The following is a 72,089-nucleotide window of genomic DNA, read 5'->3' on the forward strand; positions in this document are numbered from 1 at the left end:
TCATTCAATTTGAGCATTTTCATTTGAGCAAGTCTGGTGCCATTTTAAAATTCGTCAATACGAACTGTTCTGTTTTGACAGATTCTGCCTTTTATTTCGCATTGCCTCTTTTGCTATGTTGGATGAATTTCTTTGATCCACTAATGTCCAGTAGCATTATGCAATGTCCAGAAGTGTTAAGAATGATTGTGTCACCTCTGAATATGTCAATTTATATTGTGCACTAACCCTCTAATGAGTTGTTTCGAGTTTGGTGTGGAGGAAGTTTTCAAGGATCAAGAGAGGAGTATGATGCAACATGATCAAGGAGAGTGAAAGCTCTAAGCTTGGGGATGCCCCGGTGGTTCACCCCTGCATATATCAAGAAGACTCAAGCGTCTAAGCTTGGGGATGCCCAAGGCATCCCCTTCTTCATCGACAACATTATCAGGTTCCTCCCCTGAAACTATATTTTTATTCCATCACATCTTATGTGCTTTTTCTTGGAGCGTCGGTTTGTTTTTGTTTTTTGTTTTGTTTGAATAAAATGGATCCTAGCATTCACTTTATGGGAGAGAGACACGCTCCGCTGTAGCATATGGACAAGTATGTCCTTGGTTTCTACTCATAGTATTCATGGCGAAGTTTCTCCTTCGTTAAATTGTTATATGGTTGGAATTGGAAAATGATACATGTAGTAATTGCTATAAATGTCTTGGGTAATGTGATACTTGGCAATTGTTGTGCTCATGTTTAAGCTCTTGCATCATATGCTTTGCACCCATTAATGAAGAAATACATAGAGCATGCTAAAATTTGGTTTGCATATTTGGTTTCTCTAAGGTCTAGATAATTTCTAGTATTGAGTTTGAACAACAAGGAAGACGGTGTAGAGTCTTATAATGTTTTCAATATGTCTTTTATGTGAGTTTTGCTGCACCGGTTCATCCTTGTGTTTGTTTCAAATAAGCCTTGCTAGCCTAAACCTTGTATCGAGAGGAATACTTCTCATGCATCCAAAATACTTGAGCCAACCACTATGCCATTTGTGTCCACCATACCTACCTACTACATGGTATTTTCCGCCATTCCAAAGTAAATTGCTTGAGTGCTACCTTTAAAATTCCATCATTCACCTTTGCAATATATAGCTCATGGGACAAATAGCTTAAAAACTATTGTGGTATTGAATATGTAATTATGCACTTTATCTCTTATTAAGTTGCTTGTTGTGCGATAACCATGTTTTGGGGACGCCATCAACTTTTCATTGTTGAATTTCATGTGAGTTGCTATGCATGTTCGTCTTGTCTGAAGTAAGGGCGATCTACACTGAGTTGAATGGTTTGAGCATGCATATTGTTAGAGAAGAACATTGGGCCGCTAACTAAAGCCATGATCCATGGTGGAAGTTTTAGTTTTGGACAAACATCCTCAAATCTCTAATGAGAAAAGAATTAATTGTTGTTGAATGCTTAAAGCATTAAAAGAGGAGTCCATTATCTGTTGTCTATGTTGTCCCGGTATGGATGTCTAAGTTGAGAATAATCAAAAGCGAGAAATCCAAATGCGAGCTTTCTCCTTAGACCTTTGTACAGGCGGCATAGAGGTACCCCTTTGTGATACTTGGTTAAAGCATATGTATTGCGGTGATAATCCAGGTAGTCCAAGCTAATTAGGACAAGGTGTGGGCACTATTGGTACACTATGCATGAGGCTTGCAACTTATAAGATATAATTTACATGATGCATATGCTTTATTACTACCGTTGACAAAATTGTTTCATGTTTTCAAAATCAAAGCTCTAGCACAAATATAGCAATCGATGCTTTTCCTCTATGGAGGACCACTCTTTTACTTTCAATGTTGAGTCAGTTCACCTATTTCTCTCCACCTCAAGAAGCAAACACTTGTGTGAACTGTGCATTGATTCCTACATACTTGCTTATTGCACTTATTATATTACTCTATGTTGACAATATCCATGAGATATACATGTTACAAGTTGAAAGCAACCGCTGAAACTTAATCTTCTTTTGTGTTGCTTCAGTGTCTTTACTTTGAATTATTGCTTTATGAGTTAACTCTTATGCAAGACTTATTGATGCTTGTCTTGAAGTGCTATTCATGAAAAGTCTTTGCTATATGATTCACTTGTTTACTCATGTCATATACATTGTTTTGATCGCTGCATTCACTACATATGCTTTACAAATAGTATGATCAAGATTATGATGGCATGTCACTCCAGAAATTATCTGTGTTATCGTTTTACCTGCTCGGGACGAGCAGAACTAAGCTTGGGGATGCTGATACGTCTCCGACGTATCGATAATTTCTTATGTTCCATGCCACATTATTGATGTTATCTACATGTTTTATGCACACTTTATGCCATATTCGTGCATTTTCTGGAACTAACCTATTAACAAGATGCCGAAGTGCCGATTCTTTGTTTTCTGCTGTTTTTGGTTTCAGAAATCCTAGTAAGGAAATATTCTCGGAATTGGACGAAATCAAAGCCCAGGGGCCTATTTTTCCACGAAGCTTCCAGAAGTCCGAAGGATAGACGAAGAGGGGCGACGAGGGGGCCACACCCTAGGGCGGCGCGGCCCCCTTGGCCGCGCGGCCCTATGGTGTGGGGCCCCGTGCCGCCTCTTGACCTGCCCTTCCGCCTACAAATAGCCTCCGTGATGAAACCCCCGCACCGAGAGCCACGATACGGAAAACCTTCCGAGAGACACCGCCGCCGCCGATCCCATCTCGGGGGATCCAGAGATCGCCTCCGGCACCCTGCCGAGAGGGGAATCATCTCCCGGAGGACTCTACGCCGCCATGGTCGCCTCCGGTGTGATGTGTGAGTAGTCTACCCCTGGACTATGGGTCCATAGCAGTAGCTAGATGGTTGTCTTCTCCCCATTGTGCTATCATTGTCGGATCTTGTGAGCTGCCTAACATGATCAAGATCATCTATCTGTAATTCTATATGTTGCGTTTGTTGGGATCCGATGAATAGAGAATACTTGTTATGTTGATTATCAAAGTTATATCTATGTGTTGTTTATGATCTTGCATGCTCTCCGTTATTAGTAGATGCTCTGGCCAAGTTGATGCTAGTAACTCCAAGAGGGAGTATTTATGCTCGATAGTGGGTTCATGTCTCCGTGAATGCGGAGGGTGACAAGAACCTCTAAGGTTATGGATGTGCTGGTGCCACTAGGGATAAAACATTAGTGCTATGTTCAAGGATGTAGTCACTAGTTACATTACGCGCAATACTTAATGCAATTGTCTGTTGTTAGCAACTTAATACTGGAGGGGGTTCGGATGATAACCTGAAGGTGGACTTTTTAGGCATAGATGCATGCTGGATGGCGGTCTATGTACTTTGTCGTAATGCCCAATTAAATCTCACTATACTCATCATGATATGTATGTGCATGGTCATGCTCTCTTTATTTTTCAATTGCCCAACTGTAATTTGTTCACCCAACATGCTGTTCGTCTTATGGGAGAGACACCTCTAGTGAACTGTGGACCCCGGTCCAATTCTCTTTACTGAAATACAATCTACTGCAATACTTGTTCTACTGTTTTCTGCAAACAATTATCTTCCACACAATACGGTTAATCCTTTGTTACAGCAAGCCGGTGAGATTGACAACCTTACTGTTTCGTTGGGGCAAAGTACTTTGGTTGTGTTGTGCAGGTTCCACGTTGGCGCCGGAATCCCTGGTGTTGCGCCGCACTACATCCCGCCGCCATCGACCTTCAACGTGCTTCTTGACTCCTACTGGTCCGATTAAACCTTGGTTTCTTACTGAGGGAAACTTGCCGCTGTGCGCATCACACCTTCCTCTTGGGGTTCCCAACGGACGTGCCAACCACACGCATCAAGAAGCTGGTTTTATCAAAGAACTACACACAGAGGCCATGTGGGTAGCTAACCCAGTGCTGGTCCCGAAGAAAAACACGAAAGTCCTTCGCATGTGTGTCGACTTTACGTGTCTCAATAAACATTGTCCAAAGGATCACTTTCCCCTCCCAAGGATTGATCAAATCATCGACTCCACGGCAGGATGTGAACGTCTTTCCTTCCTGGACGCATATTCTGGTTATAACCAGATTAGATTAAAAGAAGAGGATGAGGTCAAGACAGCGTTCATTACACCTTTATGGCGTGTTTTGCTACAAAACAATGCCTTTTGGTCTGAAAAACGCGGGAGCAACATATCAGCGGATTATGCAAAAGTGCTTGGCAACACAGATCGGAAAAAACATACAAGTATACATTGACGACATCGTTATAACATCAAAAAGGGGTCAACATTGATCGAGGATTTAAAAGAAACCTTCGACAATCTTGATAAGTTTTACCTCAAGCTAAACCCGATGAAGTGTTCTTTCGGCGTCCCCGCGGGAGAACTCCTCGGGTTCTTAGTCTCAGCAAGAGGGATTGAGGCCAATCCAGAGAAAATTCAAGCTATCGTAACAATGAGGAAGCCAACAAAGTTAAAAGAAGTACAACAGCTGACTGGGCGAGTCGCAGCTTTAAGCAGATTCGTCGCCAGACTAGGAGAAAAGGCGTTACCGTTCTATGCTCTAATCAAGCAAGGAGAGAAATTCCAGTGGAACGAAGAGGCCGACAGAGCTTTCGAGGATCTCAAACGCATAATTTCGACACCACCAATCTTGGTGGTGCCCAAGGAGAAGGAACCCCTCTTGTTATACATTGCAGCCACGCCTCAGGTGGTCAGCACAGTACTTGTAGTTGAAAGAGAGGAAGAAGGAAAACTCCATGGAGTACAGAGGCCAGTATACTTCATCAGTGAAGTTTTATCTCCCTCAAAACACCGGTATCCGCAGTACCAAAAGCTAGCATATGGAGTGTTTACAACCGCAAGAAAATTGCGGCACTATTTTTCGGTACACCCGATAATAGTGGTCAATGAGGCGCCTTTATCCAATATACTAAACAATCCAGAAGCTACGGGTCGTGTCTCCCTTTGGGGAATAGAGCTTTTCCCTCGGGACATCATGTACGAAAAAAGAAAAGCAATAAAGTCGCAAATTCTACCAGACTTCATCGCAGAGTGGATGGAGTTACAAAATACGGGACCCCGGGATTTATCGAGAACCTGGACTATGAATTTCGACGGGTCTAAGAGATTAGAGGGAGCTAGAGCAGGCGTGATACTAATATCACCTGAAGGCGACAAATTAAAGTATGTCTTACGAATGACGTTTCCAAACGCATCTAATAATGAGGCAGAGTACGAAGCCCTCATACACGAGATGAAGATGGCGAAGGCCTGTGGTGCAACTCGATTAAAAATCTTTGGCGACTCACAGTTGGTGGCTCAGCAAGTCATGAATCAATGTGATGCAGTCAACGATAGCATGATAGCATACAAGGAAGTTTACAATGAGCTGGAGAAGCTATTTAATGGGTGCGAGGTAAATCACATCAGCAGGCTAAGCAATGATGAAGCCGACGTTCTGGCAAATATTGGGTCGCAGTGTCTCGCGATTCCACCAGGCGTATTCTGGGAAGAGATAGCCGAGAGATCTACAAAGTCGAAGAAACCAAAGAAGAAGGAGAAGGAGGAGAAACCCTCGGGGGCTATAAAAGCGGCACTGGAAGAAGAAGAGGAACAGGACCTGGTAATGATGGTACAAATTCCATGGATGCAAGCATACATATCATACATCCTAAGAAAACAAATACCCGATGATCCAGTTGAAGCAAGGCGAGTTATTAGGCGTTCTAAAGCCTTTACTGTGGTCAAAGGGGAGTTATACAAGCGAACTATTTCGGGAGTATTACAAAGGTGCGTCACACCCGAAGAAGGAAGGATAATTTTGAAGGATGTACACGAAGGAATATGCGGTCATCATGCAAGCAGTCGAGCTATAGCAGCCAAGGTTTTCAGAGCAGGATTTTATTGGTTGACAGCAATAGAGGACGCGAAAGAGATAGTTCGTACTTGCGACGCGTGTCAGAGATTTGCCGCAAAACCTCATTCTCCGGCAGCAGAGTTGATGCCAATACCGCTGTCTTGGCCCTTTGCTCAGTGGGGTCTCGATATGGTGGGAAAATTACACAAGGCTTCGCCAGGAGGATACGAGTATATGCTCGTCGCTGTCGACAAATTCACTAAGTGGATAGAAGCAAAGCCGATAAATTCACCAGACGGAGCATCGGCAATCAAGTTCGTGAAAAGTATCGTTTTTCGGTTTGGAGTACCCCATAGCATCGTCACAGACAATGGTAGTAACTTCACATCGAAGGAATTCAAGGCATATTGTGCAGAGGTAGGTATCAAACTACACTTTGCATCAGTTGCGCACCCGCAAACCAATGGTCAAGTCGAAAAAGCCAATGGAATTATCTGCAATGGCATCAAGAAGCGTTTGCTAGCACCATTGGAAAAAGCTCGACATACCTGGCCTGAAGAGTTGCCCAGTGTGTTATGGAGTATTCGAACAACACCAAATACGGTGACACAGGAAACCTCGTTTTTTTTTGTCCATGGAGCTGAAGCAGTATTGCCGATAGAAATAGAGCATGATTCTCCAAGAGTTATAGAGTACGACGAAGAGGCCTCAAGAAAAGCATTGGAGGATGATGTCGACGCACTAGATGAAGCTCGAGACGAAGTATTATCACGAGTCACTAAATACCAGCAAGACCTGAAAAACTACCACAGTCGACGTTTGCGCCCGAGATCTTTTCAGGTCGGTGACTTAGTTCTTCGGCTCACTCAAAAAAGTCATGAAAAACTCGGGTCGCCATGGCTTGGCCTTTATATCATCACAGAAGTAATCGAAGGAGGAGCATACAGGATAAAGGACAAGAAGACATGGGTTGCAGAGCCAAATCCCTGGAACATGGCGCAACTCAGGCGGTTCTACGCTTAGAGTCGAAATATAGTCCTCCTTTGTAAAAATACAATGTACTGAAACGCCCGCGAGCTTTCAGACGCACTCTTTTCCTTTTCAGGGCACCGAGTGGGGCTGGAAAGGTTTTTAATGAGGCGGGCTCGCGGTGCTGCAATATAGAAAAGATATTGGTGATATGCATCTTCTTTATCGACGTGCTCGGGGGCTTGCACCCAGCAGCTACTATATATGAACTACCGACAAAATAGAATTTGCAAAACAATAAATTTCGCTTTGGTGCAACACACCTCGCAAAACAATATAGAGACACAGGAAGAACCAATAAAAAGCTCGGGGGCTCGTTGAAACAAAAATAGTTCGAGATATTTGACAACATATATGTTATTTACAATATACAGGTGTTCTTCGACAGAGAAAAAAAAACAACAAAGAAATTCTTCAATCAGCATTTAATATAGCGTCTATGTTGATTCCCTCATTATCTGCAACACCACTCCTATGTTCAGCATATCTACCCTTCACGAAGAATTCTGCGTCCATCCGAAGCAGTTCGTCCATCATCTTTTCTGCTACAGGGCGCACAATGTCGTCAATCTTGTCAACGTTCCTTTTCCGCTTCGCTTGCTTGGCCAGACACTTGGCGACAATTTGAGTCAGATCTAACTTCGGGTAGCAGATTTGTATCATAATCATGGCGAATCTTGCCCCAGCTGCTAGCTGAGCCCGCACAAATTGATGAATACGAGGAGCATCTCGAAATTTCTCCATCAAAGCAGGAAGGGTGTCTGGGATTTCGTTGCGAGGAAACATGGTACTGTAGACTAAAGACAAAGTTTTCGTGCAGAAGTCGAGAAAATCACGGACCTGACTCGCGCGATCTTGAAATCTGACTATTTGGCGAGTACGCTCAGGAGTGACCCAAAAATTGGCACCGTGCTCACGAGCAAGCCTGACAAGCACATTGGTTCGGGCTTCAACACGCTGATCTTCGGCAGCAGTATCCAAGAAAGAACCTGTTTCAGTGGAAACATCATCAAGGAGTAAAAAATAGTAAGGTTAAACCAACATATGACCAAGTTTTGCGGAGCATACCCGTCATATCCAAGCTAGCATCATTCATCAGCTCAAGCATATGATTCTCTCGGCGCATAGCTTCGGCAGCCTCAACAACCGCAGTTTCCTTCAACGCTATGGCTTCTTGAGCTTGTTGAACAGCTCGTTTTTCATTCTCAGATGATCTTCAAGACTGTTCCATGATCACGAGAATTTGTTTTTTCTTCGACTGCAGTTCTTGACGGAGTTCGTCCAAGTCCTCATTTTGTGTAGCACTCGACAAACCTCCAATATACTCGACAGCGGAGGACCTTTTATAGCAAGACGCAGCAGGCAAGGCAGCCGAGGAATGAGGCCCAGTGGTATAGTTGTCAAAAATTAACTGGAGAGAAAATAATTCGATATCAATACCTCGGCAACATAGCTTTTTCATTAATAAGGTCAGATATTTACATGGTTATTACAAAAGGTTCCTATTGAACTACTGGGGTAGTTGTCGCCAAAGCTACTTTGGCGACAGCATCAAAAGAGAAGCAAAACAAAAGAGACAGTGGTCTACTTGACCTCCGGCTTCGATGAACTAGGAGCTGGAGTTGGCTTGAATCCAAGGAAAGCAAGGATTTTCTTCGAGTTTGGCTTGGCAGCCTTAATCAAAGATTGCCATTTCTTCGTCTCCATATCCTTTACATCGCCAACTTTGGCCCAGTCGACATCCTGTTGGCTGTTAGCAACCAAAGCTATGGTGCCTTCAACACCAATCTTCAGGCCTTCTTGTCGAAGACTGGGTCCAAGATCTTCTTTGGATTTGAAGCACTGGGCAAGAGCAGAAAAAGTCTCGGGTTCTTCTTTCTTCACGAAGTAGAAGGGAAAAAGCCGAGACAGAATTGTTCTAGCATCAGTAAGACCTTGGCGTGCTTCATCTCCATGAATCTCAAGAAGGGAGAGCGCGTCGAGGAGGCGATCACCTTCAGGATTCTCTAGATCATAATCTTGCTGCGTTCTCCCTAATAAGGCAAAAATATAGTTCGTCAGAAAACAAGCAAAGGAATCATATGGTTACCCGAGGAAATCATATTGATCCAAGTACTTACTGAAAAAACGTCGACTCTGCGACTCCAAGCGAGTGACGATTTCCTCTTCACGAGCAGATTGCTGAGTAATGTGTTCGCTTAAGGAATTTTCCACGTCATGAAGTCTTTTTCGAAGATCTTTGACAGCGGCACCATCTGATTCAGCTTTCTCGCGAGCTTTTTTGCTTTGCTCATATTTAAGAGCAAGAGCATCAGCACGTTTGTTAGCTTCCGCAAGATTGGCTGGCAAAACAATTGACAATAAACAAGTGTCATGGCAAAAAATGAAGGAGAATTTATTTAGCAGGAGAAGCAGTAAAAAAAAAAGTAAAGTACCTTCAAGCTCTTTAGCATGGTCACGATACCCGACGAATTGGGTACCGAGACGAATAAACTCCTTCATCAAAGGCTGCAAAAGAAAAGTAGAGAAAGAAAAATCAATATAGGAATTGAAAAGTTCGACAGTAACAAGCAAAAGAAGCAAAAAAAGAGGGGAGTCAACAGTATTGAAATCTTCGGAACACAAAAAAAAGAGGTGAGTCAACAGAAGTGAAGAACTTACATCATTCAGTGAAGGAGTTGTGGAAATACCAATTGGCAAGGTAGGCTCCTTGGCCGGTTCGACCCTAGCCCTCTTGGGTGAAGGGGCACGGGGGCTTGCAATTGGAGTTGGATGCTCAATGTCCTGCTGAGGAGGCGAAGTTTCCTCTCCATCAGGCTGAGCTTCGGAGACAACTAAAGTATGCGACGTACTCGTTCGAGCAGTCGCGTCAATAGGTGGATTTTCATCCTCGTCACCACTACAATAAAAAGGCGACAAAGTAAGAAACAACATAGACAAAATATCGAGAGCAAGCAACAAAGAGCAGCAAGAACTTACGAGCTGACAAGGGCATCCTCGTTAGGATTGAAAGTTGTCCTTCCCTCAGAAGGAACAACTTCCTCGGCAGGAGGTGCGCCGGCTTTGGAGGTGCCAGAATCGGCAACTTCGTCCCTTTTTCTCTTGTTCCTTGGAGAAACAGCGGAGGGGAGGGAGTGTGTCGATGCGGTAGCCTCAGAATCTTCTCTTTCAGAAGAAGCCGTGGATTTCTGAGAACCCGCGACTTCACTCTCAGGGCGAGAAGTACCCTGGTTGTCGTCAGTGACAACAGCCTGTTCTTCGACTTCTCCATCTTCAGGAAGAGGACGAAGAGAAGCTAGAACTGGATGATTCTACAAATACAAGGAATATCGACAAGAAGTTACGCAGGGGATGTCATCAAAATAGTAGTCGACAAATAGTAAAACATTCGAGAAGAAAATACCTTGGGAAGAGGGTTGGCGCCACTATATGGCTCCACGCGGCAAGAAGATGGAATAGGATCTTTCTTGCTGAGCGATGAAATTCTTCGGATAAGCTTCTCCAAGTCCTTTACAGAAAGGTCCGTGGAGAGCCTGTTGGCATCCTTTTCGCCAGCATACATCCAAAGGGGATTTTTGCGAGCCTGCAGAGGCTGCACCCTAATCCTAAGGAAGTAAGCTGTGATTTGGATACCCGACAGTTCCTTGCCGCGGGTATTCTGAAGCTCATGAATACGAGACATTAGCGCCTCTGTCGCTGTTTTCTCTTCTTCGGTAGCTTCAGCGTCCCAGGAACGGCGGCGAAGAATCTTGGCGCTCCCATCAAAAGGAGCTATGTTGTACTCCACCGAGTTAGCGCTTTCTTCGTGCACATAAAGCCATCTTTTGCGCCACCCTTGGACGGAGTCGGGGAATTTGACGTCAAAATACTCGACGTCAGGGCGAACGCAAATAACAACACCGCCTATGTTGTAGGCGATATTGTGGGAGCCATTGCGGCGGAGGTAGAAGATGCGCTTCCACAGAGCCCAGTTTGGCTGGACTCCGAGGAAGCATTCACAAAGGGTAATAAAAATTGCGACGTGGAGGATGGAGTTGGGGGTCAGCTGATGCAGCTGCACCCCATAAACAAAAAGAAGACCGCGGAGGAAATCGTGAATGGGGGTAGAGAGGCCGCGGATAAGATGGTCAACAAAACTGACCCGATACTCGATAGGAGGCGATGGATAGCTTTCCTCACTGGGGAAGCGCAGGGCGTCCTTCTTCTTCATTAACCCGAGCTTCTTCATCAGGTTGAGGTCTTGATTCAAAATCTTGGATCTCTCCCACTCTAGATCTTCCGCCGCCATCTTTGACTCAGGAGTGCTGTGCCTGGTGAGCCGTGCGCGTAGTGGCATCAACAATGGCGTAGGCGTGAGTGCGAGTGCGGCTGAGCTCAGAAAGTGTTGGGTGCAATGGGGGATTTTTGGAGAAAAGAGCAGAGTTGCGGCGCAAGCGAAAAGGTGAACGGAGGAAGAAGACGACCTTATATAGGGAATTGGCGAATCGACGCACCATTGGATGGAATAATTTTGAGATGGATGCTGTACACATGGCTAAGGGGTAAAAGTGTATTTTGACTGTGAAGGAACGGAACAGGCGTTACAGTGCGTGCGCCAGAAAAAGCGGAGGACGTGTGTCCCCCACTTGCACGACGTGTCAAATTGATGAGGGTTTTGGGCCCGCAAGACAGAGAGAGAGCAGTGCTCGCGTCTTCCCGATACAGTGATCGTGGCTATCGTCAGTAATGATGTCACCTTGTCAAGAGAAAACCTCGGCTGTGAAGACTAAAAGAAATTGGCGGCAGGAAAAAATTATCAATTATTTCGAGCCTTTGATCAAATACAAGTTTTTGCCCAAATGCTCGGGGGCTACTTTGGAAAAAAGAAAAGTTCGAGTATGACAAAATAGAAATGGCGAGAGCCAATGATCAAACGCAAGCATTTGTTCATAGCCTCGGGGGCTACTCCCATCGGGAGCGCTGGTCGCGCACCTGATAGACATAAAAAGCTCGAGAGAGATTGACAATATAGCGGCATAAGATGTTGAGCCTACAACCAAGCACTAGTCCTTGGCTGTAGCCTCGGGGGCTACTCCCATCGGGAACGCTGTTCGCGTGCCCGATGAAATTATAAAAATATAGAGAGAAAGAAGAAGTGAGCATATTTCGAGTTATATAAATAACTCGAAACATACTCCCATCGGGAGGACAATATAAGTCATCCGTTGACTCAATAAAATGTGCTATTTCAACAGCCGAAAAAGCACTCGACAATATATTCTCAGAGCGCCAAAGTTGCGAATAATCTCTGAATGCCGCAAAACTCTGCGAAGGTAAGACCCCAGATCCGTTCTGAGCGGCGTGGCACCGTCTCTGACGTCGGTTTGCTACTTTTTTCCGTATCAACAGATACGAAGAAAAATCCTAACGGACGTGTTAGGTACCCGATAAAACATGACTGGGACTCGACAGAATGGTAAGACCTTAAGCGGCACCTGTCGAAGTTTACACCAGTATCCCGAGATCATGTCCAGGGACGTGATCTTGAAGTAGGTTTTTGCGGATTGCCACTAGAGCAGTTAACTAGTACCTGATCCGTCAGATGAACTAGCCCCAACTACCATTATCCCTGTACAACATATAATTGCATATCCAAAGATATGTGATAAATTTGACAGTTATTGAATGACTATAAAGTTGGAGATTTTCCTTGATTCTTCGATTCAAGCAAAATCTCGGGGGCTACTGACATAGGCATCCCCAATGGGCCTGCCGAAGATGGTACCCGGGGTTTACTGAAGGCCCACGACTCGATGAATATGAAGATTCGGAAGCCCAAGTTAGTATTAAGGAAAGCTAGAGTTGTATTACGAAAAATATACTTGTAATCTTACGGGATGAGTTAGAAACCTTCCCGGACTCTGTAAACTGTATATTGTGAATCCCTCGGCTCCACCTCCTATATAAGGGGGAGTCGAGGGACAAAGAGAGGATCGATTCATTGTCTCACGCAACCCTAGTTTTCACATCGTCGAGTACTTTTCGGCTGAAACCTTCGAGATCTACTTGCCCTCTACTTCCGCTAAAACCCTAGTCTACAATCCGTAGGCATTGACAAGTTAATCCCTTGTCACCGGGTGAAAGCTTTAAAAAAAAAAAACTATGTCTGCCTCTTTTCTAATAGCCTATATTCCCTGAGCTTGTTCAAATCGGGAAGGTAAACTTGCGGTATTTCTTCCAACGATGTTAATCCTATTTACATCATTCTCCTCAGATTTTAGGTACTCCAACACGAGAAGAAATTAAGTATAGGAGAGAGAGATTATACCGAGTTTAAATTGCCACAATTCAAACTTCACCCATCGTCACAAGGTAGGAACCTTGCTTTATGATTGTTTTATTTTCCTTAAAAGCTACAGTTTAACAATATTATTTTTGTTCCAGACTATTGCAATATTCACCAAATTTTCGATCAAATACTGTGAGTGTTGCTGCATTGTTTGGGCAGTCCTGTTTCAATTTAATGAATACTACTGTTTTGCACAAGCAACTTACATTGCTACTTGCTTTGTCTGGGCAGGGATTTTGTGCCCCTGTGGGAGAGTAGGATGTGCACCCGCGGGCTTGCTGGGAGATGGCTCACACGGGGCATGAAGCGGCAGCATGATCCAGGAGGGCGGAGCCACCGGCATTCTAACTTCGGCGCGAAGTGAGACCTTGATGTGGTCTGGTAGACTGATGCTCGATCAGTGGACAGCATAGGAAGCCGATCGACGGTTCCGAGGATAACCTTCTTTTGCCGCGTATTACTACTAGTTTGTCTCCACCGTATCCACCGCGACTAGGCTGCCATAGATAAGAGGTCGACGGCTTGCGGCCGGCGGCGCTCAGGCAGCGAGATAGATCCAACGATCTGATGAAGAGGCGAGAGCAGACCGTGGCGGCCAAACGATCAGCGTCCACCATCTATTGTCACTAGAAAACCTCCCTTTTGGTACCGGTTTCAGAGGGGATTTTGTACCGGTTGTTCCAAAGATTCGGGACTAACCCCTCCCCCCTTTGGTACCGGTTCCTTACGAACCGGTACTAAAGGTGCCTCCACGTGGGCACGGAGGAGCCCGCGGGGCTAGAGACCTTTGGTACCGGTTTGTAACACGAACCGGTACCAAAGGGTACCAGTGCCAAAGGGTACAAGTGCCTTTTTTATATCCAATTTTTGTATCTATTTTTTCACTCCCTCTTTTTATCTATTTTTTCGAATTATTTTCCACTCTCTCTTTTTATCTATTTTTTTCAGAATTTCTAATATTTTAGTTATTAACTACACTTATCTCTAGTCAAATTACTTACTTGTGGTCAAACTTCCCGCTCGGTCACCCATCCTCCACTACTCCAGCACTAGCACGCTTAACTTCCGAGTTCCTTCTCATCTCACTTCCAAGTGCTTCGAGCGCATGTTATTGATAGTAGTATCATATCAATCCTATTAACATGTTAGTCACGATATCACACTTCTTTATTGTTTCAATTCCACATGATTATTTTAATAAACAAAAGTAAAGATATAAAAATAATATTGAATAAATAAATAAACAACAAATTTTAATTATTTTTACTTTTTAAATATATTTTAAATTTTAATTTGTTTTTGCAAAATCTAAAACCTGAAAATTTGTAAATCTAAAAATTTACTAACCTTTATGGTTAAGTAATAGTAATCTTTATGCAGGAAGGAATTATTAATTTAAATTTAAAAAAAATAAAAATATATATAAAATCCTGAATTTCTGGCGAAAACTAAAATGTTCCTGCTTTCATATTTCCATTTGGAATTTTAAGAATCTAAAAATTGGCTAACCGGGTAAAATGTTTTCGGGTAAAAATTGTGGGCTAGAACCGGTACCAAAGATTTTTCTGACTGTTTTCTGTTTTCGAGTTAAATTCCAGAAAATGGTTTAAGTTTGTAAAATTCATATCTTTCAAACCGTTCATCGAAATGCAAAGTATTTTATATGTTTTTCAATCAAAAAATGCAAGGAAGAAACGGGCGGGAGGAAAAGGGCGGAAAATAATGGGCGGGAATAAAATTTTATTACGATTGAACTGAAATTAAAGTACATAGCTCAACTGAAAATTAAGATACATGGCCAGATTAAGTCACAATCGGCCGAACTTCTTTTCGAATGTTGGAGTGATTCAGTCATACTCGTGCCTAGCCCTATAAACGTCGCCACTGTAGTCATCGTAGTCGCCGACGTCGTCGTCGCTGGCATCGGGGTCGCGGTAGTCGAACCTCGGCGGATGAGCACGCGTGGGCTGGGACTGAGGGTAGCGCAGGCGGGGACCACGGTAGGCCATGACGCTCTGGAGACCAACATGATGGAACCAACATGTCTGGAGATGTTAAAATATATGAAATACTTCTGTGTACATATACTCCCACAAATAAGATATAAGAAGTTTAACATAGACTCTTGACATGCAACATAAAGGAAAAAAAGCAGAACTAAAAGCCTCAACGTGAAAAAAGCAGGAAAAAAGCAGGGCTAAGACCCTTTAGTACCGAGCGCTGGCCCCACCTCCGCCTCAAATTTGGCGCGAAACCCTTTAGTACCGGTTCGTAAGATCCCAAATGAACCGGTACTAAAGGTTGCCGTTGCCCTGGGCAGCGAAACCGGTAGTAATGCACCTTTAGTATCGGTTCGTAAGGAAACCGGTACTAAAGATCAAATCTTTTAACCGTTTTTCTACTAGTGACCCTTATCTCCACCAAATACTAATTCCAAGAATTGGTTGATTTTTATCTCCCATTCCAGGGTCATACGCGCCTGACTGGGTCGGCCAGTGTAAATGCACTCACAATCCTCCGTCATTTGATATCACTGAAACACACATATAATGCTTTTTATTTGTTCAGATAATTACAACTATACATGTTTTATGGCGTGCACTCAGCTATCTAAAAGGTAATGATAGGTCCTAATCCCACCCGAGGATGTGTAGGTTTGGTTCGATTTCCATGCTCTACACCGATCCGAGACTGGATTTCGGTAGCACCTCCCCATTGTTCTCCAAATACACGTGCTAGCAACAAGATGATATCACTCCTCTTGAAACCACGACCCAGCAACTCCCTTCACTAACCTAACCCTTTCCCTATCAAACCTAGATCCTTCCTCGGAGACTACCTAGTTTCTACGTTGTCTCCAGGAAGGCTTCTGCGAAACGCTCTAAATTTTTACCACGCCCTCCAGGGGCCATTTGATGACACCATGCTAGGTCCCGTGAATTTCTAGACTCATATGATTTCCAGTGGATTTAAACGACACCATCCCACATGTCGGGGGACTGGCCTTCCACCCCAAACCCCCCCCCCCCCAACAACCGATGAAAGGGCCTCCTTCTCGTTTGGCTGCAAATGGCCTAGGCACGGGCCAAAGATCACATATATGAATTTTAACCCATTTTCGGCCATGTCATCGCCCTCGCTGAGTGCAGAAAAAGTTTCAAGGCCAACGGAGGAACGAGCCCCGCACTCCCTTCACAAACCCGACCCTTTCTCGTCATGATTTCATGTGATCGTGTCCGTTTGCTATATTGAATAATAAACACATAAACAAACAAAAATTGAAACAAAAAGATAATGAAAATAAGAAAGAAAAGGAAAATAGAAGGGAGAATATACAATGAGAAGAACAAAGAAATTAATATAGTAAAAAGAAACGGCTATGGAAAGAAGATTTTTTTTGAAAGGGGAAATAAGAAATATAGAAGAAAGAAAATAAAATAAAAAGACAATAAAAATAATAAATAAAAGAGAAATAGAATAAAAAATAAAATATGTCAAGTGCTTTTTTTCGGGTACTCGGCATATATTTAGTGTATAAAAACCATGGAAAAAAATAGCGCGCTATTTCAGCGCTAATAGCACGCTATAGCGTTTCTAGACGGCCCACGCTACATCATTCCGGCGCTATAGCGTGCTATAGCGCGCTAATAGCGTATTTTTCGGCCGACGCTATTTTGTTATAGCGCGCTATTTTTTTCCTTGATAAAAACATAATATTGTATGCCACGTGGCACATATGGTGGCGCGTAGCCGAGCACAGTACTCGGCATACTCCTGCGCTATGTGCCACCAGATCGTGCCACGTGGCCTATATGCCGAGTGAATAAAAGAGGAATAGAAAGAAAAAAAGTATGCCGAGTGCTTTTTCTTGGGTACGCGGCATACAAGCCACGTGACACGACCTGGTAGCTCGTAACCCAGGAATAAGCCGAGTACAGAAGTCGACCTGGTAGCGATTAACAACTAGTACAAGAAAGCACAGTGCCAATAGATATTTCTGAAGAATAGATCATTAAGATAAGACCCTGACACGCACAACTAGCCAAGAGCACATTCCAAGGTTTAGCAGCAGACCCTGAAAGATATGGTAGATATCCAAACCTCGCATCTTTCAGCGACGAACGGATAAACCGCAGAAAAAGGCTGGAAGAGAAGATATCGGCTGCAGGTAATCTGCTGAAACGCAATTGTCAGAATCCCTTGAGCTGTCCAGCATCAGATGCATCCATATCTTGCCAACCAGGATCGGGAGAACTTGGATTAATCCCTTGAGCTTGTGAAGATGTCTTTCTCCAATATGGAGGTGCCACTTATTGAATGCTCTCGAGGGTACGCATATGTGACTCTTTTTTTCGGATGAGATATATGTGACGTATATTTAGTCCTATGGAAATTAGATTTGTGTCTCTTGCTGGTGGACCCATGTTATCAGACTGCTGTTGTTTATCCCTGAAAAGATAATGGACCGCCATTTAGAATGGAATTTGGTTATAAATGTACACCTTTATTGCACTAGCTAGTATACACCTTCAAAGGTGCCCAAGAATCAGACAGGTGTCGACAAAAATGATAGCCGGAATATTTTGTTTCCAAGCCGGAGCGCACAGCCGCCACCTATATACATATATACATTCCTCCCTCCCAGCTTGAAACCACCACCACGCTTCAACGATGGCGTACAGAGTGCTGGAGGTCACCCTCCTGTCAGCCAAGGACCTGAAGAACGTGAACCTCATCACGCGGATGGAGGTGTACGCCGTGGCGACCATCTCCGGCGACCCGATCACGCGCCAGTGCACCCCGCCGGACCCCTATGGCGGCCGCAACCCGACGTGGAACGCGACGCTCCGGTTCGACGTCCCACCCACCGCCGAGGAGGCCAAGGGCGGCTGCCTCCACATCCTCCTCCGCGCCGAGCGCACGTTCGGCGCTGACCGCGACGTGGGCGAGGTCATCGTGCCCCTGCCGGAGGTTCTCACCGGCGGCGGACTCGGGGCCCCCAACATGCCGCAGTTCGCGTCCTACCAGGTCCGCAAGGTGCACCGCACCGAGACGCGCGGCGTGCTCTACCTGACGTATCGTCTCGGCCCCATCGTCGTGCCGCCACCAGCCAACGAGTGGCCGGTCGTTGGGTACCCAGTGCAGCAGGAGACGCCGCCGCAGACATCATCTTCGCCAACAAAACCGCCGTCTCCAAAGCCAACCGGTCAGGTGCCCCCTTATCCAAAACCTTCTGGGTACACAACCGCGCCATCAAAATCAGAAGGGAATGTGGCCGTGTCGCCGTCTCCAAAGCCAACCGGTCAGGTGCCCCCACCTCCAAAACATGTTGGGTACGCACGGCATATGCCGCCGTCTCCAAAGCCAATCGGTCAGGTGCCCCCTTCTCCAAAACATTCTGGGTACGCGACCACGCCATCAAAATTAGAAGGGCATGTGGCCGTGCCACCGTCTCCAAAACCAACCGGTCAGGTGCCCCCTTCTCCAAAACATTCTGGGTATGCGACCACGCCATCAAAATCAGAAGGGCATTTGGCCGTGCCACCGTCTCCAAAACCAACCAGTCAGGTGGTGTCCATGCCACCTTCTCCTAACCCGTCTACAAATCCGCCCGGTCAGTTCATGTCCATGCGGTCTGCACCATCAAAATCAGAAGGGCATGTGGCCGTGCCGCCGTCTCCAAAGCCAACTGGTCAGGTGCCCCCTTCTCCGAAACCTTCTTGGTACGCGACCGTGCCATCAAAATCAGAAGGGCATGTGGCCGTGCCGCCGTCTCCAAAGCCAACCGGTCAGCTGCCCCCTTCTCCAAAACCTTCTGAGTACGCGACCGCGCCATCAAAATCAGAAGTGCATGTGGCCGTGCCGCCGTCTCCAAAGCCAACCGGTCAGGTGCCCCCTTCTCCAAAACCAGTCCAACATGTAGTATCCATGCCGCCGCCGTCACCAAAACCAGCTGGGCATGAGGTGTCCATGCCGCCTTCTCCAAAATCACCCCGTCAACATGTGGCCATGTTGTCATCTCCGAAACCATTCAGCGGACATGCGTCCCCAACACCATACGGTCAGGTGGTGGGCGAACGCATTTTTACCAGGACCGATATCTACCGGTGTCCCATTATGCAACAACGAGCTGCCACCTAACCTAGTACCCTCCCGAGTACATGTTGAATAATCATGTCACGTTATATATATATATATATATATATATATATATATATATTACCAGATCTTTTAGTGGTGTATAAGTCGGTTGTAGTAGCCTATAAAAGCCCGTCGGTTGTAAAAGCAATAAGAGCAATCAGGCTTCAAAGCCTCTAGTCACAACTGCAATCTGGAACTTTGCTCAGTGCTCACTTGTTTGTCGAGTTGATTTTATCGGGCACTCGGCAAATCTAAAAAATAGCTGAGTGCATCGGGAGAAGAAGTCAGCAAAGACAAATGACGCTGCTACACGGTGCTATAGCACCGGTTAGTCTACTGGAGTGCTCAACCAAATTAGGAAATAAAGTAGTCCGACATCTCCGCGTTCTGAAAATAGAAAAGTTCCGATCCCACACGTTAATTTCCTCCTGCCGTGCGCGAAATGCAGGAAACGCTTTACCATTCCTTGCCTCCGTCGTAAATTCATGACCAGAAAAAAGGCAGCTCTTCATCGTGCGCAAATTCACACACAAAAAACACAAAGTAAATGCATCTGCCATCGTCTTTTCTTCCTTCAGTTCAGAACAAATATTGACATGTAAAAAATTAAAGTTTAACTACACAAAGTTAAATCCTAGAAAATATACAAGTTTTGTGCTTCTAAATTTCTAATTGAGGATGTACAAAAGGGCAGCGTGAAATGTAGAAAAAAGAAAGAAATTACATCTAAAAACTGGGGAAACCTACTATTTTCAAGATCTGCATGTAGAAAATGGAAGAAAAAAATACATCTAAAATCTGGGGAAACCTACTATTTTCAAGATCTGCATGTAGAAAATGGAGAAAAATTACATCCCCCGCTGCCATCATTCTGGATCTAATAAATAAAATAAAATCAAAAATATATCCCAGCTCCAAAATTTACAACTAGAAATGTAGAGAACCTAGTATTGTTGCATCCTTGGAGCCAGGGAGATGCGGGAGTTGAGGGAAGACGAGTCGATCCGCTGGCAGGGTCCGACGGCGTGCTGGGTCCAATGACACGTGGTAGGGGCGAGGCCCTTCCCGGCGGCGCGCCATGGAGATGGGGGGTGGGAGGGCTGCAACGCGTGGTGGAGGTGGGCGCCCTCCCGGCGGCGCGCCATGGAAACGGGGCCAGCAGCTTCGTGTGGTGGCGCCGCCCCTCCAGTCTCCCCACCATATTCGTAGCAAACAGGGAATGCTAGCAAGATAGTAGTAACTAGACAAACAGGCGGGCTTCGCCCCGCCGCCTGCACAGCGTCTTGCCACCACCTGACCAGCGAGGTAGAGCTGGGGGCGTTTCAAGAAGCAGTGACATGTTATAGAAATGGAACCCTGGCACTAATTAAACCCGGCCTTCGATCACCTACAAGTCTCTCCGAGGTACTACCCTCAGTTTTCTCAACAATCAAGCCCCATTATAAGAAGTCAAAATAATTAAGTAAAAGAAGTAAAAGCTCATCAATTATGCTAAACTTATATGCCAAAGTGATTTGACCGTACCATACTATTGTTGATTATCTATCTTTCAGTTTGGAACAACTCTTTCAGTCCATACATCTTTATATTACATATATGTACATAAAAGTACATTTCATCTACTGGAACAGAAAAGAAAAGGGAGTCATATAACTATAGATGGGTTTTCTTTTCCAATCCATCCCAGTCGGCCAGTCCAAGTCTTTGATATTAGTCCCTGAAGCTCCAGAGAAAAGGAAGTGTTCCTCTTTTGTCATGTGATCTAAAAGAAAATAATACACAATACCCGAAGATAAAATGATCTTGTCGAGACATGAATATACCTCACAAACCAATCCAATAATATAAAAAAGGAACTTTGTTGACAATTAAATCAGCAAAGCATTAGATATTTAATCAGTACTTTTTTATCAACGGAAACAGGAGAAGTGAAACAAAATGGTAATTATCTTAGGCAACAAAATCCACATACTTATTTACTTACTGGGATGAAAAAAATAGAATTACTGATCATAGCTGATACTATAAACCTAGTGACATTTTGGATGGAAGATTTCAGATAGTTTGGTCGTTGAAAAAATAACCCAGATGGTGAGTTGGTATAAGAATCCAAAATGTAAACCTCAATATATGTGCTCCTTTTACATTACTGAATCAACCGTTAGATAGAATATTAAGCACACAACTGTAGCATAGATGGTATGGAAAATTAAACTACTGCGAGAAGAAAAAGGTAGGATCTACCATACAAAAAAATACCGAGTCACTAAATTGTACAATGAAATAAATAAATCCCTACTTGGAGGAGTGTTCGACAGCCCATCAAATATCTTCAATGGATGTGTGAGGATGGACCTGTTCCACCAATGCATTGCACACTAAAAACTGAACAACTGTTGGTAAAAAATTATGAGAAGAAATGGAAAAGCAGTTGGCACCATACCAATCTACCCTTAGGAGAGAATGCATAGTAGATCCCAGCAAGAATACTTCCGGCAATCATATGAAGGAACACCTCAACTCCAAGAACATGGCAGTAAGCTGCTCAATCGCATAGAGAAACAAGTATGAGTCATTTTAGTTCTGAGGTAACTGAGGTAAGGCATCTAGGATTGGGAAATATAAATAGACATAGGTAGGGAGACTTTGTCAAGTTCAGAGGTAGACAACCTTCCATCGATGTGATGAACCACCTCTTGATCATGCTGGCAGTTTCTCAGATGCTGAAGCTCTAGTACAATTTCATGCCACGGGAAGTCATAAGATGATAATCACAATATCCTTTGTCTACACAAATCATGTTGTATTGGGACATAATCTGATATTTTGTATATCAGACACTTCTCTGTTTCTAACAGATTCAAGGCTTTATATAGTGTTGCACCTATCCTGCATCTAGGCATCACAACAGTTGCCTGCCTAGATTTCCCTGCATTAACTACTATCAATACGACCGCAAAGACGCCAAATGAAATTGCCTTATTGCCTTGGTTACTATCCAATGCTATAGTTACCTGGGTCCCAAGAAGCAGACCAAAGGCCTCCTAGGAACACCTTAAATTCCACAGCAATTGACCACCTTCGTTTTATAGAAATTGTAGCAGCAAATATTGGCTCAAGGAACACCACGACCATTGTCCAGCTGCAACTGCAAACCATGCCAGCGGATAAATAAACTGTTTAGTCTGACCGGTAAGAAAACATTAGGAGTACTTGTTTGATTTATCATCCCATACCGTCCATCTCACAAGAATAATCATTCTCCGAAGCTGGTTCATTTTTGCCAACTTCTAGAGATAAGTTTCCATGATAACAGTAGTTTCTGTAACTCCAAAAATCAGCGGTGGTTGTTTGGAGTTTGACATTACAAAATATATGATGCCACATATAGGAGTAGATGTCCATGCCTCAGTTGTTGTGAAACATGATTTTTTTTGTCACTTGTCAGTAATTGTGGCAAATAATGATCCAGAACTGGCTACTCCTTCCTATAATGTGAAATTCATGAATCCATAAATCTGATAGTATTCATTTGTACAATTGTTGGGAGACAATAATCAAGATACAGGTGACTATTATATTTTCGTTATTGTATTTTCACAGTACCATATGCAGCCACATGCAGCTATAAAATTGAGGAATAAGAATAGTAATGACCTTTGCAGTAAGAGGAAGAACAACCATATTGCAGTGCAAATGCAAAAAAAGGTATATATGCAGTGTGCTTAGCAATAGGAAAATATTGACAGTGGATTAGATTAAACAACTGGAAGGGGGTGTCACGGGAGAGTTTGTGCTCCGGGGCACATGAGGAAAGATGAGGAAGATGGTTTGGTGGGAGAAGAGGGTGGCGACTTAGGGCTGCCCATCGTCAAAGAAAGCAAAGATCAATAATAGTGTACAATGTGGCACCTAAGACTCGAGGAAGAAATAGGTTGTTTCAAGTGTGCCCTCTAGGATGATAAGCATGAAGGCATGCCATCCATTCGCTAGAATAAAAGACCATACCTATCTATCCGTATTGTTCCGACAATAGAGTTAGAAAAAGTAAAATTATAGGTCACCTAAAAATTGTATAAATAAAAGCACCAAGACATGCTATGCCCTTTCATGAACTCCAACTCTCTCGGATGTGTGCTCCTTGTTTTTTTCTGTGCAATCGTTCCATCAAGTATTAGTACATACGGCCAGTGTGCATGTCTACAACATCAAAGCCAGAAGTGAAACTCAATGAAGCAAAAAAAGAATTCATGGAAAAAAAAAACCAACTCCTGGCTGACACAACCACATACTTTTACTCAAACAGCTGAAGTGCACACTCGAGACAAAAATAACACAAATAGGAAGAGGACCTGGAAACACGCGCCACACCAAGATGTTGGCAGGAGGGAGGAGGCGTCTGTCGAGCCGGGCGGGGGTAGGGGACGACGTCCCATGTAGGATGGAGATCGCAGGTGGGGCATTTAGGAGAAGATGGCACCTCGATCGACTAACAACACTGGGAAACAAAGAAAATAACTTATACAGTGAATAAATTATGAGTTCATAAATTATAACATCTCTAGCTTGATGGCTCAGCAGCATAAATTATGTTAGTACTTCCTACAGGGTTACAGCATGTCACATTAAGGATTCCTTGACCTTCTTGATATAAATTCCTTGACCCTTCTAGGCAAAAATGGACTTTGAAAGTGTGACAATACATGTTCCTTCCCTCAAAGCAACTGCATGTGTTTTGTTTATCCTTAGCAGAACACTGCAATTCCTAGACCATATGGTGAGCCTAATAAAAATGCACTATGGCCAGAAGACTATTCAATTTCCTCAAAACTCATCATGGTATAACATAGTACTATGTGTGAAATATGACATTGCCTAGAATGTTTCATTATCCATACTAATAGCTGTAAAATTCACCAACGACAATAAAAGTTTGTTGTAGTTGGCAAAAGGAAGGCATCACATAATGCATCTTCTGAAAGGCACCAAAACAACACATATATATTATCTATACCTCATGTTCCTGAATAAATGAAGTGTGGCACTACCAAAAGCACCAAAACAACAACAGACCAGTAAATGGTATTAATAAAAACCTAAACAATCAAATATTTCTCAAACTCTCACACAATCCTTTCAAGAGAAAATCAGTATATCTTCAATCGAAGCGAACAAAACTCATATACGTACAGATTTATCTTAGTAATGGATATAATTAATCAAGAAAGTACAAAAATGGACTAAATAGATTACCTCCACGGCAGCTGGTGGCAAAGCCTGGTTGCTGCAGAGAATGGAGGTGGTGGAGGGAGAGCTGGGTGTGGTGAGCGGCGTCGGTTGGCGAACGGGCATGCTCGAGCAACAGATAAACACGGGGAGCTTCGGCAGCTGAGCGGCGAGTGTAGCGAGAAAGGAAGGAGGGCGGGATGGTCCAAGGCGGGGCGAAGGCGGTGTTGTGGAGGTCACCGGAGGAGGATGGAGCTGGAGAGAAGGCCATCGACATGGAGGTGGGCCCGGCGCGCGCAGCCTGAGGGGAGCGGGAGGTGGCTGCGCTGGGCATAGCTGGTGGGAGCATGGCATCGCGCGGATGGACGCGCAGGGAGGCGTGGCAGGGAGCCGGCACGAGGCGAGTCAGCCACGGCGGAGGCACGTGGTGAGTCAGCCATGGTGGAGCCGGGCTTGGGCAGGCGGCGCATGAGCCAGCAGGACGCGATGGTCGGGGGCGGTGCACGTGGGCGGATGGAGGCGCAGAGCCGGAACAGCACACGACATGGGGGAGCGGAGCGAGGGGCGAGCGGGAGCCGGGGGCGGGCGGAGCCTGCCGGCAGGGGCGAGCGCGTGCGGGCGTGCAGCCGGAGGGCGGCTAGACAGGCGGAGAAGGCGGCACGGAGCAGCGGGTGCGGATGTGCAGGGGGCGTTGCGGCAGCGGAGCTAGAGCCGGGGCCCTGCCGGCGCGGGCACGGGAGGCAGCGGCGCTCGGCGTGTGTTGGAGAGGAGCGTGTGGCAGAGTCGAGCGCCGTGGGCGCGGTCGGAGGAAGATGTGGCGCAGCTGCGGGTGGCCGGAGAGGAGGCGGGCGACATCCGTGGAGGCCTGCAGCGTGGCAGCGCTAACCCTAGCGCCGTCGCTTTGCTGCAAGCGAGACCAGGCGAGGGACGGGAGGAGGCGACGCGGGCGAAGACAGGAGACGATAGGGCTGAGCTTTCGCGGTAAAAAAACATACAGTATCCCTGACTCGCTGGCTCGCTGTGTTGTGGACCAAAATCTGATTGGGGCCATTGTCGTAACATGAGAACAGTCCCACGCGGTAACAAAAAACAATGTTTACCGGCGATCCAGGCCCCTCGTTTTCCAAATCCAATGGCTGATAAAGCTCACGGTGGTAGTGGCTTCAAATGCGTGGGTCCACTTGTAGAAAAAGGGGCAACAATACCGGTTCCAGAGGGGCTTTTGTACCGGTTAAGCAACCGGTACAAAAGGTTCGGTACAAAAGGCCTCCCCCTTTGGTACCGGTTCCTTACAAACCGGTATTAAAGGGCCTCCACGTGGGCACTGATACGTCTCCAATGTATTTATAATTTCTGATGTTTCATGCTAGTTTTATGATAATACCTACATGTTTTATATACACTTTATATCATTTTTATGCATTTTCCGGGACTAACCTATTAACAAGATGCCGAAGCACCAGTTCCTGTTTTCTGCTGTTTTTGGTTTCAGAAATCCTACACAGGAAATATTCTCGGAATTGGACGAAGCAAAAGCCCACGGTCTTATTTTCCACGGAGGCTTCCAGAACACCGAAGAGGAGACGAAGAGGAGCCACGAGGCGGCCACACCCTAGGGGGGCGCGGCCCCACCCCTGGCTGCGCCACCCTATGGGGTGGGCCCCTCGGGACTCCACCGACATCGCCCCTTCGCCTATATATTCCTCCGTCTCCGAAAACCCTAACATAGTCGACGATATTCCACGAAGAGTTCCGTAGCCGCCGCCATCGCGAAGCCAAGTTCGGGGGACAGAAGTCTCTATTCCGGCACGCCGCCGGGACGGGGAAATGCCCCCGGAATCCATCTCCATCGACTCCATCGCCATCTTCATCGCCGTTGCTGTCTCCCATGATGAGGAGGGAGTAGTTCTCCCCCGAGGCTGAGGGCTCTACCGGTAGCTATGTGGTTAATCTCTCTCTCCCATGGTGTGATCTTTATGTGATCATGAGCTTTGTATCACTATTAATCTATGTGCTACTCTAGTGATGTTATTAAAGTAGTTTATTCCTCCTCCATGATGTAAAAGGACAGCGTGTGCATCATGTAGTACTTGGCGTAGGCTATGATTGTAATCTCTTGTGGATTATGAAGTTAACTATTACTATGATAGTATTGATGTGATCTATTCCCCCTTTCATAGCTATTGTTGACAGTGTGTATGCTATGTTAGTACTCGGTCTAAATTGCAATGGTATTATCTTGGATTATGATTTGATGAGGATATCCCTATGAGTGGTGTTTGTCAAGTACTTGATGAACTTTGAGTGGAGCTTTCGTAGCCACTACGTGATGATTAGTGATTCCAATAGGAGAGTAATTCAGAGTATCACAAGTGAAGTTTTGTAATCTAGTTGAATATGTAGATGTTGCTCTTGTCTATTATGCACTCTAGAGGTTACTTTAATATGAACTCCGGACGTTATGGAGCTTGTTTACTCCGGCTTGAGGTGTGCTTTTGTAGCCCTACACAATGAATGGTGTTTGTTATCCAACAAGAGAGTGTTTGAGAGTAGTATTTATACAATTATCTGATCATTGTTGAGAGTATCCACTAGTGAAAGTATGATCCCTAGGCCTTATTTCTAAGCATTGAAACACCGTTTCCAACAAGTTCTGCTACATGTTTGCTTCCTGCCATTTTTATTTCAGATTGCAATTACTACTTACAATCATCCATATTACTTGTATTTCACTATCTCTTCGCCGAACTAGTGCACCTATACATCTGACAAGTGTATTAGGTGTGTTGGGGACACAAGAGACTTCTTGTATCTTAATTGCAGGGTTGCTTGAGAGGGATATCTTTGACCTCTACCTCCCTGAGTTCGATAAACCTTGGGTGATTCACTTAAGGGAAACTTGCTGCTGTTCTACAAACCTCTGCTCTTGGAGGCCCAACACTGTCTACAGGAATAGAAGCGTGCGTAGACATCAGGCACCCAGGAGAGCGCAGGGCTAGGGAGCTTTGGTACCGGTTTGTAATACGAACCGGTACCAAAGGTTGTCTGCCGCGGCAGAGAAAATGCACAAATCTCTGTCACGGCAGAGAATTCAGGGTTTAAGGTTTTAGGAGGGGTTTAGGGGTATCGGACCGTTTCATATCGTGTCGATGCGCCTGCTACGCGTTTGGGTTTAGGTAGTACATGAAGATAAAGGTGATGCATAGCAACTTGGTGCATATAATATAACACATGTAATTGCATAAGATCGTAAATTAAGTAGTACATGCATGAAGATCGATCTTCATGCATATATAGTGGTACTCTTCGAGGCATATACTATCTATTACATGTAGCATAGTGGTACTCTCCGAGTCAAACTATATGTTACATGTACATCTTCATTCATAGTGGAACTCTCCGAATGGCGGTATGACGTCCCGAAGGAAAAATCCCGCCAATTCATCGCCAATTGCTTTGAAGCGTTCCTCGATTGAGATCCTGTCCCACTTTCTTGCCAACTGTAAAAGAATGAGATACAAATGAATACATAAGCTATGTTTGTGTGTATATATATATCAAATCACAAACAAACAATTATTACTGAAACTAAGCACAACTTATGGTAACAAAATAAATTTGTGAATATTGTTTTCGTACCTCTTTCTTTCTTTGATTATTCGTTCTCTCGCTGACAATTCTGTGGATGTACTCGCAAACGTAGTATCCACGTAGATTAGTCCCCTCTGGTTGTTGCGGGTATTTCTGTACAAGAATATAATTCAATGAAACAATAATCAAGTATGATAAAGGTGTGTGGACCTAGGTAGTACTACTTACTTTGTTCGCACGCCATATCAGCTTCGGTTTCCATTCATGGGACCGATCTTCCTTGATGAACATTTCCCATACACTGCCCGACAAAAGAAAATGCATAAAAGAGTTATCAATTAGTTGATATCAGGAAATTAACGAAAAGACCGATAAGAATTAAAATTACTTTTTGAGCATAAAAAAGCCGTCTTGTATAGTATAGCCTCTTTGCTTTGTGAGTCAAAGACTTCAACCTCTCCTTCGTACATTTTAATGACGATAAGAATAAAGTGGAACCTGCGCACGTTTAAATATGCAGTGTCATATATATGTAAGTCATCAGTTAAAATTTGAACTTCTCGTGAGCAAAATAGAATGTGTTATAAGACAGTAACACTCACTTGAAGTTGTAAGGCCAAAGTATTATCCTTTTGTCACGTTGTCACTTTAAAAACCTTAGAAAAGTCTCCGGTGTATCCCAGTTATAGATGGGATCCTCTATGGTTTTTTCACGCATTGTATCCAGGTCAATGAACCCAATGTGCTTGATTTCATCCCTTTTGCATTCGAGCATCTTCGATCTGCATAATATAGCGCACAAAAGATTATAATTTGCAGACAATGAACGAGCTGAGCTAAAGACTTCTCAAATTACATAAATAAATCACTTAAAGACAATAGCAACTGATGATTGATTTGTCGAGGGCCCGGAGATTGTATAACTGAAAAAGTTCGCCGAAGTCAACGCTCACAGAGTATTCTTGGAAGTAGTGCTCTTCCTTAACTCGCACCATGATAGACTCGATCCCTCTCTTTGTGGGATTACTATACCACGCATGCAAATTACGCATACTTGTTGGTAGCTTCTGAGATTCTCGACCAAATCTTTCCCTTGAACAAATTTATATTCTACTTCAGCGAAGGGGTAATCGATGTATTGTCGAGAACTTTGAACGACCTTCTCGTCAAACACCATGAGAGGGGGGACCGATTGAACGGGTTGTTCTCTGAGTTGGTGCATTTGTTGTTTCCCTTTTTTCACTGTGACACCCGATTGATTGCGTTCTTTCGCCTCCACCATCTCGTCATACGACCTTTCAATAGAACGCCTATAGTCAGATGGCGGCGATAGTACAGGGTCATATAGATTCTCAACGGTACGCACAACTTTCACCGGATCTAATGTCTTCTCAAAAGGTATCTCTGGCGCTTTCTTAGCAAAAAAGGATTTCAGCTAGGACTTACAGCTTTGCTCATTTTCCTCGATACTCATTTCCCAAGGTAACTTCTCAATAGGCGGCAGTAGTTTCTCCATTCTAGATCTCTTCCTAGGTGGAGTACCGTTCCGCTTAAAGGACGCTGTCTTACGCGGAGGATCTCGAGATGGTGGACTCACGCGGGGGTCTCTCTCAGGTAGGTGTGGACTTTGCTGCTCCTGTGGACTGCTACCAGGAGGAGTCGATGGCCTTTGCTGCTCATGTGGACCGCTACCAAGAGGAGTCGGTGGCCTTTCCTGCTCATGTGGACTTCTACGAGGAGTCGGTGGCCTTTGCAAAAGGACGATGTATTTCTTCGGCCATAGGGTGAAACCGTGCATGACATCGGCCATTGTCCTCTCATCGTCACCTCTAGGAAAATCAAGCTCCACTGTTTCAAAACCCGAAACAACTTCATCCACCCCGACACGAACACAGCCAGGTGGAATGGGCATATGATGGTGCGTTGCTCCATCTTCATTTGGGTAAACATAGCCGACCGCCACCTTAACAGACGCGCTGTCTTCTCCGTGACGTAATCCACGGGGTAACTTCCTCCACATCCGTCAAGATGCGTGGAACCCACACTGCTTCTTCGCTGAGATGGGGCGGCATCGGCTTGAGGATCCTGTAGAAACATCGGCTGATCAGGTGCCCTCTGATTTTTCTCAAGCGCCTCCACCTTATTTAACAATTCCGTTAACCTGTCCGACTCCTTCTTCTTCTTTCGCGAACGGCTTCTATAAGTGTCAGCGCACTCCGGCCACGCTTCCTTCAGGGTCTGACCTGGGCAAGCTCGAACCCGTCCAATGTGTTCAGGATTCCCCAAAGCGAGTGTCAGCTCGTCATTCTCTCTATCGGGAATGTACTCTCCCTTTCTGACCTTTTCAATTGCATCTACAAGCTGCTTCGTGATTGCTTCAATTTTGTCCTTCCATTTCCCCTGCGCAACGATCTACCATGTCTTTGGGTCCAACCCTGCCCCATGCGCGAACAACCAGAACTTGGACCGGTCGGGCCAGTACCATGTCTGTGGAGTGATTCCGTTTGCCATCAGTTCATTTTCAAATGCTGTCCACTTCGGAATGGCAGTCTTGTAGCCACCTGACCCCAAATGATGGAAAAGTTTCTTCTTTGAAGCATTTTTCGTATTTGTGACCGATCGGGACTTGGCAGTAGTCGATTGCTTATACCTCTTAAATGCGGGCTAGTGATCTTTTATCTTCACTAGATTATCATCGAATACTGGATCTTCATGCTTATATTTGTCCCATAAATTTTTCTTCCATGTCTGGAATTGTGTGGCCATCTTCTTCAGAGTCCATTCCTTGACTTTCTTCTTCTGGCCTTCCGTCATTTCTTCCGGTAGGCTGAAGCGTGTCAGTAGAGTGTCCCAAAGAAATTTTTTCAGCGCGTCGTTGACATAACTAGCTTCAGTCCCCGCGTTCTTTGGCTTATGCCACTCTTGAATGCTGATCGGTACATGGTCCCTAACAAGAACTCCAGCTTGATTTGTAAATTTGCGGCAGTGATCTTTGGGATGCACCGGTTCACCATTATCCTCAAATGCGGTGAGGGCTAACCTACCCTCGCCCTTTAGCAGTTGCGTCGGGCCTCGTTTTGTTTTAACAGGCTTGCTCGATGATCCAGAAGGCTAAAAGAAAAATGATTCGTTAATAAGTGCAATACAAATAAATGAATGCATCTACTGATGAACATAGACTTGATACATAAATATACACCTCGCCGGAGTTTGTTATGGACACTTCGTTGTCTCTTCTAATCTCTTCAGACTCAAGTCCATCACCGACATCGTTCAGAAAATCTGTGAACTCATAGTCATCTCCATCGGGTTCCGGCCCACGGGCACTCTCAAATATCAATTTCTACACCGCTTCTTCTTGATCCTCATCTCGGACGAAGGTGCCGTCCTCCATAGCTCAATGTCACTACAAACTTAAGAAAGCAATTATTTCATTCATCATGTCTTGATCATAATAGATTGCTAGATGGATAACAATTGAAATGAAGAAAGCAACTCCTCGGCGTTCCCCCTCCTCCTCTCGCTCTTCTCTCTTTTTCTCGACCCTAACCCTAACACTCGGTGCTCCTCCTCTCGCTCTTCTCTCTATTTCTCGACCCTAACTCTATGTCGCGGCAGCACCGCCACGGACTCGGCACCGCCACGGACTCGGCGCTACGGACTCGGTCACGGCCACGGACTCGGCACCGCCACGGACTCGGCGCTCCTCCTCCTCTCGCTCTTCTCTATTTCTCTCCACCTCTACTCGGCGCTCCTCATCGATGTCGCGGCGGTACCGCCACGGACTCGGTGCCCCTCCTCCTCTCGCTCTTCTCTATTTCTCTCCATCTCTACAGTTGTGATAGCTATCTTACAGTATTCAGAGAAGGAAATTATCAAGCATTTCATAAGGCATGCCTAGGTTTAGCCAGCACTAGTCCAATATGAATCAGTAAGCAACTTGAGATTTACAATACAAGGTAGTCGGTAGACGCTGCTAGTGTTACCCAAAAACTGAAGCTAAATATTTTGGAAGTGCCACAACAGGGGGGAAGCCCAACAATGTCAACATCTGATAGTCCAATAGAAACCTATCTACAAAATGAAATAAATCCAGTTTGAACTACCAAAACTGTATATATCCTTAACAGCATATTGATCACAAGAAACAAGAAAACACCTTGCATACACATCACTTCATCATTGCGAGGGGAAAAAAAAAATTCCAAGGCATATTGTTAGCATCACAAAGCAAATGGAGATCCACATACATGCCAGGATTATAATTCTCCAAATGCCAACAACGGCCAAGATTAACCAACAAGTTGCAATACAAATAAATTATTCACAAACAGAGAAGTAAGCAGAAACCAAATTCATGAAAGCAAAGACAATGAGCACAAGGACTCGCGCACGGCGAGCCAGAGCTCGGCCAACTCCAACCTCGCCACGCTCATCTCCATGTTCGGCAACAAGAACCTCTCGCCGCAGGACATGACGACGCTCTCTTCTCTCTCTCAACTCTCTCACACTCTAAAGGCTGCGGATGGCCATCGTGGTTGCCGTGGCGACCATGGCTCTGGCGGTGTTTTCTTTTCTTTTTCTATTTCTATTTCTTTTTCTTTTCTATTTCTTTTATTTTATTTTTTCTGTTTCTGTTTCTTTTCCTTTTATTTTTATTTTTATTTTTCTTTTCTATTTCTTTTCTTTTCTTTGTCTGTTTCTTTTTCTTTTCTATTTCTATTTCTTTTATTTTCTTTTTTCTGTTTCTATTTATTTTCTATTTCTTTTTCTTTTCTATTTCTATTTATTTTCTATTTCTTTTTTCTATTTCTTTTCTATTTCTTTTCTATTTCTTTTCTTTACTCCCGCCACGACGCCGTCCGTGCGGGAAAGTTTCCCGCCACGACGCCGCGCGGGAGGAATAGGGCAGGAATAAAATTTTATTACGATTGAACTGGAATTAAAGTACAAAGCTCAACTGAAAATTAAGATACATGGCTAGATTCGAATGTTGGAGTCATTCAATCATACTCGTGCCTAGCCCTATAAACGTCGCCACTGTAGTCATCGTAGTCGCCGATGTCGTCGTCGCTGGCATCGGGGTCGCGGTAGTCGAACCTCGGCGGGTGAGCACGCGTGGACTGGAACTGAGGGTAGCGCAGGCGGGGGCCACAGTAGGCCATGATGCTCTGGAGAGTCCGGCTGCGCCACCACAGCCGACGGCCGGCCTCGTTGAAGTTCGAATGAGGCGGGCCATCCTCCTCGTGCCTGGCAAGCGCACTCTCACGCTGATTGATGAAGAAGCTGTCCCAAGTCGGGCTGTAGTCGGGATGCCACTGGGGATTCCTCTGCTGCTCTGGCGTGAGCTCGAAGTAGTAGTGGTCGTGATAGCCATCTGGCGCGCCACACCTAGAGGGATAGGAGGGACCGGTACGCCTCCGACGCTCAGCAACCAGCCGGTCGGGACGCGGTAGCCCGGCGGGCAGGGGTAGTTCGAGGCGCACAGTGCCTCCGCCTCCCGGGGGGTTAGAGATACGATGGAATCCATGGGAGAGAATGATGAGTCTAGTTGTGATATGTAAATGGAGGCCAAGCGTACATATATATACTGAAAAAATGGCGGGAAGACGGAGGCGGGAAGACAGAGGCGGGAACCGGTGGAAAGCGCGGGAAGAAAATAGGCGGGAACACAGTGGCGCGGGAAACTTTCATCCCGGGTGGGGGCTCAAACCGGGACAAAAGATGGGGGGGTCTTATCTGGGGAGGCTTATCTGGGAGGGCCTTATCTGGGGGCTGGCTAACCTTTAGTACCGGTTGGTGGGTGCAACCGAGACTAAAGGTGGTTTTTCTGTCATCTACAAAACTATCGGTGGGATAAGGACGCGTGGGTAACCTTTAGTACCGGCTGGTGGGTGAAACCGGGACTAAAGCTGTCAGCAGGATAAGGACACGTGGGTGGACGCACTGCGCAATGAGATAAAGCATGTAGCGCACGATGCCCTGTCCGAGGAACAAGACAAAGCAGAAGCGGTGCCGTGCCTATAAAAGGAACACCGATACGCCTTGGCAAGCAGATCAACAAGCAGGTAGGGAGAGTTTCATCCCCATGGATGGAGGAAAGGGTTGGGAAATCTCCCGTGGCGGAACTTCTCGAAGGTGCCCTTGGTGCACACGCCCTATGGCATCTTCGGAAGTTCCGCCTCGGAAAATATTTTCCTGCTAGCCCGTGAATGACTCCATCTCCTCTAACAGTGTTGGGGAAAGGGTTGGGAAATCTCCCGTGGCGGAACTTCTCGAATATGCCCTTCGTGCACATGCCCTATGGCATATTCGGAAGTTCCGCCTCGGAAATATTTTCCTGCTAGCCCGTGAAAGACTCCATCTCCTCTAACAGTGTTGGGGAAAGGGTTGGGAAGTCTCCCATGGCGGAACTTCTCGAAGATGCCCTTGGTGCACACGCCCTATGGCATCTTCGGAAGTTCCGCCTCGGAAATTTTTTCCTGCAAGCCCGTGAAAGCTACCATCTCCATTGTTAATATCTTACTTACAGTAACATCATTACACAAAAGTGATTTCCATATTGAGATACACAAGTTATGATCCCTATCTAGCTAGTCTTCTGAGTTTTCTTCGTGTGTTTCCCTTTCTTCTGATTGCGACGCAACCATGGACAATCTTCATTATTTAAGATGATGCTTGGGTCAGTTTTTACCTTGAAGGGTGGAATATCATCAAACTTATTATAATCTTCTGACATGTCTGTCTTGTCCTCTACTCCCACGATGTTTCTTTTTCCTGAAAGAACTATGTGGTGCTTTGGCTCATCGTATGATGTGTCCTCTTGCCTTTCTTTTCTTTTTTTCGGTTTGGTAGACATGTCCTTCACATAAAAAACCTGGGCCACTTCACTGGCTAGGACGAATGGTTCAGTGTCGTACCCTAGATTCTTGAGATCCACTGTAGTCATTCCATACTGCGGGTCTACCTGTACCCCGTCTTTCAGGTTGAACCATTTGCACCGGAACAAAGGGACCTTGAAATTAGGTCCATAGTCAAGTTCCCATATCTCCTCTATGTACCCATAATATGTGACCTTCTTCCCATTGTCCTCTGTTGCATCAAAGCGGACACCACTATTTTGGTTGGTGCTCTTTTTATCTTGGGCGAACGTGTAAAATGTATTCCCATTAATCTCGTACCCTTGAAAAGTCGATATAGTCGAAGATGGTTGCTTGGCCAACAAGTATAGTTGTTCTTCATCAGTGACATTCATGAGACGTGTTTGCAACCAACCGCCGAAAGTCTTCATGTGTTCTCCATCAATCCAATCTTCACGTTGCTCCGGGTATTCAGAGCGTAAGATATCCTTGTGTTCCACTATGTACGGAGCCACCAAGATGGAATTATGTAGAACTGTGTAGTGTGCTTGAGTGAAAGAATGTCCATCCATACACGTTGTTGCTTTCTTTCCTTGCGTTCCTTTTCCACGCAGTCTCCCCTCATAGCGTGATTCAGGAACACCGATCGGTTTAAGGTCAGGAATAAAGTCAACACAAAACTCAATGACCTCCTCTGTTCCATAGCCCTTGGAGATGCTTCCTTCTGGCCTAGCACGGTTATGAACGTACTTCTTTAAGACTCCCATGAATCTCTCAAAGGGGAACATGTTGTGTAGAAATACAGGACCGAGAACGCCAATCTCTTCGACCAGGTGAATGTAACAACCCAACTTTTGTGCCTTGCTTAAAATTTTGGAATACAAATTTTTGGGCCAACAAAAAAATTGCTATCTTTAAAAGTTGCATGAATATAGTTGATCTTGCATTTGCTTGTTGGATGTGTGTGTTTGTCACTTGTAGAAATTACAATTGTGTGTGAATCTCTAAAACCCTAAAACCCTTTCTACATGAGAATCCCTTCTTATTTCTTGTTTGAATTAAGTAAACCATTACAAAACCCTAGAGCCTATGAACCCTAGTGCATATGATCATGATCCTCAAAGATCATGTCTCTCCAATTTTCTCTCTTTTATTTCTCCTCCTCCCCTCTTACAAAAACACTTCCACAAATTTTGCTAAGCAAGAATTCACCAAGCTCACCCTAGTTTGCCTTAAACTAACCCTGGATCAAATCAAGGAGTGTGTAGCTTATTTTCCAAAAGGGAGAGAAAAATAAGGACATGGCCATGCCGGCCACCACACCACCACCCTTCCCATGCATCCCTTTATCTCTCTTTCGTTTCATCCTCCAAACCATCAGCATGGGGATAGAAAATTCGACCCATCTCATCTCTCTCCCCTCTCTCACTCCCCATCCACTGCTCACATGTGTGTGCATCCCCTTGCCATCACGTGAATGAGAAGGAGATTGGAGAGAAGAGGTGGCCAGGATGATTTGGTGGCCATGCCACTTTTGGCCTCGATCCAAACGGATGCAAACAAGCCTTGGAGCACCTGCACACCCTACATCTCCTTCCTGTCCCTCCCCTATCGACCTAGACCGCGTCTTCCATCCATTCTCGCCCGTGGTCACCCACCTGAAGACAACCGCCTCCTCCCTTCCCTCTGCTGCATGTGCCGTGAATATAGCGTGTCATCGATGCTTGCTGCAACCCTCTAAGCCCCCTAGACACTGCCCTGGCTCCCCTCTTCCACTCTCTCCCTCTGACTCGCCATGGTCACCCCCAATGGGCGGCGAGCATGCCGGCCCGGCCACGGCCACGTCGCCCACACCACCCGACCATCTTGGTGAGCCTGGTTTCTCTCCGTGGTCAAGGCCAACGTTCCTCCACCTCACAGATGCCGTCTAGTCCAGTCCCAGCCTCCCCTCGCACGCCACCGTCGACGCCATGTCGAGTCGATCCGTCGAATGCCTGGCAGGCGTTCCCGCTCCCATCGCGTCTCCCCTCTCTGCCTCGCTGCAGGCCGATGCACACTTGCGTCCAAGCCGTGGTGTTGCCTCTCTGAGCCGCAGCGGCACCGCCCAGGCCAGCCAATCCATCGCTGCCGCCACCTCCCTCATCGGTGCACGGACATGGTGCACGGTGCACCCGCGCGCCCCCTTTAAATGAGACGGCCCTCCTCCCTCTGTCTCCATTCACCACCACACTTCCACTACTCCACCAGAACCCCTCCCAAGCGGAGAGGAGCTCAGCTCCCCCCTGCTGTTCGTGAGTCGCTCGACGTCCGACCGACTCCGGTGAAGGTTGACATCGTAGGCCGCCACCATTCTTCTCCCCTCCTTGCTCCCTGGAAGCCCCTCTGTCCCCTCTCTCTAACGCGCCCTTCCCTTTCATCCAGGAACGCTGCCAGACGCCACCCCGACGTGCAGCTGTTTTCCGCCATCGCCGTCGATTGCCGGAGGACCATCGTTGTTTCGGCCGCCACCACCCTTGTTCGGTAGCCCGTGCTCCACTGCCTCGAACGCGCCCCACCTCGCCGTCGACAGAGCCCCGAGGTGAGACCCCTAGCCCTCACCGAATCCTAGGGTTCCCAGACGCTCCCCGCGTCGTAAGGTTGAAGGAGCTGCAGCCGCCGTCGGATCTTGATCCGACGCGTGCATGCACCCGTGGCCCTGGCCCGCCAGCCAGCGTGGCAGCCACGTCACCGCGGGATTCAAACGCGGGCTCCCACGCTGCTGAGCCGCTGCTGGGCCAAATCCGTCGAGCCCAGCAGTGCCGGCCCTTTTCATTTTCTTTCTTTTTCTTCCTAATTAACCCGCCAGTAAACTTCTGTGTAGTTTTTGAAATACCCTAAATTCAGAAATGACTCAAATTCGATGATTCAAATTACTGGTTGCTCGAGAACAAATTCTTGACCTCAGAAAATTACGTGCATGTGCTTTTTGCTCCTAGATCCGTGTAGATAAATCATGTTCTATAAAGTTGCAGAATAGGTATTTTAATTAGCATGAGTTCTGTATAGATTCTTTTTGCATGAGGTTGATTTTTCTGTGCAATAGAAATAAATAGCTTTAACTTGGCACTAGTCTCACATGCAGAAGCTTCATGGTTTTGGTTTTATTTACAAATCAAAATCTGACCAGAGAGCTATTCCATGATTTTTATTTCAAAAACCACAAATGCTCTTGAAGCAAAACCAAAGGCTACTGGTAGATATAGTTATAGGGTACTTTTGTGCCAAAGGGTTTATTTTTCAGAGAAGTCGTTTAATTATAATAATTCAATAACTGAAACAGTATAGCTTTTCAGTATCTGATTTTTGTAAAATCATTTACAAATCAGAAAAATGCCAAACCAGTGGGAAGTTCACATTTAGTCTCACCTATCCAGGGGTATGTTTGGTGTTGGTTGGAGATGCTTTGATACTGGTGTGCCTAGATATTTGTGTGCTCTGGTTACTATCTTGTTTAATTTTTCTAGGTTATTTAAAAATTTGTTTGCAGTTGATTCCTGTGCATGTGTACTCTACATGTTATTAGCTTTCAGTAGGTATGCTGCATGCATTTTTGTGACATACAGAAAGATTTAGACCATTTAAATGGTTCCTAAGTCATTTCTGCAATTGCAAAAATCATATCTTTTGATTTAAAAATCATAAATGGGTGAAACCACTTTCAGTAGCTTGCATCAGTAAACCTTTTCATACTGTGATTTTACCAAATTTTTGTGTGAATTATTCTGGTGTGGTTTGATTGGGTATGGCTTGTTGTTTTCTTTTTGCGACGCTAGATTCGAACACCGCCGGCAACAAAGGAGGAGGAGACTTTGGAGGGATTGAAGAGGAAGACCAGGGGCACTTTGCTGATCAAGGCAAGCCACCTCTTGATGCATCTCTGATCCTATATATCTTGCTCTTGCATTATTACAGGTTTTATAAAGTGCATGTCTTTTATTTATTATGTCGGTGGTTAGCGCCACCCGGAGCTTTATTAATCCACCCTTAGGGTGCAGCCCTCGTTGGTACCTACTGACCACATTTCTATTAGTGATATGGTGCTTATCACCTTGTCATTCTTGTCGCCATTTTTCGAAGAAGATGGACTATAGGTTGGGAGCCCTTTCGGAAAAGTATTTGGAAAAATGTTTCGGATAAAGAAGTTTTTCGAAAACCTTTGGAATGGGGTAACGCTGCCCAAGTGGGAGATTCAAAATGAAAAATGTTTTGCAAAAGTGAATTTTGCTGGGAGAAAGTGGAGATAAAAATGTTTTTCGAAAACTTCGGTGCCTTGGGTACTTAACCTGACCAATTAGACAGTGCAACCATATTACCCCAAAGTGGGCACGGGGCGTAGCGTAGTAGTTTGTCTCGCCATAGTTTGGGTCCTGCAAATGTAAGGGGTAGTCCGAGCATGGACACCTATCGACCGTGGCCTTCCCGACGAACTGGGGACGCATTTCCATTGCGTATCGATGGCAGGTGTACAACCTATGAGCTCCCATTGAATAATGCCCCGCAGTTGGTCGCGGCATTCCGGAGGGTCGAGCTGGTCGAGGAATTTGCTACTCCTGGGTAAACGACCCCTCGGACTCTGGTATTGGGAGGTACAACTCTAGGCGGCATGTCTTAAGCTATGGCGAGCAAGCGAAAAACTACGATTGGTTATCCGAGCCTCGCGTTTTGACGCTTGGTGAACCAGGGATGATCCCGGCGGATTTATCGGATCTTATGGTGAAAGTGTACAACCTCTGCAGAGTGAAAACTATTCGAATAGCCGCGTCCGCGGTCATGGAAGGTTGGGAGGGCATGATACCTACGCTGAAGAGTTTTGTTTTACAAATGTTTTCAAAGAAAAGATTTTTGAAATGTACCTAGAAGGTACGGGAAAATGCCAGTGGGACTGGAGGAAATGTACCTGAGAGGTACGGTGGAAAGTTGGTATAGTTGTTTTGGCCATGCTGAGGGCCGGAAGAGAAATTGGGTCACCCTTACCTATTAGTCTTCAAATGAAAGTGGTTTACAAAAAGATTTTCAACAAAGATATAGAAATGTCATATTCTCGAGAGAAACTCTCTCTCGCTCCTTGTCACCTTAGTTAGTGTCTGTTCCTTGCTACTGCCATATTGCATATCCTTTATTTCTCTCTAAGGTGGTTTGCGAGTACATTCAAACGTACTCATTGGCATTGTTGTCCTGGCTATTTACTTGGCCAGACTTTGAAGAGGAGTACGACACCGAAGACGCGAACTAGGACGCTCTCCCAGTCAGCCGCCTGTAGGGCAAAGGCCTGACTTGGGTTCCGCCGCTGTTTGGAGTCAAATAAATTCCGCTGCTGTTTGTTGAACTACGGCCTTGATGGCCTATGATGTAAGACTTCCGTAATATATGTAACTCGGTACTGTAATGGATGATGTAAATCTGATATCAGTTTGGTTATGTATTCACGATGGAATGATCTTGGGATCGTGAAATTGTATGCATAACAGGAGCTCTGGACTGGCAAGTCCGGGGCCACACAGAGTTGGTATCAGAGCCATCCTGACTGTAGGAGACCTTAGTTAGCATGGGCGTTAGATCAGACCAAAAAAAACTATTTTATTAAAACAAAGAGGTTGACTAAATGCTGAAAATGCTTAAGTCCCTTATCTCCTTCTATTTTCAAAAACCTTACTTGCATTAAAGTTTTACTATGCTTAAAATTTTGCACACTGTGATCACTGACTTAATTCACTTTAAAATTTATGTAGATGCCGATCGAGTACTCGCACTTCCGTCAGGTCGGGGTGCAGCCGCCCCTCTACCTCATCGAGAGGGCCTTGGCCGACCTGGCTGTTCGGTGCGGACGTCCAGTGCCCGAGGTGAAGGGCGTTCGTACCGAGAGGTCTGAGGACTCGAAGATGGCCTGGCTGGTCACCTGCGTCGTCAGGGGGATCGAGATTGCCCCCGTTTCTGAGGAGTTCACCGTCGACGTGATGGAGTGTACGTGGCTCGACGGGATGGTCCGAGTCTTCCAGGAGGCGCTCGCCCGCCTTGCCTTTCTACACCCTGAGGCCATCGTTGGCACTGGCTACCAGTACCTTGGTCTGCACGACGGCGCTGGTCAGCCCGTGGCCGGCGCCCCACACCCCGACACCGCTCACCAGCTGCACCACTTGGAGTACCTGCTGCACCACACTCAGACTCAGCAGGACCGCGCCCGAGAGAGGTGTGATCTGCAGGAGGATGAGATCGTGACACTACGTGCTCAGCTTGCTGCTACACAGGCCGATCTGGCCAGCGAGCGCAAGAGGAGAGTTGCTGCACGCCGGAGGGCTTCTCGCTTGAAGGCGAAGGTGGCTTCGCTGGAGGCCCTGACCACTCAGATGGAGGCCACTATTGAGGAGCTTGAGGATGACGGTGAGGATCTCCGCAAGGAGAACGAGGCCCTTCTCAGCGACGACGACGACGACGAGGAGGAGGAATTCGATATGGAGCCTGATACTGAGGATGAGGCCTTCATCAACGATGAAGATGAGGAGCCTAAGCCACTGATGCCCGAGGAGGACCCCGAGGAGGACCCCGAGGAGCCGGCCTTCGATGAGGACGCCCCACCTGCACCTGCGGGTCCTGTCGTGGACCTCGACAACTTCTAGAGCACTACCCCCAGACTCGCACCACCTTATCGTAGGGCGATGATATAGGCCCCCGTGCAATGCGAGTAGACTTATGATGATGGTTCTGTTAAACCATCCATTTTGGTCGTGTTGTATGAGACTTATGTGTGATGTTGTATGATACATTGTGCCTTCGGCACCCCGCTATGTTATGCTTTAGTTTGCCTACTTTGCATTTGCGTGTTTCCGTTTTCAAAGTTCTACAGTTTTAACAAGCCCTCCCCTTTTAAGTGGCTGCCCATCTCCTTGTTTTTTTCTCCATTAACATCTGAATCCACACCTCTCCAGGATGGTTGAAACCCGTAGAGGAAACGCCAGCGGGTCAGACCAATACCCCCCTCCACCTCCGGACCCAACCATGGCGCAACTTCTGCGCCTTAAGATGGAAGACCGTGAGGTAGCCCGTGCAGAGCGCCAAGCTAACCTTGCTACCCTTCAGCACCTCACTCAGCTTGCTACCGGAAATGCCAACAACAATAATGGCGGGAACGGGAATGGAGACCCCCGCTCTAAGCTGAAAGATTTCCAGAGCACCAAACCTCCTGTTTTCTCCAAGTGCACTGAACCCCTCGACACCGATGATTGGCTTCGCACTATTGAGAACAACCTGGAGGTCGCCGGAGTCGGCAACGATGAGAAGGTGTTGTTCGCCACTCACTTTCTTTCCAGACCTGCACGCGCTTGGTGGGAAAATGTCAAGGCTATTCAAGTTGAAGGACACGTCATCAACTGGGAAGAATTCAAGGCCAAGTTCCGCAAGACCCACATTCCATCTGGACTGATCAGGCTCATGAAGGACAAGTTCATGAATCTGAGGCAAGGAAGCATGTCTGTAGTGGAGTACATGGACAAGTTCACCACTCTGTCTAGGTATGCACTTGAAGATACCGACACAGAAGAAAAGAAGAAGGATCGCTTTCTGAATGGTCTGCATGATGAGATGCAGAGTATCTTGGTGGCTGTTCCATACCCAGACCTTGAGTCACTGGTAGATGCCTCTATAATGGTTGAGAGCAAGCGCAAGAATGCGTTTGAGAACCGCAAGCGCAAGGCGATGCTGCAGCAAGGCAGCTCCAGCACTCAGCGACCCCGTAGTTTCCCTCCACCAAGGTCGTCGCCCCAGCAGCAGAAGGCACCACCCCCTGCACCTTGCCCCAACAACCCCAATCGCAACTACAACCCTCAGCATTCTGGAGGAAGCAACTTCAACCCCAACTACAACCGCCAGAACAACACTGTCAGCATCCCCACCAATGGATGCTATACCTGCGGACAGCCGGGTCATTTCTCCAAGGAGTGTCCCAACAGGGTGAACACTGCACAGCGCCCCAATGCGCCCAAGCCAAATCAGGGACAAGCTCGCACTGCTGCCGGAAGGAACCAGAACCAAAAGAAGTCAGCAGGACCATCCAGAGGTCACCTGAACCATGTCAATGCTGAAGAAGCACAGGAAGCTCTGGATATTGTTTTGGGTACGTTCCCTGTCAACTCAGTACCCTCCACTGTCTTGTTTGATTCCGGAGCATCGCACTCGTTTGTCACTAAGCCGTTCGCTAGAAAGAGTGGGTTCAAACCTACCATCATGCAACGGCCTATGTTAGTCCAAATTCCGGGAGCCTCCACCAAAACGGATCTACCCTGCAAGGATGTTCCCATAGATATTCAGGGAAAGCGTTTTCACACGGATCTGATCGTATTAGGAGAGCAAGGCTTAGAAGTTATCCTCGGGATGAATTGGATGGTGAAGTATAAGGGTCACATCGACTGTGTTCGCCGAGCCATAACCCTGACTGCTGAGGATGGTGAAGTAGTTGAGCATGTGGTGACCATGCCTTCATCGAAGGCCTTATGCAAGAAGAGTGTCGTCAGTCCAGCCCTGCATGAAGTAGCATAGCTTGTGAGTACCCTGAGGTTTTTCCCGATGAGTTACCCGGTATGCCTCCTGATCGGGATATCGAGTTTATCATCGAGCTAGTTCCCGGAACTGCCCCCATCGCTCAGCGACCTTACCGGATGAACCCCCAAGAATTAGTTGAGTTGAAGAAGCAGTTGGATGACATGTTGAGGAAAGGGTTGATTCGCCCAAGCGCATCACCCTGGGGATCTCTCGTTATCTTTGTGGATAAGCGGAATGATACTATCCGCCTGTGTGTGGATTACCGGAAGCTGAATGATGTCACCATCAAGAACAAATACCCCCTCCCGAAGATTGAAGATCTATTTGACCAGATGAATGGAGCCCGAGTTTTCTCCAAGATTGATCTCCGTACTGCTTATCATCAACTCAAGGTTCGAGAGTCAGACATTCCCAAGACTGCCTTCACCACACGGTATGGACTTTTTGAATATACCGTGATGTCCTTCGGACTAACCAATGCCCCTGCCTATTTCATGAATCTCATGAACAAGGTGTTCATGAAGTACCTCGACAAGTTCGTCGTGGTTTTCAATGATGATATTCTGATCTACTCCAAGAATGAAGAAGAGCATGCTGAACATCTGCGGATTGTTTTGGGAACTCTCCGAGACCATCAGCTTTACGCCAAGTTTAGTAAATGTGAATTTTGGCTGAAAGAGGTAGGATTCCTTGGTCATGTCATTTCTGCCGGAGGAGTGTCAGTCGACCCGTCCAAAATTCAGTCCATCATGGAGAAGAAAGCCCCTACCAATCAGACCAAAGTCCACGCCTTTCTAGGATTGGCTGGTTATTACCGTAAGTTCGTTGAGGGATTCTGCAGCATTGCGAGACCCTTAACGCAGCTGTTGAAAAAGGATAAGAAGTTCGAATGGACCGACAAATGTGAGGCCAGTTTTCAGGAACTCAAGAAGAGATTAGTCACAGCCCCCGTCTTGACCATGCCTGATATCACCAAGGATTTTGATGTATACTGCGATGCATCGAAACTTGGTCTGGGAAGTGTGCTGATGCAAGAAGGCAAGGTGATAGCCTATTTATCAAGACAACTTCGACCGCACGAGATGAATTATCCCACGCATGACTTAGAGCTTGCTGCGGTGGTTCACGCTCTGAAGACCTGGCGTCATTATTTAGTTGGGAATCGCTGCGAGATCTACACTGATCACAAGAGCCTGAAGTATATTTTCACTCGGCGGGAGCTGAACATGAGGCAGAGCAGATGGATGGAGCTCATCAAGGATTATGATCTCGGCATTCATTATCACCCCGGTAAAGCCAATGTCGCAGCTGATGCCCTTAGCCGAGAGCCCTGTTCGTTGAACGCCCTCATCAAGGTTGCTCAACCCAAGCTGTATGAAGAACTTGAGGAGTTTGGCCTCGAGTTGGTCAGCCATGGTTTCCTGGCAAATCTGGAGTTGAAGCCTACTTTATTCGATCAGATCAAGGAAGCTGAGGTGGGTCATGAGAGCATTGAAGGAATTAAACGTAGAATGGATAGGGAGGAAGTTCCTGGTTTCTCGGTTGATGCCGAAGGAATTTTATGGTACAAGGGACACCTATGCGTGCCTAATGTTGAAAACCTGAAACAACTCATCATGAAGGAAGCCCACGACACCCCATACTCAATCCACCCCGGAGGAACCAAGATGTATCAAGACCTGAAGAAACAATTCTGGTGGCACGGTATGAAGCGAGAGATAGCCTTTTTCATCGCTCGATGCGACGTGTGCCAGAAAGTGAAGGCTGAACATCAGCGACCAGCTGGACTGCTCCAACCCCTCCAAGTCCCCGAGTGGAAATGGGAAGAGGTTGGAATGGATTTCATCACGGGACTCCCTAAGTCTCAATGTGGTCATGACTCCATCTGGGTCATCATCGATCGACTTACCAAAGTAGCTCACTTTATTCCCGTCAAGACCACTTATCATGGAACACAACTGGCAGACCTATACATATCCAGGATTGTGAGTCTTCACGGCGTTCCTAAGCGGATCGTATCGGATCGTGGCACCCAATTCACCTCCAGATTCTGGAAGAGCTTGCATGAAGCCCTCGGGACAAACCTGTCTTTCAGTACCGCTTACCACCCACAGACCGGAGGTCAAACCGAAAGAATGAATCAGATCCTTGAAGATATGCTTCGTGCTTGTGTCCTCGCCTATGGAGCAAAATGGGAAGACTGTCTACCCTTAGCAGAATTCTCCTACAACAATAGTTACCAAGCCAGCCTGCAGATGGCCCCCTTCGAAGCCTTATATGGTCGTCGTTGCCGAACCCCTCTCAACTGGTCTGAGAATGGAGATAGTAAAGTTTTTGGACCTGACCACCTCCGTGAAGCCGAAGAACAAGTTTAACTGATTCGTGACTGCCTCAAGGCCGCTCAATCCCGTCAGAAGAGTTATGCTGATTCCAAGCATCGCGGGTTGATCTTTAATATTGGAGATTATGTCTATCTTCGTGTCACCCCACTCAAAGGAATGCAACGGTTTCATGTTAAGGGTAAGCTGGCGCCAAGATATATTGGACCCTTCAAGATCCTCGATCGACGAGGAGAAGTTTCTTACAAGTTGGAACTGCCAGCTGAGCTAGCAGATTTCCACGATGTCTTCCATATCTCTCTCCTTCGACGATGCCTCCAAGTGCCTAACAAACCAGAGACATTCAAGAACATCGATTATCGCACCCTCAACCTCAACACCAACTTAACCTATCGTGAAGTACCCCTTCGGATTGTGGAAGAAGCTATCCGTCTCACCAGAAGAAGGAAAATTAAATTTTGTAAAGTTCAGTGGACTAATCACTCCGAGGAGGAAGCCACTTGGGAACGAGAAGATCAACTTCGGAAGGATTTCCCTGCACTCTTCAGTTCTTAGCCACCGAATCTTGAGGACGAGATTCATTTTAAGGGGGGAAGGTTTGTAACAACCCAACTTTTGTGCCTTGCTTAAAATTTTGGAATACAAATTTTTGGGCCAACAAAAACTTTTTATATCTTTAAAAGTTGCATGAATATAGTTGATCTTGCATTGCTTGTTGGATGTGTGTGTTTGTCACTTGTAGAAATTACAATTGTGTGTGAATCTCTAAAACCCTAAAACCCTTTCTACATGAGAATCCCTTCTTATTTCTTGTTTGAATTAAGTAAACCATTACAAAACCCTAGAGCCTATGAACCCTAGTGCATATGATCATGATCCTCAAAGATCATGTCTCTCCAATTTTCTCTCTTTTATTTCTCCTCCTCCCCTCTTACAAAAACACTTCCACAAATTTTGCTGAGCAAGAATTCACCAAGCTCACCCTAGTTTGCCTTAAACTAACCCTGGATCAAATAAAGGAGTGTTTAGCTTATTTTCCAAAAGGGAGAGAAAAATAGGGACATGGCCATGTCGGCCACCACACCACCACCCTTCCCATGCATCCCTTTATCTCTCTTTCGTTTCATCCTCCAAACCATCAGCATGGGGACAGAAAATTCGACCCATCTCATCTCTCTCCCCTCTCTCACTCCCCATCCACTGCTCACATGTGTGTGCATCCCCTTGTCATAACGTGAATGAGAAGGAGATTGGAGAGAAGAGGTGGCCAGGATGATTTGGTGGCCATGCCACTTTTGGCCTCGATCCAAACGGATGCAGACAAGCCTTGGAGCACCTGCACACCCTACATCTCCCTCCTGTCCCTCCCCTATCGACCTAGACCGCCTCTTCCGTCCATTCTCGCCCGTGGTCACCCACCTGAAGACAACCGCCTCCTCCCTTCCCTCTGCTGCATGTGCCGCGAATATAGCGTGTCATCGGTGCTTGCTGCAACCCTCTAAGCCCCCTAGACACCGCCCTGGCTCCCCTCTTCCACTCTCTCCCTCTGACTCACCATGGTCACCCCCAATGGGCGGCGAGCATGCCGGCCCGGCCACGACCACGTTGCCCACACCACCCGACCATCTTGGTAAGCCTGGTTTCTCTCCGTGGTCAAGGCCAACGTTCCTCCACCTCACAGACGCCGTCTAGTCTAGTCCCAGCCGCCCCTCGCACGCCACCATCGATGCCATGTCGAGTCGATCCGTCGAACGCCTGGCATGCGTTCCCGGTCCCGTTGCGTCTCCCCTCTCTGCCTCGCTGCAGGCCAATGCACACTTGCGTCCAAGCCGTGGCATTGCCTCTCTGAGCCGCAGCGGCACCGCCCATGCCAGCCAATCCATCGCTGCCGCCACCTCCCTCGTCGGTGCACGGACATGGTGCACGGTGCACCCGCGCGCCCCCTTTAAATGACACGGCCCTCCTCCCTCTGTCTCCATTCGCCACCACACTTCCACTACTCCACCAGAACCCCTCCCAAGCGGAGAGGAGCTCAGCTCCTCCCTGCTGTTCGTGAGTCGCTCGACGTCCGACCGACTCTGGTGAAGGTTAACGTCACAGGCCGCCACCATTCTTCTCCCCTCCTTGCTCCCTGGAAGCCCCTCTGTCCCCTCTCTCTAACGCGCCCTTCCCTTTCATCCAGGAACGCTGCCAGACGCCACCCCGATGTGCAGCTGTTTTCCGCCGTCGTCGTCGATCGCCGGAGGACCGTCGTTGTTTCGGCCGCCACCACCCTTGTTCGGTAGCCCGTGCTCCACTGCCTCGAACGCGCCCCACCTCGCCGTCGACAGAGCCCCGAGGTGAGTCCCCTAGCCCTCGCTGAATCCTAGGGTTCCCAGACGCTCCCCGCGTCGTAAGGTTGAAGGAGCTGCAGCCGCCGTCGGATCTTGATCCGACGCGTGCATGCACCCGTGGCCCTGGCCCGCCAGCCAGCGTGGCAGCCACGTCGCCGCGGGATTCAAACGCGGGCTCCCGCGCTGCGGAGCCGCTGCTGGGCCGAATCCGTCGAGCCCAGCAGTGCCGGCCCTTTTCCTTTTCTTTCTTTTTCTTCCTAATTAACCTTCCAGTAAACTTCTGTGTAGTTTTCGAAATACCCTAAATTCAGAAATGACTCAAATTCGATGATTCAAATTACTGGTTGCTCGAGAACAAATTCTTAACCTCAGAAAATTACGTGCATGTGCTTTTTGCTCCTAGATCCGTGTAGATAAATCATGTTCTATAAAGTTGCAGAATAGGTATTTTAATTAGCATGAGTTCTGTATAGATTCTTTTTGCATGAGGTTGATTTTTTTGTGCAATAGAAATAAATAGCTTTAACATGGCACTAGTCTCACATGCAGAAGCTTCATGGTTTTGGTTTTATTTACAAATCAAAATCTGACCAGAGAGCTATTCCATGATTTTTATTTCAAAAACCACAAATGCTCTTGAAGCAAAACCAAGGGCTACTGGTAGATATAGTTGTAGGGTACTTTTATGCCAAAGGGTTTATTTTTCAGAAAAGTAGTTTAATTATAATAATTCAATAACTGAAACAGTATAGCTTTTTAGTATCTGATTTTTGTAAAATCATTTACAAATCAGAAAAATGCCAAACCAGTGGGGTTAGTTCACATTTAGTCTCACCTATCCAGGGGTATGTTTGGTGTTGGTTGGAGATGCTTGATACTGGTGTGCCTAGCTATTTGTGTGCTCTGGTTACTGTCTTGTTTAATTTTTCTAGGTTATTTAAAAATTTGTTTGCAGTTGATTCCTGTGCATGTGTACTCTACATGTTATTACTTTCAGTAGGTATGCTGCATGCATTTTTGTGACATACAGAAAGATTTAGACCATTTAAATGGTTCCTAAGTCATTTCTGGAATTGGAAAAATCATATCTTTTGATTTAAAAATCATAAATGGGTGAAACCACTTTCAGTAGCTTGCATCAGTAAACCTTTTCATACTGTGATTTTACCAAATTTTTTGTGAATTATTCTGGTATGGTTTGATTGGGTATGGCCTGTTGTTTTCTTTTTGCGACGCTAGATTCGAACACCGCCGGCAACGAAGGAGGAGGAGACTTTGGAGGGATTGAAGAAGAAGACCAGGGGCACTTTGCTGATCAAGGCAAGCCACCTCTTGATGCATCTCTGATCCTATATATCTTGCTCTTGCATTATTACAGGTTTTATAAAGTGCATGTCTTTTATTTATTATATCGGTGGTTAGCGCCACCCGGAGTTTTATTAATCCACCCTTAGGGTGCAGCCCTCGTTGGTGCCTACTGACCACATTTCTATTAGTGATATGGTGCTTATCACCTTGTCAATCTTGTCGCCATTTTTCGAAGAAGATGGACTATAGGTTGGGAGCCCTTTCGGAAAAGTATTTGGAAAAATGTTTTGGATAAAGAAGTTTTTCGAAAACGTTTGGAATGGGGTAACCCTGCCCAAGTGGGAGATTCAAAATGAAAAATGTTTTGCAAAAGTGAATTTTGCTGGGAGAAAGTGGAGATAAAAATGTTTTTCAAAAACTTCGGTGCCTTGGGTACTTAACCTGACCAATTAGACAGTGCAACCATATTACCCCAAAGTGGGTACGGGGCGTAGCGTAGTAGTTTGTCTCGCCATAGATTGGGTCCTGCAAATGTAAGGGGTAGTCCGAGCATGGACACCTATCGACCGTGGCCTTCCTGACGAACTGGGGACGCCTTTCCATTGCGTATCGATGGCAGGGGTACAACCTATGAGCTCCCATTGAATAATGCCCCGCAGTTGGTCGCGGCATTCTGGAGGGGCGAGCTGGTCGGGGAATTTGCTACTCCTGGGTAAATGACCCATCGGACTCTGGTATTGGGAGGTACAACTCTAGGCGGCATGTCTTAGGCTATGGCGAGCAAGCGAAAAACTACGATCGGTTATCCGAGCCTCACGTTTTGACGCTTGGTGAACCAGGGATGATCCCGGCGGATTTATCGGATCTTATGGTGAAAGTGTACAACCTCTGCAGAGTGAAAACTATTCGAATAGCCGCGTCCACGGTCATGGACGGTTGGGAGGGCATGATACCTATGCTGAAGAGTTTTGTTTTACAAATGTTTTCAAAGAAAATATTTTTGAAATGTACCTGGAAGGTACGGGAAAATGCTAGTGGGACTGGAGGAAATGTACCTGAGAGGTACGGTGGAAAGTTGGTATAGTTGTTTTGGCCATGCTGAGGGCCGGAAGAGAAATTGGGTCACCCTTACCTATTAGTCTTCAAATGAAAGTGGTTTACAAAAAGATTTTCAACAAAAATATAGAAATGTCATATTCTCGAGAGAAAATCTCTCTCGCTCCTTGTCACCTTAGTTAGTGCCTGTTCCTTGCTACTGCCATATTGCATATCCTTTATTTCTCTCTAAGGTGGTTTGCGAGTACATTCAAACGTACTCATTGGCATTGTTGTCCTGGCTATTTACTTGGCCAGACTTTGAAGAGGAGTACTTTGAAGAAGAGGAGTACGACGCCGAAGACGCGAACTAGGACGCTCTCCCAGTCAGCCGCCTGTAGGGTAAAGGCCTGACTTGGGTTCCACCGCTGTTTGGAGTCAAATAAATTCCGCTGCTGTTTGTTGAACTACGGCCTTGATGGCCTATGATGTAAGACTTCCGTAATATATGTAACTCGGTACTGTAATGGATGATGTAAATCTGATATCAGTTCGGTTATGTATTCACGATGGAATGATCTTGGGATCGTGAAATCTTATGCATAACAGGAGCTCTGGACTGGCAAGTCCGGGGCCCCACAGTGAACTAGGAGATGTGTCATAATATTGAAGAAGGATGGTGGGAACACCAACTCGAAGCTGACTAGACATTGCACCACATCCTTCTGTAAATTTTGTAGAGTTAGTGGATTGATCACCTTCTGAGAAATTGCATTGAGGAACGCACATAGCTTCACAATGGGTACTCGAACATTTTCCGGCAGAAGCCCCCTCAATGCAACCGGAAGTAATTGTGTCATAATCACGTGGCAGTCATGAGACTTTAGGTTTTAAAACTTTTTCTCTAACATGTTTATTATTCCCTTTATATTCGACGAGAAGCAAGACGGAACCTTGATGCTACTCAGGACTTCAAAAAAGATCTCCTTCTCTTCTTTGGTAAGAGCGTAGCTGGCAGGACCTTGATACTTCTCTGGATTCAGGTTTTTTCCTTCGTGGATACTTTGCTGGTCCTGCCATGCATCCGGTGTATCTTTTGTCTTCCCATACACGCCCAAGAAGTTTAGCAGGTTCACGCAAAGATTTTTCGTCATGTGCATCATGTCGATTGCAGAGTGAACCTCTAGGAATTTCCAGTAGGGTAGCTCCCAAAATATAGACTTCTTCTTCCACATGGGTACGTATCCGTCAACATCATGCGGAACAGATTGTCCGCCAGGACCCTTTCCAAAGATCACTTTTAAATCCTTGACCATATCATATATAACATCCCCAGTAGGGCGGGTAGGCTTCGTTCGGTTATCTGCCTCACCTCTGAAATGCTTTCCTCTCTTTCTTACGTGATGTTGTTTTGGAAGAAATCAACGATGCCCCAGGTACACATTCTTGTTTCCCAAATATATACTGTTAGTCTCACCTAAACAGTGTGTGCATGCATTGTATCCCTTGTTTGACTGCCCTGAAATGTTACTAAGAGCAGGCCAATCATTGATGGTTACAAATAACAACGCTCGTAGGTTAAATTCCTTTTGTTCGTGCTCATCCCACACAGGTACACGTTCTTCACGCCACAACTGTAAAAGTTCTTCAACCAATGGCCTCAGGTACACATCAATGTCATTGCCGGGTTGCCTCGGGCCTTGGATGAGCACTGGCATCATAATGAACTTCCGCTTCATGCACAACCAAGGAGGAAGGTTATAGATACATAGAGTCACTGGCCAGGTGCTATGACTGGAGCTCTGCTCTCCGAAAGGATTAAAGCCATCTGTACTTAGACCAAATCTTAAGTTCCTTGCGTCATCTGAAAATGACTTGAACTCTCTGTCGATTTTTCTCCACTGCGACCCGTCAGCGGGGTGTCTCAGCATCACATCTTTCTTACGGTCCTCTTTGTGCCATCGCAACAACTTGGCATGCTCTTTGTTTTGGAACAAACATTTCAACCGTGGTATTATAGGAGCATACCACATCACCTTCGCAGGAACCCTCTTCCTGGGGGTGGACTCGCCCTCAACATCGCCAGGGTCATCTCGCCTGATCTTATACCTCAACGCACTACATACCGGGCATGCATTCAAATTCTCGTACTCCTTGCGGTAGAGGATGCAGTCATTGATGCATGCATGTATCTTCTGCACCTCTAATCCTAGAGGGCAGACAACCTTCTTTGCTTCATACGTACTAGAGGGCAATACGTTCTCCCCTGGAAGCATCTTCTTTATTATTTTCAGCAACTTTTCAAATCCCTTGTCAGAAGTACCATTTTCTGCCTTCCATTGCAGCAATTCCAGCGTGGTACCCAGTTTTTTCTGGCCATCTTCGCAATTTGGGTACAACAGTTTGTTGTGATCCTCTAACATTTTCTCCAACTTCAACCTCTCCTTTTCACTTCCGCAGTTTATCTTCGCATCAAGAATGGCCCGACCCAAATCATCGTCGGGGTCATCAAAAATCGGCTCATCAAAATTGGGCTCTTCTTCAGCTTCGTCTTCCCCCATTCTACTATCACCGTCTTCAGTGAACATAGGATAGTTGTCACTATCCTCTTCTTCTTCGTTGTCTTCCAATATAACCCCTCTTTCTCCGTGCTTGGTCCAACAATTATAGCTGGGCATGAAACCGTTCTCCAGCAGGTGGACGTGAAGGGTCTTTGAGGTAGAGTAATCCTTCATATTCTTACAGGAACTACATGGACAATAGATAAAACCATTTGACCGCCTGTTTGCCTCAGCCACGTTGAGAAAATAATGCATGCCATTAATGAAGTCGGGATGGCACCGGTCACCGTACATCCATTGTCGACTCATCAGCATTATATATGTATATCAAAAATCATTAATTACACAACATCATGGATATATGAGTGACCAGCTTAATTAATATTCAAGTTCATCACATAAAACTAAGTTTTTTTTATAAAAAAGAAGAGGCTCACCGAGGTGGTACGGTGCCGGCTAGGGGACGACGCTGGCGAACGACGGCGATGAGGACGGGGATGATACTAAAACCTACAAAACATACTATAATTTCAGCTCAAATTGCATATAAGAAAATAAAATCCCTAACTTAGGCATTTCATCGAACACCTTGCTAGCACTAGAAAAATAATACGAGTTAAACTAGCAACGAAATGAGCTAAATTAGGAACGCCAGAAGAAAGGATGATATTGCTAACCCTTGGATAGATGGAGGTCGTTAATCTTGTTAAAATGGTGGAGAAAAAATGAAAATTTGTTGGAGTGTGAGAGGTGCAATTTTTTTAGAAATGTGAGAGAGAGAGGAAAAAATGAGAAAGGATCGGGTTGGGGGGGGGGGGCAGGGACCATATAGAGGCACCCTTTAGTACCGGTTCGTTAGAAGAACCAGTACCAAAGGTCCAGCCCTGGCCCCACCCCGCGCCTGAATTTCGGCCGAAGGCCTTTCGTACCGGTTCCTAACACGAACCGGTACGAAAGCCCCTAACAAACCGGTACGAAAGCTCCTCGCCCGCCTGAGCCCCCAAACCGGTACAAATGGCCCCTTTGAACCGGTACTAAAGGCTTAGATGGTTGCCCCATTTTCTACTAGTGGTCATCAACAGGCTTAACCTTTAAGAATAATATATTTAGGGAAGAGATGGGGATTTGGATGGGATTGACAACGAGATTAGGCTAGCCATAGTGCTAGTATCTTAGACTACTCACAATGGTAGTATCATAAGTAGTATCATGCACTACATACATGCAAAATGCTGATGTGTCATATTAATTAATGATGAAAGAGATGATAGTGGTATCATAGGTAGATACCGTATCATAGCACGTAGAACTAGAAAAATTAATGCCAAACAAATCTTGTACACATTTTTGTATTGAGATTCTACAAATCATTAAATACATGTAACATATGATACTACTACATGATACTATGCATTGTGAAGATAATATCGTACACTAGTATCATATGCATGATACTACTATATGATACTCCCCATTGTGACTTGTCTTAGCTAGTATCATGCACTCTTGGCCCACCAAAATGGTGATGTGGCAGCTAATTAAAGAGAAGAGAGAGAATTCGAGTAACATAGATAGATACCGTATCATAGCGCATATTACGAGAAAAGTTAATATCAAATAGATCTGGTACACAAATTTGAATTGAGATTCTACAAATCAATAAATATAGTAAAACCATGATACTAGTTCATGATACCATGCATTATAGAAGTAGTATCATGCCCAAGTATCATATGCATGATACTTCTATATGATACTACCGAATATGGCCAGCCTTAAAAGCACGGACATCCCACGTGCACACCAAACTACCACGTCCCAGTCGTTGTCTCCTATGACAACTTGCGAACCGTCGGATCTTAATCGAACACACACTGAAGGCTGAAGGTGGCAAATGCCTTTTTATGTTTTTACGCTTTTATTTTCTAGTGTTTATAGTTTTTTATTGTCTATTTGCCGAGTGGAGTGCTGACCAAATGCCTTTTTTTTACTCTTTTATTTTATTTTGATCTTATTTTTTATTTTCCATTTGCCGAGTGTAGTACTGGGCAAATGCCTTTTAATTAATTTTTCTTTCTTTATTCCTTTCCTTTCCTTTTATTTATTTTCTTTCCCATCATTTTCTCTACCTCAATCTTTTTGAGTCGTTTCTTTCCCACCATTTCTCTCCCATCCATCTTTCATTTTACTCGGTCTAGTTTGCATGCGAAGGTACATCCCGCAAGAGACGAAGATGAGTCACATACACCAGGGGGCTAAAGACCAACCACAGACATGGAGGTTTTTGGCATTTTAATTCAAACGAAGCCATCTCCGATGAAAGATCAATGTTTCGAGAGGGAACGGCTAGGATTGCATGTGAAGTGTCGAGCCGCTTCCTCCGTTGGCTATTGAAATATTTTCGACACTCAACATACACCATTACATGTTTCATATCAAAATTTGGCATTTTTTGGGATTCGTTTCCTATTTTTAAGTCATTTAGTGCATTTCAAGTTATTTAGTGCATATAATTCATTTTTGAGCTGAAGTGCATGAAAAATATGGAAAATTTGGGTTGCAAAATCATATTTGTGTTCTTGAGTCCATGTTTATGCCTTATCCAAGAAGGGGAAAGGAACACCTAACCTCAGGGTGCCAAGAGTCGACCCCGAACACGGAGGTTATTTGATTTTTTATTCCAAAAAACGCAAACAAAGTCTAGTAAACATGAAACTGGGCATGGTGTCATCATATGGCATCTATATGTTGTGGTAAAGAACTGAGAAGGTTTTGCAAAAGTTGTGACGTACACTGTTTAGAAACCGGACCATCTCCGAGGAAGAATCTAGGTTTCGAAAGGGAACGGGTTAGGTTTGAAGGCGAAGTGACGGTTGCTTCAACGGTTGACCTAGGTTTTTTTCCCACAATCAAGATACACCAATACATGTTTAATGTCAAAATTTGGACTATTTAAGAGTTTGTTTGTTATATTTAAGTCATTTAGTGTATTTCTATTCATTTAGTGCATATAAATCATTTTTGAACTGCAGGTGCATGAAAAAGATGGCAAAAACAAGCTGATAAATATTATATGTATTTTTTAGTTTGTGTTTCGGCCTTATGTGAGAAAAGGAAAGGAATTCCAAACCTTAGGGTGCCAAGAATTTCAAAAAATGCAAACGATGTCTCAAAAACATGAAACTTTGCACAGTGTCATTATATGATGCATATAGGCTGTGGTAAAAATTTAAGAAGGTTTAACAGAAAATTTCATTTCAAGTGCTTAGAAACCGAACCTTCTCCGAGGAAGAATCAGTGGTTCGAGAGGGAACGAATCAGGTTTGAAGGCAAAGTGTCGGTTGTTTCGTCGTTTCACCTTAAATTTTTTCTATGCTCAACGTACATCACCACATGTTTCATGTCAATATTTGGGATTTTTGTGGTAAGTTTGCTATATTTAAGTCATTGAGAGTATTTCTAGTCATTTAGTGCATAAAATTCATTATTGAACTGTAAGTGCACAAAAAATGGCAAAATTGGGCTGAAAAGTCCTATAATTCATTGGACTCTCTGAATATGGAACCAAAGCATTGGACCAGCATAAGATTAATGCTGCAAAGGTAATTATTTTCAATCATTTGCGCACTATATCGGCCTCTTTCATTTATTTCCTGATATCAAGTAACTAATAACTCCCTTGTTCATTTAATTTCTTTGCCCTGTAGGGTTTGGAAACGGTTCAAAAATAAAATAACCGGTGAATTCAAAGATGAGCTAACATTTAGAAGGTTAGCTAATGTGGATACTCAGCCACCGGGGACCAATTGTTGGAGTTATGCCCGAGAGGCAATAATAAAATAGTTATTGTTATATCTTAGTGTTCATGATAAATGTTTACACTCCATGCTATAATTGTATTAACCGGAAACATTGATACATGTGTGTTGTGTAAACAACCAGAGTCCCTAGTAAGCCTCTCATTTAACTAGCTTGTTGATTAATAGATGATCATGGTTTCCTGATCATGAACATCGGATGTTATTAATAACAAGATCATATCATTAGGTGAATGATGTGATGGACACACCCATAGTAAGCATAGCATAAGATCAAGTCATTAAAGTTCAACTTGCTATAAGCTTTCGATACATAGTTACCTAAATCCTTCGACCATGAGATCATGTAAATCACTTACACCGGAAGGATGCTTTGATTACATCAAACGCCACTGCGTAAATGGGTGGTTATAAAGATGGGATTAAGTATTCGAAAAGTGTGAGTTGAGGCATATGGATCAAGAGTGGGATTTGTCCATCCCGATGACGGATAGATATACTCTGGGCCCTCTCGGTGGAATGTCGTCTGATTATCTTGCAAGCATGTGATTAAGATCACAAGAGATGACATACCACGGTACGAGTAAAGAGTACTTGTCGGTGACGAGGTTGAACTAGGTATGGAGATACCGGTGATCGAACCTCGAACAAGTAAAATATCGCGTGACAAAGGCAATCGGTATCGTATGTAAATGGTTCATTCGATCACTAAGTTATCATTGGATGTGTGGGAGCCATTATGGATCTCCAGATCCCGCTATTGGTTATTGGTCGGAGAGGAGTCTCGACCATGTCTGCATAGTTCACGAACCGTAGGGTGACACACTTAAGGTTTGATGTCGTTTTAAGTAGATATGGAATATGGAATGGAGTTCGAATGTTGTTCGGAGTCTCGGATGGGATCCAGGACATCACGAGGAGGTCCGGAATGGTCCGGAGAATAAGATTCATATATAGGAAGTCACTTTCCAAGTTTGGAAAATGATCCGGTGCATTTATGGAAGGCGCTAGAATGTTCTAGAACCTTCCGGAAGAAATCACCATGGAAGATGGAGTCCCGGAAGGACTCCACCAACCCTAACCAGCCAACCAAGTGGGAAGGTGGAGTCCATGGTGGACTCCACCTCCTTGGACGGCCCCATAAAAGAGGAAAGGGAGCAGTCCTTGTCCCCCTAGGTTTCGTCCATATGGCAGTTTTTGAATTGGGGTCTTATTCAGATCTTTGGGCAAACCCTAGGGATTCCACCTATATAATGAGGGGGAGAGGGAGGGGGCTGGCTACACCTGGCCGCACCACCAAAGGGGCCCCCTGGCTGGCGCCCCTAGCCACCCCCTCTCTCCCAAACCCTAGCTTCTCCCTCCTCCTTCTTCTCCCGCAGCACTTACGGCGAAGCCCTACCGGAGATCTCCACCACCACAGACACCACGCCGTCGTGCTGTCGGTATTCCGAGGAGGATCTACTACTTCCGCTGCCCGCTGGAACGGGGAGAAGGATGTCGTCATCAACATCGAACGTGTGACCGAGTACGGAGGTGCTGCCCGATTGTGGCACCGTCAAGATCTTCTACGCGCTTTTGCAAGCGGCAAGTGATCGACTACATCAACAACGAGATCTAATCTCGTAGGCTTTGGAAATCTTCGAGGGTTAGTCTCATCTTCATCTCGTTGCTACCATCTACTAGATTGGATCTTGGCTTGTTATTCTTTCTTGCGGTAGGGAATTTTTTGTCTTCTATGCTACGAATCCCAACAGTGGTATCAGAGCCGTGTCTATGCATAGATTGGTTGCACGAGTAGAACACAATGTTTTTGTGGGCGTTGATGTTTTTGTTGTCTTTAGTTAGTGTACTTTGCATCTTGCGGGATGGTGGGATGAAGCGACCCGGGCTAACTTTACATGACCGCGTTCATGAGATTTGCTCCACGCTCGACATGCAACTTGTATTGCATAAGTGGCTTTGCGGGTGTCTATCTCTCTCACCATAGTGAAGATTCAATTTCCTCTTTCTATTGACAACGCTAGTATCACCGTTGTGGTTCATGTTCATAGGTAGATTGGATCTCACTCGAAAACCCCAAACCACGTAATGCAAACCAAATTAGAGGCGTCTAACTTGTTTTTGCAGGGTTTGGTGATGTGATATGGCCATGATGTGATGATGAATATGTATGAGATGATCATTATTGTATTGTGGCAACCGGAAGGAGCCTTATGGTTGTCTTTATATTTCATGTAGTAGTTTTATTTCAAAGTAGTTGTAATAGTTGCTACATGTGGTGAACAACCATGAAGACGGCGCCATGGAACTTGACGCTACGCCGACGATGATGGAGATCATGCCCGTTGATGATGGAGATCATGTCGGTGCTTTGGAGATGAAGATCAAAGGCGCAAAGACAAAAGGGCCATATCATATCACATTATGAATTGCATGTGATGTTAATCCTTTATGCATCTTATCTTGCTTAGATCGCGACGGTAGCATTATAAGATGATCCCTCACATTAATATCAAGATAATAAAGTGTTCTCCCCTCGTATGCACCATTGCTACAGTTCATCGTTTTGAAGCATCTCGTGATGATCGGATGTGATAGATTCTACGTTCACATACAACGGGTGTAAGCCATGTTGCACACGCGGAAATACTTGGGTTTGCTTGACGAGCCTAGCATGTACAGACATGGCCTCGGAACACAGGAAACCGAAAGGTTGAACACGAGTCATATGGATGATATGATCAACATGTTGATGTTCACCATTGAAGCTACATCATCTCACGTGATGATCGGTTTTGGTGTAGTGGATATGGATCGTGTGCCACTAAACAACTATGAGGGATGTTGTATTAAGTGGGAGTTCATTAGTAATTAGATTAAAACTTGAACTAATTATCATGAACATAGTCTGAATAGTATTTTGAATTAAATTTGTAGAATTGGCATCCGTTATCTACCATACGCTAGTCTTATAATTGAGATAGAAATACTGTTAAGTCTGACAAGAAACTTTACGGACTGGTACCGTATTGTTAGAGAATCAAGTAATGATTAAGTCCTATTGCAAACTTTTGGTAAAACTCACTTTAGAGCAATGGTTTCAATTAGTACCTAAAATCATCTTGTCTCCGTGAAACTTGAAGTTCAAATCCGTTTGAAAAGTAAGGAGCTGGAAAGTTTTTTTCAGAAATAAGCAAGGTGTGAGATATATGTGATATCTAAGACCTTGTTACAAGATGATAGAATATAATTTAGTGAGACTACATAAACTCATAAGTTTTATGGGAATGTATGAAGGTTGAAGACGCTAGGCGTCCCGATCCTCCAACTAGTTGGGCACTAACGGTATTCACATATTCATGAAGTGGTCGTCCTTAGTATGCACCGTTGCTAAGACTCGTCGTTTCGAAGCATCACGTGATGATCGGGTGTTATAGATTCTACGTGTGCATACAACGTGTCAACACCCGGATTTTTTAAAGTCCAGATGCCTATTGTGCCATACATCGCAATCCCAGGAAGATTGTTGTTGCGAGACATAACAGTTGATATCATAAGTCATCATTCATTACAGACCGTAGTCGTCTTACAAATTCAGATCACATGATCCAATATTACACAAATAGTTGATCTAATGATCAACGAACACATTACATAGCGGAAGCGTAGAAGTAGTGGACTATCTAATCCACAGGCCAACGCTTGACGTCAGAAGATTCCTAGTTGTCGTAGACGTCCTGCTGGCCGTCATCTTGGTATTGTTGCTCCTCTTCGTAGTCTGGCCATTGGAATAGCCAGGGACACAGCCGTGACTACTTTAAAGTACTCGCAAACTAATACTAGTGTAAGTACTATCAATTCTAGTAATGGGGTGCTAAGCTCTAGTTTTATTTGCGTAAAGCCAATCTTAATTCACAAGCATTTGATAAAAGACTCTTCATATGCTAACTAACTCAAGTGGGAACATTAGTGTCATTCCCACAACTCAGTTGTGATTCCAGTCAAGTCACCATTCAAATTCATCAACCCCTTTCAAGAAAACAACTGACAACTGGAACAGTATGGCCTTTCCAACCGTCCGTAACCGTGGACACGGCTATTCGAATAGATTTACACTCTGCAGAGGTTCCACACTTGTGCCACAACATTTGATTACATCCGTCAGGGATAACCCTGAATCATCGTAACTCAATACGCGGATCATCAACCATAACCTTTCACTTACATACCCTAGTATAGGTACCTCTCCCCATGAGCTTGGCCTCCCAGTGAAGACAAAGCGCTCACTGAACTGCACAGGGCTTGGGCCGTACATTCACCTCATTTCACATCATTTCACTTTCCACGGAGGCAGCCTCGGCATAACCCCTATGATGCTTGTTCAGAGGGACCCATACTAAGATGCATAAACTTCCAGTTAAGCCCTACCCATAATCAGGTATTGTGGGGGTACTAAATAATTGGAAAGGTATCGCATCCAAACCCAACCATCAGTTTTTGTAAAGTTCACCATATCATTCACTAGTCATATTCACCTTCAAAATCTTTCAATAGAATGACTTATCATTCCAAGGTTTTCAAAGTCATTTCAAAACACCAGTTCCCATCTAGAGTAGTCAATTTTATTTGTTAGCACTAGCAACTAGTCATGAGGGGTGCTACATAACTTATAAAGCTTTTAGGCTAAGTTTGATACTCTTGCTCTACTCTATACTTAGACCAAAGTTAACTATAAAATGAAGCTTTGATAAACAACGTAAAAGCTTGCAAGGTAAGAACTTGGAAGGTGGATCCTTGAACATAAAGTAAAAGTAATGTTTCCTTGCTCTATTAGAGCTTTGCACTTGCAAGAATATTAGCTTGCCTTGGTTGGTGTACTGATCAAAGTGGTCTTCCTCTTCCTGGCAGTAGACCTCCTCCTCCTGGTACTCCTCTGTACTAGCGTCTAAAAACAGATACGAGGTACCAATCACCAATCAACTCTTAAGAGCTAGACTAAGCACACACAAGATTCACACAAGCTAATCTATCATCACCACATTGCTAACATGTTGGTTGACTTTGTTTTCTTCTTAAGAAAAATAATTTCCTCTCATTACAAATATTGAATAGGGTTTCTATTTAGTTCCTTGAGGAAATAATTTCCTCTCATTGAATCTTGTTAAGATTTAAGTTCCTCAAATAAGTAATGTATGAACCCATGTTGACCAAGGCCAACCATTCATAATCATCATTTGGGAAAATGATTTAAATGAGGTAGAGTACCTCATGCAATTTAACACTACCATACTTATGATTTAACATCACCAAATAATTCAATATGAGATTGTGTAGACCATGGTCACTACCTCATATTAAGTTACTTGGGACAAGATTTAAATGAGAGAAACCTCTCATAAGATTTAACACATAGTTTTGGACAATATCAATTGACTAGAAATAGCCATAGAGCCATTTTCTATTCTAGGCCATGATCATACAAAGTAACCATGTGATATTTTTACATAACTATGTAGAGTATGTGGAATGTGATTTATGAGAGTTGGAATCAACTCAAAAGAATTTTTGGTTGATTTTTAAATAAAGTTTGAAATGTGAAAAGGCCCTGCCTTGTTATTTTTGTCACATTAATTCTACAAAGAATCTCATGATGAGACCAGTGGGGTTGGATAGATCTTTTCCCTAGATTTCCAACCATATGAAATCCATCAAATTTGGTTTAGCCAATTTGATTCTATTTGATTTTGAAAAAGCATCTAAGAACAAATTGATTTAAAACTAAATTTCAAAATTTGAATCGTGGGCCAGCGTGGGAAACAAAACAGGGCTCAGTAGCGAAAATGGACTAGGCCGGCCCATTTCGCGTCCAGCGCGAGCAGGCCGCCTGACGGCAGGGTCCATGTGTCAGCCTCTATTAACCAGCGAAACGGTATGTTTTAAAAGTGGCCATCGGATTAGAACGCGATCGAACGGCTGAGGCTCGTCGCCATCTCCGGCGAGAAGAGGTCAATGGAGCAGCAAGGTTAGGGGTTGGGAGGCTCACCGGCGACGCGGCGAGGGTTGGCAGGGTGCGTGGTGAAGTTGTCGACGACGGCGAGTCGCCTGGTACCAGCGGCGCTTCCTGGGGAGGCTCCAATCGACGGCGGCGTCTGCGGTGGCTTCACAACTCCAGCGATGAAATTGAGTGGCTACGACGGCTAATCGAGAAAGGGAGGTGGTCGAGGAGGTCGAGGGAGATGAGGGGAGCGAGGTGGTGTGGAGAATGAAGCGAGGGGAGCTCTCTATTTATAATGGCGGAGCGAGGCCGTGGGCTGCGGCGAGGTCGACAATGGCGCGAGGGTTACATCGAGCTAGAGGGGTAGTCGCAGGCGTGGCACTGTTCAGCGTGTCCAGGCGGTCCTCCTGGCAGCAACGGCGAGGTGCAGTGGTGCCTAACTTTGTTGGGCGCGTGCGAGCATCTGCGCGGCCGCGGTGGATTTTGTTTCCGTCTCCGGCGACGGCAGGTGCGTGTCGGTGAAAGGGGGGTGTCTGCGGTGTTCCTTGTGCCGTGGGGAAGCTCCAGGCGAGAAATGGGGTCCAGGGGAGGTTTGCAGTGGCGGGGCGATGCGTGCCCTAGGAGTGTCCGTGGGCGGCGCCCATGCCAGCATCGGCATGCTCTGGGCGTCATGGGCGTGATCTGTTCCCGCTGCTGTGGCGTGTTTCTCCGACAAGGGCTAGGCTAGGCTGGTCCAGTAGTGCACTGTGATGCTGGGAGACAAGGTGGGCAGGGTTGGAGTGGAGAGAAGTGAGAGATGGCATGGCATATGTGAGACATGGCCGGCATGGCATGGCATTGCCATGTCTAGCCATCCTCTAGGGTTTCAATGCCGTGGCTTGGTGTGAGAGGGGACCAGGGGACAAGGCTTGAGCAAGTGGTTTCAGAAATTGGGCCAAAAACTATTTCAAATAGTGCATTTGGATTTGGTTTGATTTTGGTCACCAAGTGTTTGTAAAAATGGCCGCATGAAATGAAGTTTGAAATTTTTGAATGAAACTTGTTGGACTTGATTCAAATGATCAAAGACACACAAAGGTGGTGGTGGTGTTCAAAAATAATTTGTTTTGCAAAATTTCATATTGGGTAAGATCTTGAATCTGTTTCAAAGTCCCAACTTTGCTTGAGCACAACTTTGAATCTAGCAAGAATTTGTAGGGGTGTGCTTTACCAAAGTTGTTCACCTTGATGTGGTCTTGGATGAGGTGCAAAGAGTTGGACTCGTTTGGTTTGAAAATCTCCTAATACAGAGGCTCAAAGTAGGCATCAGGCTAAAATTGGCAGATTTGACCATTAGTGCATGTGAGCACAAATTTGTTTCAAATTTGATTTGATTTGGGTTTCTTTGATTCCAAAAGTGTTTATAAGTGTTTAGTAACATTCTCCAACCAGTGGTGCAAGCCAAAATGGTCTGGGTTGAAGATTTGCAAAAATGGCATAAACCATATGGGAGGGTTTTGGGATTTTTCTATTTTTCTTTCTTTTCTTCCTCTTTGATTTGCTTGGTGATCTTCAAAGGCTCAAGTTAGGGTTTTAGGTGGTAAGCATCATCACACAAACAAACATCATGGCATTCACACCAAAATTTAAACATGAGTACTATGCATAGCACATGTGTTAATAAATTTTTTTGTTGGTTCTAATATTTGGGTAATTGAAATTCTTCTTCTTCATTGATTTGAAAATTGGGATGTTACAAACCCTTCCCCCTTACAAAAGATCTCGTCCCGAGATCGTAAAGAAAACTAGGTACTAAAGAGATCTGGGTATTCCTTCTTCATGTAGTCTTCTCGCTCCCAAGTGGCTTCGTCTTCGGTATGGTTGCTCCATTGAATCTTCAGGAACTTGATACTCCTGGTGCGAGTGGTTCTGAAAGCTTCTTCCAGGATGCGAATAGGCACTTCACGATACGTCAAGTCTTTGTTGATGTCCACCGATCTGTGATCAATATTCTTGAACACCTCGGTCTTCTCGGGCACTTCTAGACACTTCCGGAGTAATGAGATGTGAAACACGTCGTGCACAGCCGACATTTCTTCCGGTAGTTCCAGTTGATAAGATACTTCTCCTCGGTGACTCAGAACTTTGAAGGGTCCGACATATCGGGGTGCGAGCTCTCCTTTAAGCTGGAATCTCTGCATTCCTTTAAGGGGGATACTTTAAGATTGACAAAATCTCCGATCTCGAAGGTCATCTCTCGGCGTCTCTTGTCGGTGTAACTCTTCTATCTTGATTGCGCCGTCTTGAGGTATTCGCGGATCTTGTGCACCTTCTCTTCAGCTTCTCGGAGAACATCCGGTCCAAAGACTTGGCTCTCTCCGACTTCCGACCAATTCAGAGGGGTACGGCACTTCCTTCTGTACAGGGCTTCAAAGGGGGCCATCTGTAAGCTGGCTTGGTAACTGTTGTTGTACGAGAATTCTGCGTAAGGCAGGCAGTCTTCCCACTTAGATCCATATTCCCGTACACAGGCTCTCAACATGTCTTCGAGTATCTGGTTGACTCGTTCAGTCTGTCCATCGGTCTGCGGGTGATAAGCGGTGCTGAAATTCAGCCGGGTTCCGAGTCCTTCATGTACTTTCTGCCAGAATCTTGAGGTGAATTGGGATCCTCTATCTGACACAATTGACTTCGGGGTTCCGTGCAGGGCGACTATTCTGGAGATGTATAACTCAGCTAGCTTTGGGCCTTGGTATGTGGTCTTGACAGGGATAAAATGGGCTACCTTAGTTAATCTATCAACCACTACCCAAATAGAATCATTTCCTCTGCTTGATTTGGGCAATCCAGTGATAAAGTCCATTCCTACGGAATCCCACTTCCATTCCGGAATCTGCAGTGGCTACAGCAATCCTACGGGTCACTGATGTTCCGCCTTGACTCTCTGACAGATATCACACTTGGCGATGTAGCTTCCAATTTCTCTCTTCATTCCATGCCACCAGAATTGTTCCTTCAAATCTTGATACATCTTGGTTCCTCCGGGATGAATGGAGTAAAGGGTGTCATGAGCCTCCTTCAAGATGACTTGCTTCAACTCAGAATCTGCTGGCACACATAGGCGTCCGTTGTACCAAAGAACTCCTTCTTCATCTTCGGTGAATCCAGGTGCCTTCCCTGCAGCTATTTGGCTCTTGATTCCGTCGATACTAGCATTTCCTTTCTGGGCTTCTTTGATCTGGCTAATCAGGGTAGGTTGAAGCTCTATGCTGGCTAGGAATCCTTCACTAACGAGTTCAAGTCTAAACCGCTCAAATTCTTGATACAGGCTAGGTTGCTCTATTGCGATCATGGAGTTCAACTGGCATGGCAGTCTACTCAGGGCATCCGCTACCACATTGGCCTTGCCGGGATGGTAGTGGATTTCCATATCATAATCCTTGATTAATTCTATCCATCTCCTCTGCCTCATATTCAGCTCCTTCTGGGTAAAAATGTACTTCAGGCTCTTGTGATCTCAATAGATCTAGCATCGATTACCCATGAGGTAATGACGCCAAAATTTCAGGGCTAAGACTACGGCTGCAAGCTCTAAGTCATGGGTTGGGTAATTCTGCTCATGTTGCTTTAGTTGCCTTGATAGGTATGATATCACTTTGCCTTCTTGCATCAGCACACATCCAAGTCCAATCTTGGAAGCGTCGCAGTAGACGTCAAATGGCTTGGTGATGTCCGGCATGATCAAAATTGGGGCTGAGGTCAATCTGCTCTTGAGCTGCTGGAAACTTTCTTCACATTTATCAGTCCATTCAAACTTCTTGTCTTTCTTCAACAATTGAGTCATGGGTCTTGCTATGCTTGAAAAGCCTTCAACAAATCTGCGGTAATATCCGGCTAATCCAAGAAATGCGCGGACCTCGGTTTGAGTGGTTGGGGCTTGCCATTCTGTAACGGTCTTGATCTTGGCGGGATCTACGGCAATTCCTCCTGCAGACAAGATATGTCCCAGGAATTCTACTTCCTTCAACCAAAACTCACATTTGCTGAACTTGGCATACAACTTGTGCTGTCTAAGGGTTTCTAGGATAACCTCCAAATGTTGCTCATGTTCTTCTTCGGATTTGGAGTAGATTAGGATGTCGTCGATGAAGACAACAACAAACTTATCTAAAAAGTTCATGAAGATCTTATTCATGAGGTTCATGAAATAAGCTGGGGCATTGGTTAATCCAAACGATATGACGTTGTACTCATACAACCCATATCTGGTGGTGAAGGCAGTCCTAAGATCAATCTTAGAGAACACTCTGGCACCGGTCAACTGGTCAAACATGTCTTCTATCTTGGGTAAGGGGTATTTGTTCTTGATGGTGACATCGTTGAGTTTACGGTAATCCGTATATAAACGAGTGGCACCGTCCTTCTTATCCACAAACAAAACTGGTGACCTCCAGGGGGATGCACTTGGTCGAATCAGACCTTTATGCAGCATATCATCCAGTTGCTTCTTCAGCTCCACTAGTTCTGCCGGGTTCATACTATAGGCTCTCTGGGCTATAGGTCCTGTTCCAGGGATTAACTCGATGATAAACTCGATATCCCGATCAGGGGGCATACCGGGTAGATCATCCGAAAACACATCAGGGTATCGACAGACGACCCTGATCTGATCTAGAGTTGGCTTGGCTACACTTTGGTTGCAGGTAAACTTTCTGGGCAGCCTTTCAGATACGTGTTCTACTAACACACCGGTGCTACTAGTCATGGTGATGGCCTTCTTGGCACAGTCAATCAATCCATGGTGTTTTGACATCCAGTCCATACCCAGTACTACTTCCAAACCTTTTATTCCCAGAACAATCAAATTGGCATAAAAAACTATTTCATGGATTCGGATAGGCACATCTTTGCAAACTTTTCTAGCTTTGGTGGTTGAACCAGGTATTTGAACTATCATGACATGCTTCAAACTGATGGGTTGAATTTTACTAGTGCATGCAAAATCTTCCGTGACAAACGAATGCGATGCTCCAGAATCAAACAACACTCTTGCAGGTACTGAGTTAACAGAAAACATACCCAGTACAACATCTGGTGCTTCTTGGGCTTCTTCTGCATTCATGTGGAAGAGGCGGCCATTGCGGTTATTGGGGTTGTTGGGGGCGAACTTTCTACCGGTGGAGACACGGCGTTGCTGCTGAGCAGGTGCAGCGGTGTTGGACGCATTCTTGGCTAACCTCTTGGGGCACTCGTTGGAGTAGTGTCCCACCACTCCACACTCATAACAAGTGATGGTGGACTTGTCTTTGGGGGCGACGGGGACAACGTTGCTCCCAGTCCTCGGAGCAGTGTTGGTGTTGTTGTTGTTGGGGGCTCTCGTCGGGGCGCGGTTGAAGTTGTTGTTGTGGTGGTTGCTGTTGTGGTTGTTGTGGCCTCCTGGCCTGGGGTTTCCTCCACTCCTGTTCTGAAAACCCGGACGTGAAGTCTGCATCTGTGGCTTGTTGTTTCTTGGGGCGAAACCTCCGCTTGAGCTGGGGCGATACCTCGGGGTATTGCTGGGCCCACTCTGGTGCATCATGCGGCGTTTGCGGTTCTCATTTGCTTGGTTGAGCTTCCCCTCCATCTGGATGGCGGAGTCCACCAAGGCTTCAAGGTCGGCGAAGGGGATGTTAACTAGCACCGTCTGCATCTCATCGTGCAGACCGTTCAGAAATCTCTCCTTGCTCTTCTCTATGGTGTCGGTCTCATCGGGGGCATACCTTGACAGTGTGAGAAACCTGTCGCGGTATTCTACCACCGACATCCTACCCTGTTTGAGTTCTCGGAACTCATCCCTCATCTTATTGATTAGACCCGGGGGTACGTGGTACTTGCTGAACTTGAGCTTGAAATCTGCCCAAGTCATGATCTGTCCCGCGTTCATGGCACGGGTGCTGGTCCACCAAGCTCTGGCTGGTCCTGCTAGGTAATGAGTGGCAAACAGGACTTGCTCTGCGGCTTCGACTCCTGCTACCTCTAAGTTGTTCTTCATGGTCTGGAGCCAGTCATCAGCATCGAGTGGCTCTTCGGTCTTGCTAAACATAGGAGGGTTGGTGTTCTGAAAGTTCTTGAGTTTTGATCCAGGGTGATCATGGTTTCCATGGCCATGGTTGTTGTTAGCGATCTATTGCAGTGCAGCTATGTTGGCTTGTCTTTCAGCCCTTTCATTCTCTCGATCAGGCAGCAAGGTCTGTAGCAGTTGCATCATGGCATCTTGGCTGCGGCTGCGAGTCGGAGGGGCCATCTGAGCATTGAGATAGATCATGAGATAAGAGGGAATTTTCTATGGTTTATTTTGGGTAAGTTCGAAACTTTAAAACTTGAATTCTTTTGATATTGAACACAAACACACATTCATTCATTCAAACATCACATATTACAAGCTAGCACCTCCATGGTTTTAGGAACCATTTACTCGCGCTACGATACAAGTGACGGGATACAACTCACACCTACACAAGTGATCAAGTGCAACTACTCCTCATTATCCACATCGATCGGGACGAAGTCATGTGCTCCGGCCTCCAGGAACTCGTAGTCCTCAACATCAGTGTACTCGTCGTCCTCGAAGTCATCATCATCACTCAGGAAGGCTTCTCCTCCCTGAATGTCTTCACCTTCTTCTTCCATCTCTCTCAGCTGGTCCTCTTGGGCCTTGACAGTTGCCTCCAAGGATTCTATCTTTGCGCGAAGGCGCACGATGGTAGCATCCTTCTTGGCACGCTGCTGGCGGAGTGATTTGCAGTCCTTGGCAAGCATCTTGATAGCATCGGCATGCTGAGCCAGGTGGAGGTGGGTCTGGTTGGCGTAAACACGAGCGTTGTCCAGCTCCTTCTGAGTCTGGAACAGCATGAAATCCAGATGCTCCATGTGGTGCTTCAGCTCGGGGTGAGGCTGCAGGTCCATGGGTCCTCCAATGGAGTCACGCCTTGCGAGGTGAGCAAAGCGAGACGCTAGGATTGCCAACACATTCTGCCCGCACAGACGGGCAAGTGCTTCCTGAAGAGCACGAGCGAGTCCATCCAGCCAGTTGCTTTCCCTGAAGGAAAAGAGGATCCTCTCAGAAGTAGGAGGCTCCATCTTGCCCCTCAGATCAGCGGTGATAATCCACTGAAGTTCCCCTCCGGGCTGGTCGTTGACTTCGATTCCGTGAAACTCCGGGTGCGGGTGACCAAGGAACTCCGATAGGGCATCTAAGTCCCTCTCGAAAATCAGGCTTCCGCCATTCCCTAGCTGGTAAAACTTGGTGTTGTTTGGCTCCATCTGAAAGTGAATTGGGTGAGTAAGATCGAGGAGTGAATAACTGTGTCAAAATTTTATGTAGATTCATAAGGAAGAGCATGACTTATCATTTTGAAAAGATCTCCAGGAAAAGAGAGTGAATAATTTTTGCTAGACATATTCACTTCATTTGTTTTTGAAACTAAGTTTTTTTCTGAACGTCCATTCTAACTAGGGTCTCCTAAGGTCAAACAATGGCTCTGATACCAACTTGTCAACACCCGGATTTTTTTAAGTCCATATGCCTATTATGCCATACATCGCAATCCCATGAAGATTGTTGTTGCGAGACATAACAGTTGATATCATAAGTCATCATTCATTACAGACCATAGTCGTCTTACAAATTCAGATCACATGATCCAATATTACACAAATAGTTGATCTAATGATCAACGAACACATTACATAGCGGAAGCGTAGAAGTAGTGGACTATCTAATCCACAGGCCAACGCTTGACGTCAGAAGATTCCTAGTTGTCGTAGACGTCCTGCTGGCCGTCATCTTGGTATTGTTGCTCCTCTTCGTAGTCTGGCCATTGGAATAGTCAGGGACACAGCCGTGAGTACTTTAAAGTACTCGCAAACTAATACTAGGGTAAGTACTATCAATTCTAGTAATGGGGTGCTAAGCTCTAGTTTTATTTGCGTAAAGCCAATTTTAATTCACAAGCATTTGATAAAAGACTCTTCATATGCTAACTAACTCAAGTGGGAACATTAGTGTCATTCCCACAACTCAGTTGTGATTCCAGTCAAGTCACCATTCAAATTCATCAACCCCTTTCAAGAAAACAACTGACAACTGGAACAGTATGGCCTTTCCAACCGTCCGTAACCGTGGACACGGCTATTCGAATAGATTTACACTCTACAGAGGTTGCACACTTGTGCCACAACATTTGATTACATCCGTCAGGGATAACCCTAAATCATCGTAACTCAATACGCGGATCATCAACCATAACCTTTCACTTACATACCCTAGTATAGGTACCTCTCCCCATGAGCTTGGCCTCCCAGTGAAGACAAACTGTCAGCCTGGGAACTGCACAGGGCTTGGGCCGTACATTCACCTCATTTCACATCATTTCACTTTCCACGGAGGCAGCCTCGGCATAACCCCTATGATGCTTGTTCAGAGGGACCCATACTAAGATGCATAAACTTCCAGTTAAGCCCTACCCATAATCAGGTATTGTGGGGGTACTAAATAATTGGAAAGGTATCGCATCCAAACCCAACCATCAGTTTTTGTAAAGTTCACCATGTCATTCACCAGTCATATTCACCTTCAAAATCTTTCAATAGAATGACTTATCATTCCAAGGTTTTCAAAGTCATTTCAAAACACCAGTTCCCATCTAGAGTAGTCAATTTTATTTGTTAGCACTAGCAACTAGTCATGAGGGGTGCTGCATAACTTATAAAGCTTTTAGGCTAAGTTTGATACTCTTGCTCTACTCTATACTTAGACCAAAGTTAACTATAAAAGGAAGCTTTGATAAACAACGTAAAAGCTTACAAGGTAAGAACTTGGAAGGTGGATCCTTGAACATAAAGTAAAAGTAATGTTGCCTTGCTCTATTAGAGCTTTGCACTTGCAAGAATATTAGCTTGCCTTGGTTGGTGTACTGATCAAAGTGGTCTTCCTCTTCCTGGCAGTAGACCTCCTCCTCCTGGTACTCCTCTGTACTAGCGTCTAAAAACGGATACGAGGTAACAATCACCAATCAACTCTTAAAAGCTAGACTAAGCACACACAAGATTCACACAA

The 72,089-nt window shown here is 45.4% G+C and overlaps 1 protein-coding gene, 1 long non-coding RNA gene and 1 pseudogene across 5 annotated transcripts; 1 reads left to right on the top strand and 2 right to left on the bottom strand.

The window, feature by feature from the left end:
• Positions 1-17,876: 17,876 nt before the first annotated feature.
• LOC127309039 (uncharacterized) lies at positions 17,877-19,559 on the top strand. The gene has a single exon (XM_051340025.2). The coding sequence runs from the start codon at positions 17,907-17,909 to the stop codon at positions 19,374-19,376; it is 1,470 nt and encodes a 489-aa protein (XP_051195985.1). The 5' UTR covers positions 17,877-17,906; the 3' UTR covers positions 19,377-19,559.
• A 942-nt stretch (positions 19,560-20,501) lies between these two features.
• On the bottom strand, positions 20,502-25,831 carry LOC127309040 (uncharacterized). Of its 4 annotated transcripts, XR_007856920.2 has the most exons (7): positions 24,630-25,830; positions 23,729-23,874; positions 22,613-22,698; positions 22,047-22,524; positions 21,820-21,917; positions 21,676-21,731; positions 20,502-21,138 (listed from the first exon to the last, which is right to left on the bottom strand). It is a non-coding gene; the product is annotated as an uncharacterized lncRNA (long non-coding RNA). The 4 variants fall into 4 exon arrangements; XR_007856919.2 differs by having other exon boundaries at positions 22,047-22,698; positions 24,630-25,831; XR_007856918.2 differs by lacking the exons at positions 23,729-23,874; positions 24,630-25,830 and having other exon boundaries at positions 22,613-23,718.
• Positions 25,832-34,782: 8,951 nt separating this feature from the next.
• Positions 34,783-53,494, bottom strand: LOC139832038 (uncharacterized; annotated as a pseudogene).
• Positions 53,495-72,089: the final 18,595 nt, after the last annotated feature.

This window comes from Lolium perenne, chromosome 6 (genome assembly GCF_019359855.2).
Source record: "Lolium perenne isolate Kyuss_39 chromosome 6, Kyuss_2.0, whole genome shotgun sequence".
NCBI lineage: Eukaryota > Viridiplantae > Streptophyta > Magnoliopsida > Poales > Poaceae > Lolium > Lolium perenne.

What these genes read in the sequence shown, in the direction of transcription:
- LOC127309039 (XM_051340025.2), top strand. Translation starts at nt 17,907, where the DNA reads ATGGCGTACAGAGTGCTGGAGGTCACCCTCCTGTCAGCCAAGGACCTG.